This window comes from Pongo abelii, chromosome 9 (assembly GCF_028885655.2).
Source record: "Pongo abelii isolate AG06213 chromosome 9, NHGRI_mPonAbe1-v2.0_pri, whole genome shotgun sequence".
Classification (NCBI taxonomy): Eukaryota; Metazoa; Chordata; class Mammalia; order Primates; family Hominidae; genus Pongo; species Pongo abelii.
Window position 1 is genome coordinate 32,352,601 of NC_071994.2, and position 72,089 is coordinate 32,424,689.

General features: G+C 41.0%; 1 long non-coding RNA gene across 1 annotated transcript; it reads left to right on the plus strand.

The window, feature by feature from the left end:
* Nucleotides 1-12,328: 12,328 nt before the first annotated feature.
* LOC129048967 (uncharacterized) lies at nucleotides 12,329-16,203 on the plus strand. Its single transcript, XR_008511683.1, has 2 exons — nucleotides 12,329-12,548; nucleotides 14,756-16,203. It is a non-coding gene; the product is annotated as an uncharacterized LOC129048967 (long non-coding RNA).
* The last annotated feature ends 55,886 nt before the right edge of the window (nucleotides 16,204-72,089 follow it).

The window sequence follows — 72,089 nt, forward strand, 5'->3', positions numbered from 1 at the left end:
ACAGATGGTCTATGCAAATATAAAAATATATCTACACATATCTGCATTGGACACAAGGATTCACCACCCAGATCCCTTTTCATGGGAGGACTTATTGCTTCAACTCTTAGGAGTGCTGTCAGCCCCATTCAGATATCTCAGTTGCAGATTTGCTTACCCAAGGCCATGCCCTTCCCAGGGAAGCCCATATCCAGTGACTGAGGGAGCAGGAGTACGAGGACTCAGCCATTTCAGCCTGATGCTGGACATGTCTGATGTGCCAAATTTAGTTCCAGAGCTCTCCCTGGGGCAGCTGAGGCTCTCAGGCCTGTATCGCAGCTTGACTGCTCCTCAATTTGATTCTGCTTCTGCTTCCTCCCTTTCACAGGCAGGACCACCAACAGCCCTGGTTTTCATAGGACTGAGGGGGTTTCCGGGATGCTGGATTTTCAGCGCTAAAACTAAGGCTGTTTCAGGAAAACTGGGACAAATGAGTCATCCTATCCACATGCGTTGATACCAAGGACATCACCTAATAATGACATCCTGCATACTAAACTTTCTCTCAGAGACTGCTTCCTGGGGAACCTCAGCCTGTGACAGTCAGTAGCAAGAGTGGTCTAAGAAAGTAGGTGATAAGATAGCTTTGGAGCTGAATATCTTACCACCAAGTTGACATTGAGGATCCCATCTAGAGGTGGGTGGGGTAGATAGCCCCTGGCATAAGGTGATGGTCCAATTATTGAAACTTTCACCAGTGGTGAAGTGGGATAGCACACTAAGGAAGGGAAAACACCAGTACACACCATATATCAGGCATTTGAAAATTATGCAGGAAATAGTCACAACAATAACAGTGGGAGTGGATGATTACTGTGATTGTTGCTTTGTTAAAGATAACGAAAGGCTGAGAGTGATTAATGGGCAATTAAAAGTGAAGAGTGGAAGCCAGAGGGCTTCCTTGATAGCCAAAAGACTCTTCTGCAATAGGAAAGCAGAGAAAGCTGAAGAACAGGCTCAGGTTTTAATCATCAGAATACCTGAGATTCAGAATGTTATACTCCCAACTAAGGCAGGTCTACCATGACAAGGCCAAGGCCCTTGTTGGGAAAAAATAGGTATCTGACACAAGGGATGGGGAAACCAGCATTGATGGCTCTGAAAATCTTTAATGCTCAGATTCTTGCACTTCCCAAACCTGCAAAAGTGAATTCCCTCCCTGTTAAGAGCTAGCACTCCTTCCTTGCCTCTCCAGCTCAGGGCAACATGTAATGTCCCCAGCATCTGTTTTCACTTCCCCTTCTGGCCACGAGGTGCATAACGAGGGTTAAGTCACAGAATAACCCAGCCAGGGTTGCGCTAGGTCTGACAAGAAAGGAAAGAGTCCCCAAAGAAGCTGCAATGCCTAACTAGCAGGTACCAGCAGGCGCCACGGGAGGTCCATGGAAATGAACCCCAAGAGTGCTCAATCAAGAAAGCTGGGACATAAGGCTGGTTATGAAAGAGTTTATTTTCCTAAAATACAAGATTTAACACTTTGGCTAGGATCCCAGCAGATGGGCCCAACCTGCCACGTAGATGGCTCCTAGAAGTGTGGCAAAAGCAAGGACCCATGCTGAGTGAAACTAAGATATAAGAATTTCCATAGCACATGGTGGAAGAATAGATTAAAAGATGTAGGGAAGTGGGCAGGCTGGAGTGGATGTACAGTGTAAGGCCAGATAGCACACTAGATTATTAGAGTTCATGGGAAGGCCTGGACATGCTATTTATCAAGGCTACAGAAAGCACTGGTGAAAGGGATCCCAGCATTACCAACTATCCCAGGTGAAAGTGGGAGACATCATTACAGCATTCAGCTTACAGGTACCAATGGTGATAAGACCCCAAAACAATAGAAATCAATAGACACCCGTCAGCAGCTTTTCACCGTCAAAAACCAGGTGACACAATTATTTCATAATGAGTGGTAAGATCAAAATCACAGCCAAGGGGGCCTCATCTGCAGAATTATATAGATGATTAAAACAACACAGCTTCAGGTTGGGCGCGGTGGCTCACGCCTGTAACCCCAGCACTTTGGGAGGCTGAAGCGGGTGGATCACTTGAGGTCAGGAGTTCGAGACCAGCCTGGCAAACATTGTAAAACCCCTGTCTCTACTAAAAATACGAAAATTAGCCAAGCATGGTGGTGCATGCATGTAGTTCCAGCTACTCAGGAGGCTGAGGCAGAAGAATTGCTTGAACCTAGGAGGCAGTGGTTGCAGTGAGCAAAGATAGTGCCACTACACTCCAGCCTGGGTGACAGAGTGAAATTCTGTCTCAAAAAAAAAAAAAAAAAAAAGAAAAGAAAAAAAACAAAACAACAAAAAACCCCAGCATCCACAGGAGCAAAACAGAGAGACAGTCAACAAAGGCACCCCAAAATAAACCCTACAAATATTCAGAGGCCTGACACTCAACTTGTACCTTGAGAAGAAATCAAGACTAGATGATCAGGAGGCTGAGTGCAGTCACCCCAGTAAAAACACAATCTCTTATCCAGTTTCATGACCTCAATTGTTATAGAGACCCAGAACCCACTGATGAAAAGAGAGGATAGTCTCCAGATAAAATGACTTTGCAACACCATGGCAACGCAAGAGATATTGATTCAGTCCTCTCCCCAAGGGGCCTATGGATAACCCTACACTGGGGGCAGAGGGAATACCCAAGCATGTGATTACTGTTGGACATAGAATATGAGGTGATATTGATAGCTGGAGACCTGAAATGTCATCTTGATCCTCCCTATTACAAGATAATCATATGGGACCAGTTTACAAGTGGACTATTGACTGAGGTCTAGCTCACAGTGGGCCTACCTACTGATCATTTCCAAATATATCATTGGAATAGACATAGTTGATAGATGGTGCAGCTCCCACATTGAATCCTTGGCCTGTCGGGTAAAAGCAGCCTATCATAGCAGAGAAGGCCAAGTAGCAGCCTTTGAAATTTCCATCTACTCCCACCTTGCCCTCAGCCAAGATACTAAATACAAAACAAATTCATATCCTGGGAGGGATGACAGAAATTAATGCTACCCTTAAGCATCTAAAGGAGGCCAGAGTAGAGATCCTCATTTTATCTCCACTTAATTCACCAGTCTGGACCCCTCCAGAAATCAGATGGATCTCCTGGAGCATGAGAGTAGACTACACAAACACAGCTGTAGCTCCTGTGCCAGATGTGGCACCTGTGCTAGAGCAGGTGAACATGGCTTTGGGTACACAGCATGGAGCCAGCCATTTCTATCAGAAAAAAAGATCAGAAGCCAGGTGTAGTGTCTCACACTTACAGTCCCCACTGCTCAGGAAGCTGAGGCAGGAGTATTACATGAGCCCAAGAGTTAGAAGCCACAGTGAGCTATGATTGTACCATTGAACTCCAGCCTGGGCTATAGAGCTAGATCCTGTCTCTTAAAAAAGAAAAGACCAGAAACAGTTTAGTTTCATGTGAAATAGGCAACAGAGCTACAGTTTTCTCCAGGGCTGTGTTAGTTCTCACTCTTGTAATGCAGTCTGAAGAAATTTGGGCTTTCTGAGTATCTCACCAAACCTCATATTGATCCACTACATTGATGACATTGTGCTAAATGGCTGAATGATCAAGAAATAGCTAGCATCTGCTCAAGTGGTGGGAGGTAAGTCCTAGGAAGATTCAGAAGCTCAACATCAGCACCAATGATGATGGGCATGCTAGCATATCCCACCCAAAGTGAAAGACAGATATTACACCTTGTACTCCCCATTAGGAAGAAAGAAGCACAATTCCTTGTAGACCTCTTGAGGTTCTGAAGTCAGCACATTTCACACTTGGGAATGCGGCTCCAGTCCATGTGCTGGGTGTCTTGAAAGTTACCATCATTGAGGGAACCCAGAGCAGAAAAGGGCTCTACAGTAACTCCTGAACATTTGAGCCAGTGACCTAGAAGACCGTATGATGTTTGAGTACCTATGGTGGGAAAAGATGTCATGTTAGTTTATGGTGAGTCCCAGTGGGACAATCGTTATGCAGATCCCAGATTTCTGGAGCAAAGCCATGCCATCTGCAAGGAAGAATTATTTGCCTTTTGAAAAACTCTAGTGTGCTACTGGGCCCTAATAAATATGGAACTTGCCTCTGAGATACCAAGGGTGATGGTTAATTTTATATGCTAACTTGGCCAGGCGACAATGTCCAGATATTTGGGGAAACATCAGTCTAGATGTTGCTTTGAAGCTATTTTTTATTATGATGGACACTTAAATCAGTAGACTTTGAGTAAAGCAGATTACCCCCCATAATATGGGTGGGCCTCATCCAATCAGTTGAAGACCTTAAGGGAAAAGTTGGAGGTCCCCTGAGGAGAAAGAAATTCTGCATTCACACTGCCTTTGGATTTAAGATTGCACAAGATTGCAACATCAGCTTTTCCGTGTGTTTCCGAGAGCCTGCCAGCCTGCTCTGTAAATTCTGGTGGTGCCTGCTCACACAGTCACATGAGCCAATTCCTTGCAATAAATCTCTCTATTTCCCCACTCTGTGTGTGTGTGTGTGTGTGTGTGTGTGTGTGTGTGTGTGTGTGTGTCCGTCTATGTCCATCTATTTCTCTGGAGAACCCTAACTAATGCCCCAAGTGACCCTGCATCCAGAACACTCATCATCATGAACTGGGTTTTGTCAAACCCAGTGGTCCCCAATCTTTTTGGCACAATGGGCCAGTTTCATGGAAGCCAATTTCCCCACAGACGGGGTGAGGGGGATGGTTTCAGGATGACGCAAGTGTATTACATTTATTGGGCACTTTATTTCTATTATTATTCCATTGCAATATATAATAAAATAATAATACGACTCACCATAATGTAGAATTGGCGGGAGCCCTGAGCTACTAGATGCAACTAGATGGTCCCATCTGGGGGTGATGAGAGACAGTGACAGATCACCAGGCATTAGATTCTCATAAGGAATGTGCAACCTAGATCCCTCACGTGCACAGTTCACAATAGGGTTCACCCTCCTATGAGAACCTAATGCCGCTGCTGATCTGACAGGAGGTGGAGCTCAGGAGGTAATGCAAGTGATAGGGAGCAGCTATAAATACAGATAAAGCTTTGCTTGCTTGCTCCTCCTGCTGTGCTGTACAGTTCCTAACAGGCCATGGACTAGTACCAGCCCATGGCCTAGTGGTGGGAGGCCCCTGGTCTACCCCAACAAGTCATAGTTTAGACAGGCCCAGCCACAATTAATCATGAGTAGAAGTGGTACACCTGGGGTCAAGCCTTAGCTGGGCCAGAGGTCATGAGCAAGTTGCAACAGCAAGTTATCCAGGCTTTCACGTCAATCATTGTTATTGCACCAGTGCCCCACCCTTCGCTCCCTATGGTCACTTGGGGGATTCCTTACAACCAGCTGACACAGGAGTAAAAAGCCTGGGCTTGATTTCTAGATGGGCCCACTCAGTATGTACTACAAGCGAAAAATGGTCAGCAGCTGCTCTACACATCCCCTCAGGGGTGGCCTTGAAAGATAGTGGTGAGGGAAAAATTCTTCCAATGGAAAGAGTATCAAGAGATGAATCTGGTCACCCACTTTGTATGGACGAAAGAAATGGCCCAAAGTTATAGATTCACTGGCAGTGGCAAATGGCCTGGCTGGCTGATCAGGGGCCTAGAAGAGGAAAGATTGGGAAATTGGAATCAAATTGTCTTAGGGTAGAAAGTGTGAGAATAGATATGATGGCAAGCGTGAAGTACAAAGATCTTTGGTCACATGTTAATGACCATCAGGGAGCACATAGTACAGAAATAGTATGAAGCAATTAGGTGGGCAGGGTAACTCAGCAGGTAGAGGTCATCCAGCCTCTAAGGCTCTCTCTGATCATCCTTCCCACAATAAGTCGTTTGATTATTTCAGACTAAGCAAATGCTCAGTGAACCACACCCCTAGTAATTAAGGACAGCCACCAACTTTGGCATTCACAGCCAAGTTTCATGGAAATATCTGAGGACTCAAAGCAGGAGGAGGCAGCCAGGAGGCAGATCTGGAGGCCCTGCTAGGATTGTGACTCTTCACAACTATGTGCTCATTCTTCTTCCATGCCTACACTTCACCTGGAATTAACTCTTCCCTGGGCACCTAACACTAGCATGCATTGACCCAAATGAATGTGGTGGTATTGTCAACCCCAAATGAGCTACTAGTTGCTTCAGATCCAGCCATGTTTTATCCATGTCTACTTAGCAGGGACTCCAACCAGAGGCTGCACTGGGACCCTCTCAAAGAAGCTCAAACCCATATCATTGGAAGGAGTCAGGCTGCCATTTTCCTCTGTAGAAGGTCTATATCCCAGCTTGGTAATAAAGCCACCTCCATTGGGAAAACATGAGAGAGTCCAGCTGGTGTGGTAGCCCCAGCAAATTGTTGAAACCCTCAATGGCTTCACCAAATTTTTACTACCATTTCACAGCAATAGCAAGATACTAAGGAGGAAAGATTTAGTAGTTACCAAGGAATATGTATCAGGACTTCAGGAGAGTATCTGAGAATTATCAGCAGATCTGTAGTTCATGCATCCATTCATTTGACCATTTATTAAACATCTACTATGTATCAGGTACTCTGCAAGATGCTAGGAATTTGCCAGTGAATAAGATAGATCAGGTCTCCACTGTCCTGAAATTCAGAGTCTGGTGGGATGTGGAAGTGTAAATTGAAGCCCTGTGTACAGGTCATCTTTCCAAAGGTGTGAAGAAACACTAAGCTTTAGGGCACATTCTGGAGTGCAAGAGAGAGAAGAGGAACTAACAAAGGAAATGGAGAAAGAGGAAGTATGTGGAAAACCAGAGGAGCATAACATTTAGTTTAACTTGTGAGAGTTTCAAAGAGAAGAGAGAATGTACAATATCATCTGCTGCTAAAAACCAAGAATAAGACTGACGGGGAAAAAGTGCAGTATAGTAGTGTTAAGTACATGGACTCTAGTTTCAGGAAAACCTAACTTTGAGTCCTACCTCCACCATTTATTGGTGATGTGACCTTGGTCAAATCTCCTTTAGTGGGGACAAAAATGCCTCCTTTAAGGGTTGTTTAAATAAAATAATATATGCAAAGCATCAAGTATACTGCTTAATAAACAGTAGTTTGTTTTTTAAATTTTGTTTTCTGTTTCACTCTTGAATTTGGCAAAAAGGAGAATTGGTGTACTCTAGGAAATTTGCCTTAAGTTCTTAAACTTTAAAATCCAGCACATGCTTTCTCATATAACCTTCCAGTGTCTGTGTATCAACCTTTCAGTGTTTATTAATCTCAGACTAACAATCTTCCACTATGTGTCCCTCTGATAAGATGTAGAAAGGGCACAATCAAAAGGGACTTTAGTTATAACAAATTAGGACTACAATTTGGTGTTCAGATGCCTCTACCTATTAATTTAGAGAATGTGGTCCATCACACAGTTGGAAATTTAAACAAAGTATATATCCTGGTTCTCACAGTTCAGAATGTGGGATTGAGCTGGACTCTGCCTCTCCCACAGTGTAGCAGTCAGATAAATCAAGCATCAGATTCAACCCAAGTCAGAAGTCTAAGTTGGAATCTGTCTCTCCCACAGTCAGTGTAACATCCAAATAAATCAAGCATCAGATTCAACCCAGCTCAGAAGTCAAATTTGGAATCTGTCTCTCCCATAGTCAATGTAACATTCAAATAAATCAACCATCAGATTCAACCCAAGTCAGAAGTCTGCAAAATATTTCCTCTTGCCTTTAGTTGGACTTTGAAGACAAGGACAGTAGCAACCTCTGAAAGTTCCAACCAACCTAGATCCAACAGCAAAGATTGCCCAGCCTGGGCAGGACAACTGAAAAATGGAAGCCAGATGTTAGAGGGTTAAGGAGAAGACCTTGAGAAGCCACATAGACCACTCCTTGAAGAAGTTTGGAAGTGAAAAGACAGACATGGGAAATTCTGTCTATGCCACCATCAGTTTCAACTGAAGCCTAGATCAATTATCTCAAGTAAGTCCTGTTTGATGAGCTGGTTTCTCAAGCAAGCATTCTGTCTCAGCTGTACCCCAAGGCCTGGCTTTCTCATGTTCCATAAGCAGAGAGGATCATAAATACTGCTGAGATGTCAGTAGGGAAGACTCCACTTTCTAGCATGCCCAGCCTGCAGATAATGATCTTGACTGGAAAAGTGTAAGGTGGTTAAGAGCAGTTAAGGCACCAAGTCACGCTGTACTTATTCTGGCTGGGAAAAGATCTCTCTCTGTGCCTCGGCTTAGGCAAACAAAGAAATCACTAGAAGTCTCATTCTCTCCAAGAACATCAGGTATGATATCAGATCCCACTCTAGAATGCAGGTAGGGCAGCATCTAGGTTAGTCTGTGTGGATTTGGCCTTCCTAGATCATTGACAGTCTATGGATTAGTCTTACGGTCAGGTAATTTTCTTCAAAAGGGACCAGTCAGTGACAAGGGGCGAAGGCTCTGGTTTGGCTCAAAAATCTAAGGACCTCCCCACTGCCCAGATCTGTTATAGAGCACCTTCTACTATACCCCATTTGGTTCTAACTCTGACCCAATATATACAAACTTCTCTGACCCTCATGAACTGGGGGAGACCAGACTTTCCATTTCTGCCCTTCTCACTTCCAACTCCTGCCTCTGTTTGCTGAAGTGGCTCTACCAGCTGATGTCCATAGCTGGACTTTTCTTTGGCCTGTTGTGTGTTCATTTGCACCAGCCAGGGGGGTTATGGGGACTTCCAGAATGCTCTTCCCAATAGTTGGAAAGCATGATGACCAAATGTTTATGAGGATATCTTGCTGATGGATTTTAAAGTCCCTGAAAGCTCAAGATCCAAATTTTAAGTTACCCTACATATTAGTCTTATTGACATACAAAGAAATTTCAAGGGGAGCCCTGCCTCCTGAGTTCATTGGCACCTGGTGTAGGTCACTGGCTGGCCTGTGACAGGTGAGCCTCTCCAAGTGACATTATTGGGTTTTCTCACAGATTTCCATTATTGGATTTAAATTTAAACAAAATATTCTGGGCCAGGCATGATGGTGTGTGTCTGTAGTCCTAGCTACTTTGAAGGCTAAGGCAGGAGGATCACTGGAACCCAGGAGTTCAAAGTCACAGTGAGCTATGATTGTACCATTGCACTCCAACTTGGGTAACAGAGCAAGACTCTGTCTATAAACAAACAAACAAATAAATAAATAAACAAAAATGTTCTGACATAAGGTTCACCAAGTGGGATGGATAGAAATAAATCAGACCATTTGACTTTTGTTTATTCGTTCAGCACATACTTGCTGAGTATGCTGGACACTGTGCTAAGTGCTCCAAGTGCAGCATAAGCAAACCAGTCAGGTTCCTGCCCGCATGGATCTGGAAGAAGTTAGTAAAATAACCTTAGAAGTAAGTGAAAAAGTAGAAGTGCTACAAGAGAGAACTATTAGGTGCTATGAGAATGTGCTATCAAGAAGTTGGACCTGGTCTTGGTGGTATAAATACTGGACTTAAGGAAGGGATATCTTAAAGTTTAATGGCCAAGAACACAGAAGACTTTGGCAATACCTTATATTTGGCAGCCTTGCGAAAGTCTTAGCTATGGTGAGCCTCCTCTATTCCTCTTACATTGCTTTATGTTTCCCTCTGCATGGAAAGGGAAAAGTAGAAAGTATCCATATAGGTTTAGGGGGCAGGGTTTGGTTAAATAAGCAATCCAATAAGAGAACATGATTTGCTAATTTACTAAATTCAAGGACAACTATGTTAACTGCCACTTCCTTTTATTTATTATTATTATTATTATTATTATTATTATTTTTGAGACGGAGTCTCATTCTGTCGCCCAGGCTGGAGTGCAGTGGCGCCATCTCGGCTCACTGCAAGCTCCGCCTCCCGGGTTCATGCCATTCTCCTGCCTCAGCCTCCCGAGTAGCTGGGACTACAGGCGCCCACCACCATGCGCCCAACTAATTTTTTGTATTTTTAGTAGAGACGGGGTTTCACCGTGTTAGCCAGGATGGTCTCGATGTCCTGAGCTCGTGATCCACCCGCCTCAGCCTCCCAAAGTGCTGGGATTACAGGCGTGAACCACCGCGCCCGGCATTAACTGCCACTTTCTAAATGAAAAATTCTCAGGTAGAACTATCTGAAATTTACTATATTTAACTTTTTGACTCATAAAAGCAGCATTTTCATCTGGTTCAGGCTAACCATAAGGAGACTTCTGATAAAAAAAAATCCTTAAAGTGCTGATGCTGAAGAACAAGACTGACCTTAAACCATAGAACAAGGGACCATGCTTTTTTTCCTTTATCTTTTTTTTTCTTTAATACAGGGGTCAGTAAAACTCTGTGGAAACAAAAAGATGTAGCAGAAAGACCACTAGATGGGTGTCAGGAAACTTTGACTCTAACCCCAGCAAGGCCACTCGCATTTTCTCTGTGATTTTGTGTAAGTTGCTTTCTGTCTCTGAGGCAATAGTTCCTCATCTGTGAAACTATGGGGCTTGACCTATGATATTTAAGGCTCCGTTCTTTCAAGACTCTTCTTGCTCCTTGCTACTGTAAGACAGTAAGACTTAGAGTAACACAGCTCTATAATCCCCAGCTTAGAATACAACCATTTCTCATTTCCGATCCCTCGCCATATGGACAGGTGCAGCCAAATGACAATACGGCCCTTATCTGCCTGTCAATCACATGTGCTAGTCTCCATGTGGACCAAGATAGAGATAGGATTCACCTTGTTGATGAGATGACTTGTGAGCTAGTGCTTTATCCAGAGTATGTATTACATGTTGAAATTGTAAACATTCAGTAGGAAATCATTTTGAGGACATTAGCCAAAGCATCAGAAGAAGAATTGATCTAACTACCAGCTAAAGCAAATCCAAATAATTACTACTCATTTTGGTTTTTGCCCTTCTTGAACATAGAGATGGTATTGCTCAGCACTTAGAAACTGAATCCAAACAGCTGGGAAGGGAATGCTTTCTGAAGTCCAGTTGGGCTGCCAGCACAGATCATCTCCATTCTGCTGACCAGGGGGACCACGTGCCAGCAGCCAAACCTTTAAGTCTCTCAGCATAAGGGCAAGTGGTAACGCCAGGGGTTTTAAGCCTGCGAAGAGTGATTACCTGAAAGTGAGGTCATGATTCAGGGGTTTGACTGTCAAACACTGCTGACAAAGACACACTCTTTTCCCTGACAGTACAGAATCATATTACTGCACACACAAGTGTCTCACACCTGGGAAGGATGAAATTACACTGAGCTTAATCCTCCGAAACCAGCCCAACAAGAAGTCACTTAAACATTTAGGATAGGAGTTGTCTCCTGGCAAAGAAAATACTGCAAGGCAACTGGGCAGTTTTTACTAATGAGAAGGGCCTAGACTTGTCAGTTGAAATAATCTTTGACCCTTGATTCCCTTTATTAATTATTCCTTGAGAGGTCTAAACATAGTCTCTCTTAAGTGGGCACTCTGGTCTTTTGCACTCATCCTTATTAACTGAGGAAATCAGTCCTTCAACGAGGTTACATAAGCATATTAAACCAAAGCAGATGGATACCAGATACTTCACTAAAAATAGGTACGTAATTCATTCCTTTCAGCAAAAGCTTTGCTCCAATTAGGGTCAGCGAAGATTACTTACATGTTGGAATGTGTCAGGGGACACATACTCAGGGTTGTAAGCAAACTGAGGCCAGGCAGGAGTTTCACAACATTTATCTCTGGGTTTAATTAAACAAAAAGGCAGCATTGGGAAAGGCGAGTAAACACAAGTCTTCCAAGGAGCTCCACTGCACATCTTTCCCTAGAACCATGTTCTTTTCCACCTGCCTGTCTTGCAGGGAGGCTGGTGCCTTGGCTCCACACCAGCAGGTGGGAAGAAGCAGTAACCTCCTGTGCCATCTTTGACCTGCAGCTCCAGCATATCATGGTCAAGTTCTTCACTCTCCTCCCTCTTCTCAGAATCCTAGTTTGGAGTGTTATGGAAAGTTAAATCTATGAAACATGTATCAACTGACCCTCCTGCCAAATGCAGAACAATGCAAAGGGGTGGGGTCACCAACATTTTAAAACTTATAAATAAGAAGTAGAAGTGCACCATCCCTCTCTTCTTAACTGCAATGTTTCCTTTCCTAGAGGCGACCAGTGTACCAATTTCCTACACTTCTTCCAGAAGTCTTTAATGCACTTTCAAGCCTATATGTGTATATTTCCTTAAACGCACACTCACATACAAATGGTAACAAACCTAACCCATCATTCTGTACTCTACTTTTTAAAACCAGGTGTTGAAGATTCTGCCACATTGATACATATCAGACAGACTTGCTCTTTAAAGACACCAAAGTGACTGGGCACGATGGCTTACATAGGTAATCCCAGCACTTTGGGAGGCTGAGGCAGGAGGATTGCTTGAAGCCAGGGGTTCGAGACCAGCTGGAGTGATGAAGTGAGACCCCGCCTCTTTCTCTTTAAAAAAAGACAGCAAAGAATTTTATGATATGGATGCACTGTAAGAGACCTAATCAATTATTTAATTTTATTAGTTTAGGTTTGTTCCTCAATGTTTTCCTATTACAAATGATGTTATAACATACATATCCTTGTAAGTATATCATATCCATGTGTGAATCTACCTGCAGAATAAATTCCTAGGAGTATAACTGTCAGGTTGAAAAATATGTACGTGTGTAATTTTGGTAGATACTGCCCAATTACCCTCATAGAGGTTGTGTCAGGTCACCATCCTACCAGCAATATGAGTGGCTGTTTCCCCAAACTCTGGCCAGGCCAGGGTGTTACCAAATTTTCAGTCCTTGCTGAACCAACAGTGACAATGATATCTTATTCTTGTTTTCATTTGCATTTCTCTTATTGTGAGTAGGCAAAGCACCTTTACTAATGTTTAAATGCCTTTTTTTTAAAAAAAATTCTGTTTCGGTGCTTGTCTCTTGATTTGTTGGTCTTTTTTTTAATCTTGTAATGATTTGTATTCACACTTAGTACATTAAGAAAAATGGACTGTGCTGTGCAGTACAAATATTTTATTCTAGTTTGTTGGTTGACTTGTGACTTTGTGGCATTTTCTTCCATTCATATTAAAATCATTTTTCTGCATAGTTAAAGTGATCAATATTTTCTTTCACTGAAGGGGTAGAAGTGGAGGGGAGGCAATCAACATTTAACAGACCCAAATCAAAACTGACCAAAAGCCAAACTCCTTACAATGATCAACAAGATTAGATTTTCCTTGGTTTCCTTTCATGTCCCATCTCTATCAATCCCCTCTAAGCAAAATAAGTACCAGCCATATACACTATCTGCATTTCTCAAAACAAATATTGGCACATATTTGTTTTATCTATATAGACTATAGCATAGGCTTTTCTTTCTACTTGGAATGCCTTTCCTTAATCCTGTACTCCAAATGTACCTGTTGGACAAATTTCTATTCATACAAACAATTGAAATATCACTTCCTTAGTGGAGACTTCCCTGCCTATTTCATCTGAACTGTGCCTAATTAGTTATGAAACATTTTCTGAACCCCACTAGTACTGATCATATGGTTTAGTTCATAACCTACAAACCAGCAGTATGGGCTCTGGGGCCAGGCTGGCTGGGTTCAAATTTTGCCTCTGCTACTTATTTGTTGTGTAAAGGACCCTGAGCAAATTACTTAACTTCTCTGTGTCTCAATTGTCCTCATCTGCAAAATGGGATAATGGTAATGCCTCATACGACTGCTTTGAGAAATAAATTCATGAGAGTATTAAACAGCATCTGTGTTGAGAATAGTGCTGACACACAGAAACTGCTTATTAAATAAATAAAAACTTGTTGAGCCCAGAAGCAGTCTGAGCAACAGATAGTCAACAGCCAGGAGGCAATTGTGCAGCAATTTATCTGCTTTCCTGCCTACCTTATTTTCGAGGTTGTCAATGTCTTGAAAGAAGAGGCCAAGTATTTTGCTTTACTCAACTTTATATTCTAAGCACCCGGCACACGGTAGTGTCATTGAATGAATGAATAAATAAATAAATAAATGATTTTCCATCCAAGTATCTCACTTTAGTTGAAATATAGAATAAATACATATAATAGATTCAAGAAAGGCCTCAAAATAAAAATATAAGAATGTAAGTTGTCCATAACACAAGCAAATGTGAAGTCTCTCTACATTTGGTTGCTAAAGAAATAGTCAAGGAGCCCAGTGGATTAGAATAAAGAAAAGGGAATTTCCTTTAAAAGTTGAAAGCAGAGAAAGAACATGAACTGTATAGACAATTACAGAGAGTATCCCAGGGAAGGGAAATGACCCTTACCCAGATCACTTGGGGGTCCCTAAGTCCTAGGCAGCTCCTCCCATATCTTATGAAACATATTCAAATGTACACACATCCAATATAATTTGGGGGCAAAAAAATGTAGTTTTTTTCTAATTTGGTTTTCAAATTATTTTTGTATTAGTAATTCCTTTGATTCACAATTGGTTATGATTTCTTAGCAATCATTGGGTACCTGTAAGACGTTTCAAGTGAGAAAAACTGATCCACAAATGCTTGCAACTATAATGAGATGTTTGTGAATACTTAATTTAATAATTGATGAAATTGGCCTATGTCATAATTTGCAGCTATGTCACTACACATTTAAAAATTTTGGTATCACATTGTTCAATGGAATCAAAATATTTCTTTCTTTATTTTTCTCCTCCAGGTCTCAAGTATTTTAACCATCTCTTGAAATGTTCTTGGGCCTCAGCCTAGGCACTATGCCTATAGAATCTAATGGATAAAGCAACCCTGCTTGTTTAAAGGCCTAGAGGCAAGTGCAATCAAGTTTAATGCCGAATATGGCAAACTTATTTTCCCTGTTGAAGCCAAGTATCTGTGTGGAGGATTAGTTGGATGCATGCTTCCAAAAGAAACCAGCTGTTCTTGTAAGTAAAGGCCTGCTGAAAGAAGAAACCAACCTATTTAGGTTGGAGAATATGGGGGGCACAGATTGCCTTTTCCCATCACCTGCCGGGAACAGCATGTGCTTATTTCATCTCAATGCAAGAAACAAGATCTGGGATCCAAAACACTATTTTCTATCACAAAGCCAGTTCTCACACCTTTTTCAGATCAAATGTTCCAGCCTCTTTAGAAAAGCTTAGAAAATAGTCTTTCTTTCACTCCCCACCAGTCTTCATTGTGACATATGTTGCATATCATAACCCTTGGTACTGGATGAAAGCTCCCAATCTGAATGAAGAACAGGTAAAGGTAAACAAAAAACTGAGGCTAAAAGAATCGCTTAACCTGAACCAGATGGTAGGAAAAGCATGCTAGAATGGAATATCCAACCGGCTATGGACATTGTTTTTGGCAGACTAATGAATGGCCCCATTATAAAGGCATCAGGGTTGGTGTATTGTCCAACTCTAGGAGGCAACGTTGAATTGTATTCTATGGTTATGGTGCTCCCTGGAGTTCTGTAAACACATAGGTCTGAGAGTGATCATCACATGCCTATCATATCCAGGGAAATAAGGAGCAAAATGGCCCTGAAGAAGAGAAATAACATTCTACCAAGTCACACGTAACCTACCAACAGTCCACAACTGCAATTGATTTCATGCCCAACTCTTGCTACACCTAAGATTTGCATAACTTAGTACTGGGGAGGTTTTGGGGGAAACCAGAATTCCACCTCTGAAGCCAAGCCAAATCTTCAGTGACTGGAGACTGGGAAAGCTGCCTTTTTTCAAATTTAGTTTCTCTTTCCCAATAGCACTTAAAGGACAAACGTGTTCTGTTCTGCATCTTTGGAACTCACTATTCATGGTTAAGTCATTGCCTTTGAGACTTTATAAGGGTTATTGGCAGTTTAGCTTTACAGTAAATGTAGTGTAATTTACACAATAAAATGCAGTCACTTGTTTAATTACTTACCTCACCTATTGGGACTTTTTCTCATCTCTCAGGTCACAGTTTTTACTTAGGGCCATGACAATGGAGTTGACATTGGTATGAAACACTTTTGAACCCCCAAGAATGAAGACTTCTTAACTGCACCTGAAGAGTGACTCGCCAAAAACAATGAAAGGTGTTTCACAATCTGAGTGGGTGAACTTCATCTAACTGATATGTAAATAAAGGAGTGGCGGGTTAACAGCTCAATATGCAGAAGCGGCCTCTCAAGAAAGCTTGGTTACTAGAAATGAAGGGCAACTTCACTCAAATCCTGTGACACTGTGTGGAATTTAGGCACAGCAAGATGCTTGGGCCTGGACCAATGGAAGGACAAAAGGCTCCTTTCTCTCTCTGCAGTTCACCCATGTCCAAAGAGAGAGAACACCAGGAGGTGGGACTTCTGAGTTGATTCTGAATCTTCCCGTGTAATTCAAGGCATGTGTGTGTATCTGCGTGTGTGTGTTTTCTGTTTAAAACCACCAGAGAAATACAGATAGTCCCTGAGAAGAAAAGATTAATATTGCACCTTGGCCTTGCCCTTCTGGCTCACATGAGGGGGAAAGCCCAGTAGACCAGCTTGGCCCAAGGGAGCAGAACCACCCCAGATCCAACCACACAAAGAAGACAGAGACCTTGAAAGAGGAAAAATAATATTTGTGGCTATTAATGAAATCACAATCACAATAATAATTCTAATGTCAGTAGCTAGCACTTGCCCACACTTAAACATGGAAACTCAGATTCTGGCAAATTCTGCCCACTTTCCAAGGCTTTCTGGGAGTCCCAGGTGATGTTTTATAGGCATTTGCACACAGCCCTATTGTTTTCCACTCCAGCCTCTGTGTTGAAGTCTGATACCTGAGAGTCCCTCTATGTCCTTCATAATAATTCTGGTATCAGCCAGAGCTGTGTCTCTTGGTAGTCTCAGAGCCAGTAACACAAAAGGAGCCAAATTGACATTTATCTTCCTACCTGGGCATCAAAGCATCCCAGATCTCATGGGGTCTGCTGTGAAAACAGCTGCTTCTGCTGCTTCTGCATCTCTTTCTCTCTGGGAGGGTTTAGACAGGAGTCAAGGAGCCAGACTCATCCATTTGGGAATTGATATCTGTGACAGATGATTCTTTTCTTTTCACCTCATCCCTTTCCTTACCATTTACTCTCCCTCCACCCATTCTGTTTCACTATATCAGGTAAACCCCAATAATCTACACTTTAATGAGCCCCCTTCCTGAGGGGAGCACGGATACCACCTCTGAGAAGCAAAAATATATTCATTTAAAGGCTATATGGCCTCGTGGCTGAAGCTGTGAAGTCAGACCTGGATCTGAATACAGGCTCTACTCCTTCATACTATCTCCTTGAGCAAGTGACATAATCTCTTTGTGGCCTGGTCTCCTTGATTACCAAATGAAGACAGTAACAGACTTAGCTCATAGGATTGTGGTTAGAATTCTACAAGATCATTCATTGATTACTTCCTTGTATAAATACCTTATTGAGGATCTGTAATGTTCCGAGTACTATTCTAGGTGTTAGGGATACAATACAGAACAAAACATACAAAATATCTGTCTTCATGGAGCTTAAGTTTCAGTTGGGGAGATAGACAATAAGTAGGAATATAATAGAATAAAATTTTGGGCAGTGATACAGTCTATAAAGCATAAATCTGATTAGGGATGGAGAGGGATGGCAGGGAAAGTATTTGAGAAAAGATAGTAAGATAGTTAGGAAAGCCCTCTTTGACAAAGTGGCATATGAGCAAAGATCTGAATGAAAAATAATTCAGCACTTTGGGAGGCCAAGGTGGGTGGATCATGAGGTCAGGAGTTCAAGACCAGCCTGATCAACATGGTGAAACCTCGTCTCTACTGAAAATACAAAAATTAGCCAGGGGTGGTAGTGTGTGCCTGTAATCCCAGCTACTCAGGAGGCTAAGCCAGGAGAATCGCTTGAACCCAGGAGCCAGAGGTTGCAGTGAGCCGAGATCATGCCATTGCACGCCAGCCTGGGTGACAAAGCGAGACTCCATCTCAAAAAAAAAAAGGAAAAAGAAAAATGCTTAGCGTATTTCAGGCATAGAATGTTTAATAAACGGGACAATATTACTTTCCAGGTTCTTATCTTCAAGATGCTCACAGACTATGTACCTGGAAATGTGGCAGTTGCTTGACTTTATTTTAAAAAATACATCCCTAGGTCAGGTATGGTGGCTCATGCTTGTAATTCCAACAATTTGGGAGGCTGAAGTGGGAGGAACACTTGAGGCCAGGAGTTTGAGCTCAGCCTGTCTCAAAAAAAAAAAAAAAAATCTCTGAACAATATTTTAAAAACATCATCACATTTCACAAACACAAATATTTTTATTTTAAATATTGCACTTCATTAATATAATTCTTAGTCTCCCATCCCTGGTCACCTTGCTACTTAGTGCCAGACCAAGGTCCAGAACTAGATGTTTGGGGTTTTTTGTTTTGTTTAACTTTTATTTTAAGTTCAGGGGTACATGTGCAGATTTATGACATAGGTAAATTTGTGTCATGGGGATTTGTTGTACAGATTATTTTATCACCTAGGTATTAAGCCTAGTACCCATTAGTTGTTTTTCCTGATGCTCTCCCTCCTCCCACTCTCCACCCTCCAAGAGACCCAGTGTGTGTTGTTCCCCACTATGTGTGCATGTGTTCTCATCATTTAGTTCCCACTTATAAGTAAGAACATGTGGTATTTAGTTTTCTGTTCCTGTGTTAGTTTGCTAAGGATAATGGCCCCAGTTCCATCTATGTCCCTGCAAAGGACATGATTTCATTGTTTTTAATGACTGCATAGTGTTACATGGTATATACATACCACATTTTCTTTACCCAGTCTGCCATTGTTGGGCATTTAGGTTGACTCCATGTCTTTGCTATTGTGAATAATGCTGCAATAAACACACATGTGCATGTGTCTTTATAATAGAATGATTTATTTTCCTTTGGGTATATACCCAGTAATGGGATTGCTGGGTTGAATGGAATTTCTGTCTTTAGGTTTTTGAGGAATTGCCACACTGTCTTCCACAATGGTTGAACTAATTGACACTCCCACCAACAGTGTTCAAGTGTTCCTTTTTCTCCACACCTTCACCAGCATCTGTTATTAATATTTTTTGACTTTTTTAATGACAGCCATTCTGACAGGTGTGAGATGGTATCTCCTTGTGGTTTTGATTTGCATTTCTCTAATGATCAGTTGGACTTTTTTTCATTTGATTGTTAGCTACATGTGTGTCTTCTTTTGGAAAGTGTCTGTTCATGTCTTTTGCCCACTTTTTAATGAAGTTGTTTGGTTTTTTCTTGGAAATTTAAGTTCCTTACAGATGCTGGATATTAGACCTTTGCCACATGCATAATTCGCAAATTTTTTTCCCCATTCTGTAGCTTGTCTGTATACTCTGTTGATAGTTTTTTTTATTTTTGTTTTTTGCTGTGCAGAAGCTCTTTAGTTTAAATCCCATTTGTCAATTTTTGCTTTTGTTGCAATTGTCTTTAGTGTATTCATTATGAAATCTTTGCCTGTGTCTATGTCCTTTATTGCCTAGGTTGTCTTCCAGGGTTTTATAGTTTTGGGTTTTACATTTAAGTCTTTAATCTGTCTTGAGTTAATTTTGTATATTGTTTAGGGAAGGGGTCCAGTTTCTGTTTGTGGCTAGCCAGGTATCCCAGCACCATTTATTGAACAGGGAATCCTTTCCCCATTCCTCGTTTTTGTCAGGTTTGTCAAAAATCAGATAGTTGTAGGTGTGTGGTCTTATTCTGGGGCAGAACTGTATCTTTTGACCTCTGGTTCACTTTCTCACAAAAAGCCTGTCAGTACCTGAGAAGGGTAGCAATATACTTTCTAGGGTGGAGCTACTGTTTGCTTTTGGGGAATCTGGACAGTGGATGGAAAGGGAGTAAGACATATTGAGTAGGCAACACTGTATATCACTCAGGAGCATACTTCTCTTGGTGGTTGGAAAGCCAGCATGGATGGTATCACTGCAGAATTATCTCAAACTACTTGGGAACCATTGAAAGCTAATATTGCTGTAAAGCTCTTTTATTTTTCTTAAGTATGTTCCTTGAGCATTTATTCTATGGGGTTTCATGTTCAAAATCTTGGAGAAACATCACAGACTAAATTTATCTCCTGGAGATTCCCAAAGCATCTTAACAAATTAGATTAAAGGACTTAAGTTCTGCAGCAAAGACATCTGATTAACCCTTAATTGATCCAAACTTCTTTGACTACAGAATCCTTTTCTCTTTTGACACTCATTAATGTGAACTTCTTGAAATGCCTCTATGAAGACACTAAATTTGAATCAAGTAAGCACATTTTAGAATTCTGGAATCTTACAAATAGTGCAAAAGTAGGCAATCAGTAAACAGGAGGTAATTAACTGAAAGAAGCTCTTATCAGATACATATTCAGCTTATCAAACTTCTATATAAAAAGAAGTGTTTTTGTTTAAGGTATCACAGGGGCACTGGCATGCAAAGATTTCAGAACTCAATTTGTGGGGACTGATTTTCAGAATCTCAACTTTGGAGACAGAAAGTAATCTTAATGAGTATTTTTAACCACTTGTTCTGAACCATGTTGTCAAGAAACACCCATAGTGAGGTTTGTTAAAATGATTTTTAAGAACACATTGAAGTATGATAGATTGCGAATGATGTTTTAAAAAGCAAACTAGAACATATTCAAGGTTGTCCATACCCTGTGATTTCACTTTTATCACTCTGCACTCCAATATCGCTTCCTGAGTGGGAAAGAGGGGTGGAGTTATAGCCAGCCTGCTGGGAACTGCACATAACCTGCAGCCGCTCTTATGGGTGCAGAGGGACACACCCTTGGGAGTGTGTCATGTATATAAATCTTATCTGTCATGTCTGTTATCTGATGGAAGAAAGTTAAGAAATGCTGAAGCAACACAAGCCCTACATTCTACAAATAAGAACATGGAAGCCTGGAGAGGAAAATAACATGCCTTGGTCATTCAGACGGAAAAAACACAATAGAACTAAGACCCAGGTGTCCTGTCTCCTGGCTCTAAACAACGTGGTCTCTTCTGAAGCACCTGTCTCAGGTAAGGTTCCCTAGAAGCAGAGCCTGAGATGGAAATTCTAGTTTAAGAGATTTACTGGAGAAGTGTTCCAGACCCCACTCAATCTAGGATTCTTCTGTGTCACTGCATACAAAGATCAGTATTCCAGTATGGAGTATGCTACCTCCTAATCCCAGAGATGCCTGTCAAGCATTGCACTTTTTTCTTATTTGTGTAAGGTGTAAAGCACAAAAACTTTTTAGATAGGATAACCCAGCATGCGCAGAATAACCCATAACCCAGCGTGTTCAGATCACTAAACCCCTAAAAACTTTACCAATGTAGTGAACCCCTGAATCTTTTTAGTGTTTTTCTGTACAAATGCTATCTCTTGAAGCATATGTATCCTGCCAAGGCATTCAGATAATTTGCCACTTCTCATCTGGCTTGGTTAACATGATGACATCAAATATAGTGGGCCAATGTAAAGTTCTGCATAATCATCCGTTGGTCTAGGTCTCTTTGGACAATTTTGTGATAGAGAAGGCAGGAAACACACATAGCCCTGAAGCAAAACATTGCATATGCACATCAATTGCTTCTGATCCTTATTTCTGATGGGCATTTAAAATATTTGCCAGGTAATAGCTTAATATTATGGATATGAGGACATGTTAATCTGCTCTAGTGAAAAACAGCTGCAACTGGGGGAATTACTTGGTTATGTTTATAGCAGTACATTGTTTTCCCCTATGATCCAGTTTTTTTTAGGGGCCAGACTGATATATTAAATGAGGATATTGCGGGACCCACCACTCCTACATCCTTTATGTCTTCAAGAGTAGCACCAATATGCCATCCCCTCTAGGATGCCAAGCAGTATAGTATCCTATCTTGACCAAAGGGTGAAGTTTTGGGGATTTTCACACGGCTTTTTGTACAATTGCTTTTACTTTACAGGTCAAAGAACCAAAGTAAGTGTTCTACCAACTGCTAAGAATGTTCATTTCACTTACACATTCGGGATCTGGGGTCATGATCACTGGGCAGATCCACGGCCTCAGTGTATCAACTGTGAGACAAACCTGGGTCAGAATTCCACTTGTTACCTGACTTGCATAAGCCCCTACCCTAAAAGCGGTCATGAAAGCACTTTGGGTTCTCATGTATCAGGATCATCTCTGACCTGATCTAATAGCATCTGAAAGAACTGGGTATTCCTTTTCCTTAGTGTCTAGACATGGGTCCCTCTGGGGAAGGACTTGCTGAATCACTATGGTATATACTTGTTACGATGCTGCAGTGTCTTTTCATGTGGGAACTGTATTAGTCCATTCTCACACTGCTAATAAGGACATGCTTGAGACTGGGTAATTTATAAAGAAAAAAGGGTTTAATGGACTCACATTTCCACATGGCTGGGGAGACCTCACGACCAACGGCAGAAGGCAAAACAGGAGCAAAGGCACATCTTATATGGTGGCAGGCAAGAGAGAAGTGACAGGCAAGTGAAAGGAGTTTCCGCTTATAAAACCATCAGATCTCATGAGACTTATTCGCTACCACGAGAACAGAATGGAAGAAACCACACCCATGATTCAATTATCTCCCACCGGGTTCCTCCCACAACACGTGGGAATTAGGGAGCTACAATTCAGGATGAGATTTGGCTGGGGACATGGCCAAACCATATCATGGGGATCCAACCTTTCTGCAGTCAGTGGGTTTTGGATCTGAGAACTGACTTAGGTCTAGAAACTGGGCAAGAGATCCTGTTTTCTGTTGGGATGGCTGACCTCAGCCTTCTGTTCATCTATTCTTAATCTCATTTGATTTTACACTTTAAGTGAATATTATTAGCTACAATCTATCTTGCCCCTAGGAACAATATGACCCATTAGCCACTTTCATTGATACGTATAGGTCAGGCTTCCTTGGGTGTCATTTCAACATTGCTGCCTGTTACAGTAATTATATCTACCTTGCTTCTGATGATTAAGAGTTACCACCTGGCCTCTGCTACTCAAGGCCCAATTATTCTCATTGACTCCAGGGAGGCTGGTTCTGGAATAGCATCTTCTACTGTCAGCCCCAGCCTAAAGATAAAGCCTCTATAGCACTTCTCAGTAGTCCTGGTATCCACCCTCAGCCACTCCCAGTGCATTCCTTTTCACCTTGGTAAATAGTGGAACATAGCTGGTGAGTTTTCCAGTATTATATAGTTGACCCATTCTAGCATGCTCAGTTCTCTGAAACTTTCAATCCCTTCCTTCTCAGTCTTCCAGGCAATCTAGCATCTCTATCTCATTTATTGCAACAAATCACTTTTTCTAAGCTACTAACAACCACCCCATCAGTATATTAGGCATCTTTCCTGAGGTCCTTAACCCTACCTTGACAAACGTTCCCTTGTCTTCCCACCTTTATCCAGCATCCTCATGATCCACTTCTAGGCCTACTCATCCAGCTCCTGCTGGCATATATTAACCCATTCCTGCACCTCCTTTGGGATATAATTTCTCTCCTCTCCTTGCAGGCCTGGTACCTCTCTAGTACTTGGTGAGACTTGACCTTAAGTCTTGTGTCCAGAAGAGAATGTGATGGCTGATCCTAAGAAGATGAGACATTATAAAGCACCTGCCTTATTTGAGGTCTTAGTCTTATCTAGAAAATGGACGGGGGCTCTATCTTCCAACAGGGGGAGTGGGCCATTTATGCATGCCAAGAAGATTCGGAGAAATCTGAAATCTGGGGGTTCTAAGGTTCTCAAGTGCACCACCCCCAATATCTGTATCCTAAGTCTTAGGGCCCCATTCTTTTCCTATCAGGTTCTTGACATTCGCATAAGATATTTGCCTAAGCTGAGAATTCAACCTGTTTTGAAGCTCTGCTTTCCTTACTATTAGAAAAGCAATCTGCTTGCCCTTCAGCTCTGTCCACTGTCTGGCTGCAGGAGATGAGTGTCTGTAAGTGTCATCAAAGGGGCTCTCTGTTTAAAATTGCTGATTAATACATTTGAGCTTTGCATTTTCTCTTTTCAATGAATCAATGGCACTTAACACCAGTCCCCTAGTTCCACAGTCCTAAATTTTCTATTTGCTCCATACCTCTCAAATGCCAGAGACATTGTACTAAGCAGTGCATTCCCTTCTACCTGCATTCTTCCTCAGATTACCACAGTGAAGTTCTTAGCTAATGTACAGCATGCCAGAGAGTATCAATACTCTGTCTACTGCCAGGAGGTATCCTCACTGTCATCCAGCAAGTGAGCGATCCACCCCCAGGATCCCATACCTTAGAGTCCATTTCCTATGACCACTATTGGCACCAACTGTCTTAGGTAGGTTTCCCCAAAAGCAGAACTTGAGGTGGAGATTCTTGTAAAATTTGTTGGAAAAGTGTTCTCAGCAGATTGGAAGTAAGAGAAGCAGAATAGAGCAAGGGAAAAAAAGCTGAGTAAGGATGTGGTCTCAGCTGAAGACCCGCATCAGTCTGGTCCAATAGAAAGCTCTGGAGCACAAATTGCAGCACATAATTAGGCACGCTTGAGGCAAAGATGTCAGCCTTTTGTATCCCTGTGTCAGTCATTGGCTACTGGCTGCTCTCGGGGGCTAAGAACCTAGTGGGCAGGCACCCTTGTTCAGCAGAGAAGTCTATGAAGAAGGACAGCTGCAGGTCATTAGTAGACGTTACTCGTAGCCCCTGGGGGATGAGTGAACAAGTCAGGGCAGCCACAGTGTCCACTACAGATAACTTCTGTAATGATAACTCCTAGTCCCTTAAGAGTAGACTCCATATTAGCAGACAGCCAAAAAGTTATTTGGATTCAACCTGGCAAATAAGATTAATGAACAATACAATATGGTTGTGTTTTTCTTAAATACAAATAACATTTTTTAAAGGTAATAACAATGCTTTATACAAAGACTTTCCTCTTTTCTTATGTGGTTTATAAACTACTTTGCATGTAAGTCCCATAAAGAAGTTCCACATACTTTTATCGAATGGTATTCTCATTAGATTAAGTGTCTAAGTGATCACTCTGCTCTGGGCAAAACTCACTTTTATGCATAAGCTCATGAATGTGTGCATACACATCAGATCAATCTCATTAAATAAAAATCTTAAAAAGGAGCAAACAATTTGCACTAAGAGAAATATGTGTTTAAAAATATTTTTAAAATGGTATTTGACTTCTCTAGAGATTTTCAAAATGCCTAGGAGACACTTTTCTATTTTCTTCATGTTTGCAAAAATACCTCTGAGGATTAATTGACACAAGCATCAAGCATTTGGGGTGGAAGTACGCATGGGAATATACATTTTGGAAGATAATTTGGAGATGTATATCACAATTCAGAAAAGAATTGATATGTCCTCAACCCAATAATTCCATTCCTAAGAATTGATTACAAAGAAATAATCCATGATCCCAACAAAGCTGTATATTCAAGGACATTCAGATAGTGTTATTTTATATTGGTGAAAAATTGAAAACTTAAATGCCCAAAAATTATAGAATGAGTACATAAATTCAGGAACATGTGGTCCAGATGTTGAAATACTATGCCTTGAAATTGCCTTGGCATAAATTACAACTCTGTCTTTCCCTAGTTGTGTAACCCTGAACAAGGCAATTAACATTAATTAATTTTTTAAAATGGAGATTACAATAATTTCTATCTCAAGGGGTTGCTAAGAGAAGGTACTTAGAGCAGTGTCTGGCTCATAGAAATGTTATCACAGTTGTTTATACAAATACAAAGTATACCTATAATATGATCTCAAATTTTTACGATTAAACATAGTCATATGCCAAAGACTGGAAAAAAAATTTACTGTACACTAAATATTTTAGTCTGTTTTGTGTTGCTATAAAGGAATGCCTGAGGCTGGGTAATTCATAAAGAAAAAGCATTTATTTGGCCCATGATTCTTATGGCCGAAAAATTCAAGATTGGGTATCTGTAGCTGGTGAAGGCCTCAGGATGCTTCCATTCATAATGGAAGGTGAAGAGGAGCCAGCCTGTTCAGAGATCACCTGGTGAGAGAAGAAGCAAGAGAGACAGAAGCGGGAGGTGCCAGGCTCTTTATAACAACCAGCTCTCCTGGGAACTAATAGAGTGAGAACTCACTTATCCCCAAGGGAGGACATTAATCTTTTCATGAGGGGTCAGCCCCTATGACCTAAACATCTCCCACTAGACTCCACTACCAATACTGCCACAAGAGATTTGGTGGAAACAAACTGTAACCAAACCATAGCATTAAACCAAGGGTTCTCAGACATCTTGCTCTTAGGATCCCTTTATGCTCTTTAAAATTACTGAGGATCTCAAAGAATTTTTGTTGGTATGAGTTGTATCTACCAATATTTACTGTATTCAAAATTAAAATAAAGAAATTTAAAACAGAAATGCAGAAGCACACATGCTGTTAGAGCAATGATGTCATCACATATCATGTAGCTTCTAGAAGACTTCACTGTATACTCACGACAGAATAAGAGTGAACAAAGCAGATAGTGGCTTCCTGTTACAAAAATAATTCTGACCATGTGGGCCCCTTGAAAGAGTTCCAGGGACCTCCAGAGAATGTTTTGGTCACACTTAGGGTCTGTAAAGCATCTGACACACAGTAGCCAGTCAATATTTGTCAAATGGGCTCAGCTCTTGAGGGTGTCTCTCAGGTACTCCACCATGCATAGCCACCACCCCAACCTAGGCTCTGGCCCGGGCCAGTCAGTCTGGAGCTTCCCCGTTGCCTGAATTTGAAGGCTACTAGCAGGACTTTGTGGTGCTCACTGCAGAGATCACCAGCAAGATTGAGAGGGTCCCCTGACTCCTGCCTGGGATATTTGCTTGAAGCCACTATCTCTGAACTTACGCCCCACTTATCTCCTAAAATCCCAGTTACTTCTAGACGAGGTACATGATGTCTTAAAGAGGTTTATGAGTCCAAGTAAGGGAATAAGAGGAGAGAACGAAGGGAACATATATATATATATATATATATATATATATATATACATATATATGTGTGTGTGTGTGTGTGTGTGTATGTATGCATATATATATATATATATATATATATATGCATACATACACACACCACTGAGCTCTCCTGCCTCAGAGATGTTTGTGGAGCCATTGGCTTATGATGGCTCAGCACTTCATGGTACATCAACTCTGCTTCACTCCATTGCCCAAGATGGTCTTGATTTTTATTGTTATTGCTGGAGATTACTTCCTTTGAATTGTGTCAGAGCCTCAGAACGTCAGGACTTGTGCTGGATTTTTGCTCATTTTTAGTTGTAACCATTTTAGCAGTAGAAACATTGGTTTGTTTGGGCTAATAGCTTTTGCATTGGGAAGTTGTTTTATAAAGTAACAAAGTCACCCCTTTGCAAAATTGTAAAAACTGTTTCCAAGAAAACAGATTTTGTTACAATTGAGGGTGTTCTTTTTTTCTTTATGTTTTAATGTAACAATTCCTACCACATAGAAGAAAACATTGAACTAGGTGCCTTAATAATAAAGCCATGCTTCTCCTTAGCCGAAGTTTAATGAGAGGGAGAACACAACAGCTACATTACAATAGAGAGGAGGCTGCATTGCTGGCACTGGAAAAATGCTACTGACTCGAATAATAGTAATTCTTAAAAATGCAGTGGTTTCCCTCTTAATAACTTGTGCTTGCCGCCTTTGTAATCTATTTTTAATTGATAAATAGAAAAAGATGGAAAAAAATCCATGTAATTATGAATTTCAGATGTGTGTCTGGGGGACTACCAGAAATTAGTATGTACAACCATGGCAAAAACAATGTGATTTAAAGTAATTACAATAGCTCTGTCTGGAAATCATTAGTGGTTGTAGCACTCGACTAAAATTGACCCAGAGGAGAGGAACTATAATTTGTTTGAGGAAAGGAGGTTACAAATTGGATGAAACTTTCCAGCCAGAGCAATTCATCCCACAACATATTGCCTTAAATTGAAGTAGAGTGGGCAGATCTATTGAAATAAAGCTTACTCTCTGCTGTGCATGTACAATGTATTAAGGTGTTACTTCCAAAGAGAATAGAAAAGGTTGAACATTTTAAAATTTTATTTTAAGGGGGAAATTTGATTACTCCATGATATGCTTTAAATTATAAAAAGGCTTTGCTCTTAACAAAATTGTGTCAAATGAATCAATGTGGCCGGGCGTGGTGGCTCACGCCTGTAATCCCAGCACTTTAGGAGGCCGAAGTTGGCAGATCACAAGGTCAGGAGACCGAGACCATCCTGGCTAACACGGCAAAACCCCATCTCTACTAAAAAATACAAAAAAGTAGCCGGGTGCGGTGGCCGGCGCCTGTAGTCCCAGCTACTCGGGAAGCTGAGGCAGGAGAATGGCATGAACCCAGGAGGTGGAGCTTGCAGTGAGCTGAGATCGCACCACTGCAATCCAGCCTCAGCAACAGAGTGAGACTCCGTCTCAAAAAATAAAAAACAAAAAAATCAATGTATGAGCAAGCGGTGCCTACAAACGAGCAAGGAGTGTTATAATAATAGCATCCACGCCAAGTGCTTTACATCATGGTACTATTATCCCTGCTTTATAGACAAGAATACAGAGGCTCAGAGAGTTTCAGCTCCTTGGCTGAAGTCACCGAGCCAGGAAGTAGCAGAGCCCATATTTGAACTCAGGTTTGTGTGAGCATAGAGTTATTTACCCAAGTCTACATAGCTCCACTGTCTTAAAAGGCTTGTATGATTTCAGGGGTGCTAGAGGAGGTTCCCACCCCAAGAAATGCTGGGAGAATCAACTAGAACACTGATATTAAAATCCCACCCTTAGAAATTCCTGCCCCTGACTGAAACCTGTAAAACTTAATTTTCAAAGCATAGGTTACACTGTTTCTGGGGATGGGGGAGGCAGGCCTGGAGTAAGAGGAGAATGGGAAATCAAGAGGCTGGGACCCAGCACGGAGGCGTGGATAAAGGCCACGGCAACATGAGGCTGGAGGGAATTGAGGACCAACACCCTTCTTCTCCTTCAGGTGTCCCGGCAACTAAAATCTGGGAGCCAATGGGAGGCAAAGCTCCTCAATGGGCTAGACTGACACCAGTGCTGCTTGGGAACCAGGTTTGGGAAGGATAGAAGCAGCAGATGGGCTCAGTCTTACTTAAACCTGAAGTCTCTATGAAGACCTCACTCACCCAAGACACTGGCTTTCGGCCCCCCAACATCTCAGCAGAACTCCAGAAGTACAACATTCATTTGGCTTCCAATGAATGCAAGCAAAATGGAATTTCAGGACCATGGCAAAAAAAAAGTCTGCTGGTGAAAAAGAGAACACTCTACATAGAGAACCTGAGAACAGGGGAGGAGGCAGAAGTGGGAGCCAGGCTGAGGCAGGAGAAAAGACAAGAAGAATGTGACTGACAAATTAACGGAGTGACCAGAAAGGTTTTTGGGGTGTGTGTGTGCGTGTGCATGTGTGTGTGTGTGTGCGTGTGTGTGTGTGTGTGTGTGTGTGTGTGTGTGTGTGTGTTTCTACCCATTGCAGGAGGAGAATGCATTTATTTGGTGAAAAATGTTTGCTGGGTGTATACTGAAATGCTACACTGGAGCCTATACATACAAAGTATATGGCTGGTATGTTATACCGGCCCTGCCTCCTGACCTTTGCATGTTTTGTGTCCTCTGCCTGAAATGCCTTTTACATTATTTACCTGTCTACTCAAATTCACCCTTTAAGACTCAGCTCAAAGATGGCCCTTTCCAGGAAGCTTCCTGTGATTCCTCCTGCTCCCTCTCTTAGATTCCTATCCAAGTGTGGATTATGATGCTGAGTATTCATAAGATCTTTGCCCTTAGTACACTGGCCTGAAGTAATCCATGTCCATGACTGTATTCCTGGCTAAATTGACATTTCTTGAGGACCATGTCTTATCCATCTTTGTATCCCTGGTACCTGGCACTTAGTAGAAGCTTAGTAAATATTCATTGCATTCATTGTGTTGATTCTCCATACCCCCCTCTCTGTACCACTGACTAATTATAGGCATTTAATGAGAGACAACTCACATAGGATAAAGAACATAGTCTGGGCATCAGACCTGAGTTGCAGTCCTGGTCCTACCACTTTCTAGATCTATAGCCTTGGGTAAGTTACTCAACCTCTCTGGTCTTTGGTTTCCTCATTTGTAAAATGGAGCTAAACTCCCCCATCTTGCAGGGCTGTTGTTAGGATTTGATGAACTAATTTAATCCCTGACACAGTTCCTGGCACATAGTGGATGCCCAGTAATTAGTTGGCATTCCCTTTAGTGATAAGTTGTAAAAGGTCAGGCAAGTGTTGGCAGGGCTAGGCAATTGCCTGGCCTTGATGAGGAATAAAGTCTACTGCCCTCTAGGGGCTGCATGAGTAACCTGGGCCTCACTAGCATGGTGTGCTCTACTCCCAGGAGTCCTTACTGGTCCATGAAGGGGAAGTGGGGAATCTGTCCTAGGACACAACCCACCACTACACCACTGCCTCCTTCTGGGGCTGGCATTACACTCAGCCAGGCTAGAGAGGCAGCTTTTGGTAAAGAGAACCTCAAAGTGGCAAAGACACTGAGATGACCTTGCATAACAGGAGTGGCTGTAGGAGGTGACCCCATGCAGTGAACACTTCTGTCTGTTCCCTCCTCTCCTGAAACACAGCCATCCTATGGCCTCTACATCTTGAGACAGGAAAAATGACCACAACACTGAAAACTGGATGAAAAGGAATGGCTGAAGCCAGCTTAAAGGCCAAGGAAGGGAAATGGTCAGGTGAGGGAGAACAAGTAGAATAATTTAGAGGACTCAGGGGCCTATAGGGGTTGTGTGAATAGAAAGCCCCTGCAGAGGAAAGAGTTTCCTTGAGGGACCAAGTGAGGAGAAGGCCTTCAGCTGGTGGTTTAGTTAGAATCTGTTCCAGGTGCCATGCCAAAGGTGAGCTCCAAGGGATCACTGTGTTCAGCTCCAGACCAAAGGAAAGAACAGTCCTAGATGTTATGGATTCAATGGTAGTTATCAGTGAAGCATCGTCAGTAATGGGCTATGCCTCCCTGCCCTTCTCATGTTAAGAGCAAAGTCAAGACATTTGGCAGAGACTGCTGACTATTCTCTGATACCTCCTCTGTCCTTTCTGAGCTATAGGCTGCTCTCATATTTTAGCTAAACGTGTGGCCACCCAGAACAAAGACTGTTTTCCAGATTCAGTTACAGCTAAGCTTGGCTGTAAGATTAAGTTCTGGTCCAAAAGATGAATGCAGAAACAGGTTTGCAACTTCCAGGAAATGTTCTTAAAGGTAGGATGCATGCCCTCCTCCTTCCAGCTGGCTTGGAATGCAGATGTGATGTCAGGGGCTGGAGCAGCTATATAGGACCATGAGGTAGGATCATTAAGAGTTAGAAGGATTCACGGTATTTCAAGACTGTGGGTTTGTCATCTCAGCTGGTAAAACCTACCGTCAAAGGGAAATAAATTTCTACCTCTTGCTTTGAATTTTCTGTCACTCATAGGCAAGCCTATTCTTAACTGATACAAGGAGCTCCATAATAGTTTCAAAGGCCCCAGAGCTCCATTTTTCTGGAAAAAAAGCCATGTAGACTAATGATGTTGAGTAACAACTATCGAGTGCTTACTATATCCCAGTCATTGTCCTAAGCACTTTAATGTATTAGTTCATTTAATCTTCATTATAATCCCATGAAATAGGTGCTTTATTATCCTTGTTTTATAGATGAAGAAACGGGCATGAGACATGTTAACTAGCTTGCTCAAGTTCACATAGTAAGTAGTAGAACTGGTATCTAAACCCAGATCACCAGGCTTTAAACCCAGACTCCTAACCACTGTGTTAACAAAAATACAATCATATCAGAATTCCAAATCAAATTAGTTTTCGTTGTTCTCTGTCTTGTTTTCTATCACCCACAGTTGTTTTGTCTTTTGTTATTTTCAAAATGAGGGAATAAATGCATTGTTTATTATAGCAGCTTGGGAGAAATGTTTTTGAAATGATGCCCATAATGATAATGGGAGAGTGGGGGTAGACCGATAAAAACAAGTCCTTTTATCATTTGGGTACACCTACTCTAAATTGGTGGTCACCACATTATCTATATGGCATGCCCCTACCAGAATAACATTTTGGGGCACACACACACAACTTCTGAAGTCTGTGTGTGTGTACATGCATGCACGTGTGTGCACACACATGTGTGGAATTCACATGTATTGCTGTAGAAATAGACTCTTGTGGTGGACACTGTGGTGCTCTGCCTAGACCCTCTCTTTAGAGTTAATGCCACCACCTCCCAGCAACTGGAAATGTTTGTTGCCAAAGCCTCACAGCTACATCCCTGATTGGAAACTGCCCTTGGCTATAACAAACAGCTCACCCAAGGCCTTGTACTCCCAGAGGGTGGCTTGTAGCCAGTGACTGACTGATGGGGATATAAAGACCCCACTCCATTGCCTCAATGCAAGACCACTCTCAAGGGCTATCACAGCCCCGGAGCTCCCTGTAGGGTTTGTTGAGACCTCTGTTGCATGTGCATTTTAGGTCAGCTTTCTCCTATGCCCAGTCCTGCCCTCCTCACTTCCATATAGTGGCAAGTTGATACAGTCCCAAGTGTACCAACTGGGACTACTCCCCAACAAACCTGCCTGCAACTCTATGTTTCAGAGTCTGCTTCTATGAACCCAATTTGGAGATTATAAAACATACTCCCAGATAAAAATTCAAACAAGGATGACATTAAAATAAATATAACAAGATCTAATATTTTCTATTTATATCCCAGTAGTTGTCTTGTACACCCTTGGGTTGTGCCTACCTGCTTTGGAGATGATTCCCAAAGATAACTTTGAACACAAGTCACATTAATCCCAGCCCTGAGATAGGAGGTAGAGGTCAAAGAGGAGGACCACACAAAAGAGGAAGAAGAAAAAAGAGCCCTTTTATCCTTTCCACTTAGACAAGTTTAGATTTTCCCAGCATGGGCGTCCACAACCCCATTTCCTTTCCCTTTGAAACATTCATCACTCATTTGATGACTGTCTTTCCAAAAGATCGAAGATCGATGAGGTCAAGACTTACACCCATCTTGTGCATGACTGTGCAATTAATATCCAACAGTTCCTGGCATAAAATAAGTGCCTCAATAAATATTTGCTGACAGAGGGGTGAGGAAGTTTATCTAGATGTGTTCACCCCTCACTCTCAGCTCCCAGTGGTACACACAGGCTGATCCTTTCCCCACAATTTCAGTCCAGCAGGTCTTAGAGGCTGCCCTGAATCTGGTGGGCCCTCCAAAGAGGCATAGAAGGAGGATTCATTGATTGTTTCAATTGTTTGTTGAGAACCTACTGTGCATCAAGCAACCTGCTGTGCCCTGGGGATCCAGTGCTGATCACAGACACAGACGCTTGATCATAGACACAGATACAGGATCAGCAAGAAGTCCCCGATCTTGTGCAGCTTTGAGTGTGGGGGTAGATAATCATCACGCAGAGCACAGAAATACAATGGGGGACAAACTAAGATAAGTACCCTAAAGGAAAGAAGGGATATGCCCTGAAAATGGCATAGTCTGGTGTGCATTTGGGTGGTGATGGTGGTGGTGTTGGGGTGAGGATGGCAGGAGAGTGCCCTCTGAGCCAGCTTCCTCAGGAGAGAAAGTGATCCTTGAGTTTCAGCTGATGGATCTGCTTAGCTGGAGTGGGGTTTCTCAATCTCAGCCCTAATTAATACTTTGGGCTGGATCATTCTTTGAAGGCAGGGGAGGCTGTCATTTGCATTGTAGAATCTTGAGCAGCAGCCTTGACCTCCACCCACTAGATGCCAGTAGCACCACCTCCAAGCCCCAGCTGTGACAGTTAAAATGCCTGTAGACATTGCCAGATGTCCCCTGCAGGGCAACATCACCCCCAGTGGACACTCACTGAACTGGGAGAAGAGGCTGGAGAATGGAGAAGGTTGGGAAGGGGAGAGGTATACAAGGAGAAAGGAGAAGCATTGCAAAGATCACAAGGTCAGCTGTGCTACTGGAGGCTGGAGAAGGCCAGAGTAGGGGCTGCCAGTGCACTCTGAGAGGCAGACAGGGCCAGACCCTGCAGGCTGAGAAAGAAGGAAATGAGTTGTCTGCTCCTTGGTAAAGAAAACAGAAACATTCAGAGAGAGGATGGGAGCCTACAGGACTATGACAGGGTCTCATAACTGTAATCATTGGAATCCAAAAATTAAGAAATAAGCCTCCATAAATCCAGAGCCCTGAGACAATATTAATGAAACTTGGTTAGCACATGTAGCCCATCCAGCCCACTTCCAGGGCTGACAGGGGATGACAGATGAAACTGAGTGGGGTGCGAGGACATGCCAAAGGTGCTGTTGAATAAATCAGCTGACACTCCCCTGAATTTGCATTGTTAATGGCAGCACCTAAACCCCGGTGTTGCTGCAGAGACTTGTCCCGCTGCTGCCTTCCATCTGAAACGTCCCGAGTGAGTTGGCTAAGGGCAGCAGGGTGTTGAGTGATTAGGTTTGAAACACATTTTATTTTTTGAGACAGGGTCTCATTCTGTCACCCAGGCTGAAGTGCAGTGGTGTGACCACAGCTCACTGCAGCCTTGACCTTTCAGGCTCAAGCATTCCTCCCATCTCAGCCTTCATAGTAGCTGGGACTATAAGTGTGCACCACCTGCCTGGCTAATTTTTAAATTTTCTTTAGAGATGGGGTCTTGTTATGTTGCTAGGGCTGGTCTCAAACTCCTGGGCTCAAGCGATCCTCCTATTTCAACCTCCCAAAGTGCTGGGATTGCAAGTGTGAGCCACTGTGCCTGGCCTGAAATACATTTTAGAATCAGCCTGGAGCTGGAAGTTGGGTAAAAATGTGCAAAAGATCTGGCAGGTGTTGTGCAGGCTTGGTGTCCTAATAAGCACCTCACAGCCCGAGTCACAGGGCCGCTAAGGCAGAATTGTCCTGGAATAGGACAATAGGGTCTCCCTGCTGGCCATTGAGCTCCCAGGCATTCCACCATGAATTCTTTGCTAAACAGTGGTGACTTCCAGCAACTAAGTTACCCTCTTTGGATCTCGGTTTGCTCCAAAACACGTCAAAGTAAGTCTTTTCTTTGGCAGGGGGTAGGGAATACTGAATAACAGAATCATCTAGGGAGGTTTTTTATTGTACACCCCAAGTCCCATACACTGCTAAATTTCCCATATGCTCTTGAAGCACGTGGGAAGGGCTGTGTTCTTCAGGATCAATGTTGCTGATTCTTCCTCTTGTCTCAAGCCCAATATAGTTTGAAAGGACACTGTCCCTACACTTGTCATTATTTAAAATTTTGGTAGTTTTGTCCTCCTGATTTGTTTTGCATTTGTTTTGTTGCTGTTGTTCTTGTTTGACATGGGGTCTCACTCTGTTTCCTAGGCTTCAGCACAGTGGTGCAATCATAGCTTACCGCAGCTTTAAACTCCTGGGCTCAAGTGGTCCTCCTGCCTCAGCCTCCCCAGCAGCTGGGACTACAGGTGAATGCCACTGCACTCAGCTAATGTGTTTCTATTTTTTGTAGGGACAGGGTCTCACTTTATTGCCCAGGCTGGTGCATTAGTTTTGATCTCATAAAATATTGCATTAAAATATTACTTATCTTGATGACTGAGTTTTTCAGTGCACCTTAAATTATTTTATTTTAAATTGTTGTAAAATATTTCTAATATAAAATTTGCCATCTTAATCACTTTTAAATGTACAGCTCTTGGGCTAGGCGCGGTGGCTTACGCCTGTAATCCCAGCACTTTGGGAGGCCAAGGCTTGTGGATCAAGAGGTCAGGAGTTCGAGAACAGCCTGGCCAACATGGTGAAACCCCTTCTGTACTAGGAATACAAAAAATTAGCCTGGCCTGGTGGCAGATGCCTGTAATCCCAGCTACTTGGGAGGCTGAGGCAGGAGAATCGCTTGAACCCAAGAGGCGGAGGTTGAGGTGAGCAGAGATCACGCCATTGCATGCAGCCTGGGCAACAGAGCAAGACTCTATCTCAAAAAAAAAAAAAAAAGAAAAAAACACAAAAGTTCAGATTTGGCAGTAAGTACGTCCACACTGTTGTGCACACATCACCACCATCCGTCTCTAGAACTCCTTATCTTCCCAAACTGAAACTCTGTGCCCCTTAAACAATAACTCTCCGTCTCCCCCTCCCCTAAGTCCCTGGAAACCACCATTCTACTTTCTGTCTTTATGAATTTGATAACTTTAGGTGCCTCATTTAAGTGGAATCATACAGTATTTGTCTTTTTATGATGGGCTTGTTTCACTTAGCATAATATCTTCAAGCTTCATCCATGTTGTACCATTTGTCAGAATTTCCTCTTAAAGGCTGAATAACTTGATAAATAAAATGTATATCCATATATGGAATGTATGTATATACAAGTATGGTAGGTATGTATGTATGTACATATAACTATATGGAATAATATTCCATATATTTATTTACATTTTATTTATCCATTTATGTGCTAAGGAACACTTGAGTTGCTTACATCTTCTGATTCCTATGAATGATGCTACCATGAACATTGGTGTAAAAATATCTGAGATCCTACTTTCAATTCTTTTTGGTATACATACAGATATGGAATTGCTAAATTATATGGTTATTCTATTTTTAATTTTCTGAGGAACAGCCATACTGTGTTTCAGTGTCTGAACCATTGTACATTCCTATCAACAGTTGTGAAAGAGTTCCAGTTTCTATGCATCTCAAATGCTGTTATTTTCTATTTTGTTTTTTAAAAAATAGTAGCCATCACGGAACGTGAGGTCAGGAGATCGAGATCATCTTGGCTAACACGGTGAAACCCTGTCTCTACTAAAAATACAAAAAAATTAGCCGGCCGTGGTGGCAGGTGCCTGTAGTCCCAGCTACTTGGGAGGCTGAGGCAGGAGAATGGCGTGAACCCAGGAGGTGGAGCTTGCAGTGAGCAGAGATTGCGCCACTGCACTCCAGCCTGGGCGACAGAGTGAGACTCCGTCTCAAAAAATAAAAAATAGTAGCCATCAGCCAAAATGCCCATCAATGATAGACTGGATAAAGAAAATGTGGTACATATACACCATGAAATACTATGCAGCCATGAAAAGGAATGAGATCATGTCCTTTGCAGGGACATGGATGGAGCTGGAAGCCATTATCCTCAAGAAACTAACACAGGAACAGAAAACAAAACACCACATGTTCTCACTTATAAATGGGAGCTGAATAATGAGAACACATGGATACAGGGAGGGGAACAATACACACTGGGGCCTGTCAGGGTTGCAGAGGGGAAGGAGAGCATCAGGATAAACAGCTAATGCATGCGGGGCTTAATACCCAGGTGATGGGTTGATAGCTGCAGCAAACCACCATGGCACACCTTTCCCTATGTAACAAACCTGCACGTCCTGCATATATATACTGCTAAACAGTGGTGACCTCCAGTAAGTAAAAGTTAACCTCTTTGGATCTCAGCTTGCCTCAAAACATGTTAAAGCAAGTCTTTTCTTTGGCAGGGGTGGGGAATAAAAAAAAAAAAGAAAACCTTAAAATAAAATTAAATTTAAAAAATACTAGCCATCTTAACAGGTGTGAGAGGTAGTGCCCCCTTACATTTTATAGCCAAGGAGGGGGCGGTCTCACTTGACTCACTGCAGTTCCAGCCCTGCCCCTTAAGTATAAGTCATCACCCAGTTGAGCCTCTGATCCTGACAGACATGTTTTTACATCCCTCACTTGGGCTGATGTAGGAAAAAATACTGTGCCTTTGGATTACAAGCTTGGCTCTGCCACTTACTAGCTGTGTAAGTCTGGGCCAAATATTTAACCTGCTTGTGTTTAAGTTTCCTTACACACAAATGGAGAATAACTTTATTTACCTGATAAAACTGTTGCAAGGAGTAAATGGATTAATATATATAAAGCTCTTAAAAATAGTAAGCACCACATCTGTTTAAGTGGTAGCTGCTATTATCATATATCTCACCTGCTATGTAGTTGTTTTTATTTTTTTAAATAAATATATTATTTTGGAATAATTTCGATTTATTAAAATCGAAATATAGTACAATAAGTTCCCATATACCCGTAACTCAACTTCATCTAATATTAGTATCTTATACAAGTGTGGCACATTTGTCAAAACTAAGAAATTAACATTGGAACAGTTACTATTATCTAAACTACAGGCTTTATTCACATTTCATTGGTTGTTTCACTATTGTTATTTTTCTGTTCCAGGATCCAAACCACATTGCACATACGGTGTAGCTTTTTTGCTTGTTTTTCTTTCTGTTTGTGTTTGCTATTTTCCTGAAGAGTGGTTTTAGAAGCTGGACTTTGAAGGCCCTCAGATGTGGCATGGTTCTCTATTCTGCCACAATCTTTTGCCATCCCCTATTGCTATGAGCCTGTTTCACATGCCTGCAGTTACCTGCCTGCCCCTGGAGACCTGTGAATCTGTAATACCTGGATTAGCTAATGGCTCAATGCTTTCCCTCTGAGAGACTGTAATTTGATGATTCTGAGTCTTCAAAAATCCTTTATTAAAATTCAGACACTCTCAGGTAGCTAGTCCATGTAAACAAATCCACAGCTACATATCTTAGTAGCAAATTGTTGATGGTGAAGAAGGTCCCACAGGAATAGCTGGTGAAGAAGTGCCTGGAGGTGAGAAGTTAACAGGGGGATAGAGAGGTGCCTGCTAAGGAAGGCTGCCAGGCATTGATGCTAGACTTATCTATCTCACGTTTTGGAGTGGGCCCTGCTTGAGATAGGCCTTGATTCATGCCGCTGAGCTCTGTGACCCCATACCCAAAAGTGCTCCCTGTTTCCATGGGTCTGTGAGCCCAGTGGAGCCCACCATGCTGTTGGTCATGGACCATTCCCAGCCACTGCCTGCCAACTTCCTGGAACATGGGAAACTCGAATTTCTGGTGGTGGATGGGAAAAAAAGGCTAGAAAAAAACCCAGCCCTAAACAATTTATTAAGGACTTTCTCTCTGCCCAGGACAATGCAAAGTGCTAATCAGGGATTTGGAGGTGAAGACTTGACATCTAAATGACAGCATCAGGGGTCTTTTCAATCTTGTGTTTGACTTAGATCAATAGGCTATGAGCCATCGAAGTTTATTTTCTTCTCCATATCTTTACATATCTAGGTTTGTACATCTAGAACTACATGTCAGAGTGGCTTCTCTTATATCTGAATATGTGAAGAAGTCCACTATTGACCAATAGTATGAAAGGTGAGAAAAAGGTGAGAGTAAGTGTGAATGTTCCCCTAACTTAGATTCTTGCTATTGCTTGTGGGTGAAATTTACAAGCTGCCTCCAGTGTGAGCCACATAATTTCTCCCTGCCCTCACCCTAGTTCCTTTCTTGGTGTGATAGCAGTTAGGTAACAGAATGGGTCACAGAGACCTCATTTTGAGTACCAAGTCCACCGCTAACGGGCAGTGTCACCTGGAGCAAATTACCCAGCCTCTTGGTGCCTCACCTTCACCTGCAAAATGCAGATAATTGTCGCACCTGCCTCCTGGCGTGCTTGTGAGGTTAAATAAAAGGCAGATGAGGCAAAGCATACCAAGAGCTAAGTGCAATACCTGACGTGTAATGAGTTCCCTACAAGTTTAGCTCTTGTTATTTAAAATATCCAGGGAAAGGCAGCACAATCATTTCCTAAATAGCAGCCAACATAAAAGCAAGGGAAAGAGAACAAGTGAGAATGAAGAGGAGTGTTCTTGTGGAGCGGGGAACATCTATGTGGGCTCGGCAGCTTTCACACAGAACACCTTGCTACTTCTGACAAGAACCGTGTGACTGTCTCCATCTGCCCAATGAGGAAAGTTAAACTCAGAGAGCCTAAATGACGCGCCAGCAACCACACGGCGAAGATGCGAGCTGGCCTTGAAATACCGGAGTGGCATAGTTAGGGAGCACTAACGCTGGTGTCAAGAAGCCTGGAATCCATCCCTGCATGCCTGCCGCCTTGGACCAGCTACGTGACGTCAGAGATATCTGTTAAGTTCTGTGTCTCGGTTGCCTCATGTGTGACTGTACCCAGTTTGTGGTACTTTGTTATGGCAGCCCTAGGGAATGAATATCACACATGGGGATAATAACAGTACCCCACATGGTTATTGTGAAGATGAAAGGAGTGTGTGTGAGTGTGTGTGTTGTGTGTGATGCACGGTAGTTACCAGTAGTCTTTATAAGCGTGTGAGAAAAAAAAAACTTGGAAATTCAGACCCTCTGAGTCTAATCTACTCTTTGAATATAGAACTAAAAGAAACACCCATCTTTTACCCCTTTTACGAAGGAGAAAACTAAGCCTGAGAATATAGAAGGTTTTTTGTTTCAGTTTAGGAACTAAATTAGGGGGAGGAGTTGTGTGTGTGTGTGTGTGTGTTTTAAGCACCTGAAATAAAAACACAAAGAGACAGAACAGCAAGGCCAGATGGAATAGAAGCTAGATGGAGAATCCACAAACATGCAGAGGCTGAGAAGGTTAACAAAACAGTGATGTCATTTCTGACAGATAACCGGAAAGAATGGAGGTGGTGCTGTCAAGCGTCGCGGAGGCCTCCCGGCAGCGTGCCCAGTGCCAACAGCAGCCTGACCTAGCACGCAGCCATGTGTCTCCACGGGCCTTCAAACCCAGCTCAGACACTTCTGGGGACATTCCGATCCAGCCCCTTGAGGGAGATAAGCTGTGTGCCCCTTTCCTTCCAACTGACTCCCCATTCAGTTCCCAGTCTCAGCCACCCCACCCCTTTGCAGACTGGCCAAGAAGGGGCTGTCTACAATGAGAATGTCTTTCCTGAAAGTGGAGGGCCAGCTTTAGATATGCTGTCACAAACCTTGGTCTTTCTTTCTGCTTCCATTGCTGGCCAGGTGGTTCTGTTTGGCCTGAGCTGGTACATAGTAAGTAACCCTGGGGAATGGCTCCATGTCAGATGGTGGCAGGAAAAGACAGAGGGAAATGCACAGGCAGGAGAAGCTTCCAGGGATGGGGAGACGGGGGGCCCCAAGGGTTGTTATCTTTGGCCCCTTCCAATGCTTTTCCTGCCTTGTGAAGATGTCTATGTCTAACCCACATGTAGTACACCCCCCAGCTTCTGCCTTACATTCCCCTCCTGTGAAGATACGAGGTCACCTGCTGGGCTCTTTCCTGTATATCTGAGTATAGCTGGCAGGTCATTTGATATCTTGTCTCCCTCTCCTGCAGGTGACCTCTGAATTGCCTCAGGTTGGGGGCTGAGACTACAGAGGCTTGTGGGCAGAGTGTGCAGCTTCTACCTGCAGTGGGTGGAGAGCAGCTCCAGCTCACCTTTGCAGGTCCCGAACCAGATTTTCCCAGCTGGTCCTCACTTTGTGTTACTTCATGCCTCTCAAGAAAGACAATTCATGAAATCTTTATGCTTTGGTGGAATGTTGCTTGTGGAGACATTCATAGAGCAGCAAAACAGCCTTTTTTGGATGAAACTGTGACCTACTTCAGGGTTCTGGAAAACAATCTCTTACCTTCATGAATGCTGAGAACATACAGTATGGACAGGGAAGTGCAGTAGATCAGAATGAATAATAATCTTTTGAGGAAAAATTTGGGAGACCTGCTTTATTTTTTATTTTAAAAAATCAACTTATGTTACAAGTGGCAAAACTCACCCTAAATTCACACTAAAAAGTGTAGTTTTATGACTTTTCACAAATGCACGCATACATGGGACCATCATCACAATTAAGATAGAGTAGTATGGTTCCGGCTCCAAAATGTTCTCTTGTGCTCCTCTCATGGGGAGAATTATGTCCCCCAAAATTCTTATGTTGAAGTCCTAACCCTCACTACCTCAGAATGTCTCCTTTTTTGGAAATAGGGTCTTTATAGAGGTAATAATCAAGTTAAAATGAAGTCATTAAGGTAAGCCCTAACCCAAAATGACTGATGCTCTTATAAAAAGGGACATTTGGACACAGACACATACAAGGGGAACACGATGTGAACATGGAGGCAGCCATCTTCATGGCTAGAGAGAAGAAGAGACACCAATGAAAGGAGCCTGGACAGATCCTCCCCTTGCAGCCCTCAGAAGGAGCCAACTCTGCCAACATCTTGACTTTAGACTTCCAGACTTCAGGACTCTGAGACAATACATTTCTGTTGTTGAAGTCACACAGTTTGCGGTATTTTGTGATGGTGGTCCTAGGAAATGAATACAATACCTTTATAGTCAATCACCTCCCCTGGACCCTGCCCCTGGTAGCCACTGATCAGATTTTTGCCCCTATAGTTTTGCTTTTCCCAGAATGTTATATAAATGGAATCACACACATACTGCATGCGGCCTTTTGAATCTAGCTTCCTTCATTCAGCACAAAGCTTTTGAGATTGATCCATTTTTTTTCTTTTTCATTCCTTTTTAAAATTGCTAAATAGTATTCCATTGTATGGATGCACAGTTTATCTACCCACCAGTTGAAGGACACTTGCATTATTCCAGGGTTTGGTTGCTGTGACTAAAGCATCTATAGATGTTCACATATCAACTTTTTTGTGTATGAACGTAGGTTTTCATTTCTCTTGCATAAATGTTTAGGGGATTTCCTGGGTCATATGATAAGCAGGTTTAAATTTGTAAGAAACTACCAAATCATTTCCAAGTGGTTGTTCCATTTTTGCATTCCCATCAACAGTGTATGAAAATTTAAGTGCTTCACACCCTCATTGTACTTCATATTATCTGCTTTTTGGTTTTGCCAACCTGCTAGGTATACACAGGTATTTCATTTTGTTTTTAATTTGCATTTTCTTAATAACTAAAGATGTCGAACATCTTTTCATGTGGTTATTTGGCATCCATGTAACTTCTCTTGTGAGGCATCAATTTAAACCTTTTCCTTATTTCTAATTGGGTTGTTTGTTTTCTTATTATTCAGTTTAGACAGGATAAACATCCTTTATCAAATGTGTATTTGGTAAATACTTTCTACCAATCGGTGTCTTATCTTTTTATTTTCCCAACAGTATTTTTTGAAAAGCAGATGTTTTAAATGCTTATGTAGTCATTTCTTTTCTTTGATGGATAATGCTTTTGTTGCCATATTTTAAAAAATCTTTGCCTAACCCAAGGTGACAAAGATTTTCAGAACACTTGCTTTTCATCCTGACTCAGTGGCTGATTCTGCTGCTAGACAAGTCATTTATCCTTTCTCAGCCTTAGTTTACCCCTCTGTGAAATGTGAAGATTGAAGTATATCAGTGTTTTTCAAACTTTTTGAAGGCAAGGGAACCTACTTTTAACTGAGCTCATACATAGTACCCCAGGATATAAAACAAACATAAGTGTACCTGGGGCCCTGACCTCCTGCAGTGTCTTGAACCGCGGTTCCCTACCTTTCATATTATATAAATACCTGAAGACCTTGTGAAGGTTTGATTCATAGGTCTGGGATAAGGCTGAGGTTCTGCAGTTTTAACAAATTATCAAGTTCTAGGTGATGCCTACCGCTGGTCCAGGGACCTCACTTTGAGTGGCAAAGCCCCAGAGTACTTTCAAAGCCACAGGGGGACGTCTGCTTTTGTCGACATAAGACTTGGGAGTTTTACAACGTGTTTCTTCCAAGAAGAGCAAAGTTCTTCCATATCAGTAATTCTCTTTTCCTCCCTACTGTCTATCCCACTATTATCCAAGTCACTGAGAGGTACACTGAGCCCAGGTTTGAGCCAAGTTCACTGGAACCTGGCAGAATCAGGTGGAGAAGAATACTACCAGCAGCTGGGGACTAGCACCACTGTAAACTGTATGGTAACATCATTGTAACATTAAGAACTTCTGTTGCATCAGAAACAAGGGAAAGGGCAAAGGAAGTTTTTGGCTGTAACTAGAAAGTCTGAGTTCATGTTAATGTCAGGTATAGTCAGCTCTAGGTGTTCGGATGATATCATTAGGAAAATGGCTCTCTGAAAGTTTTAGTTCATGCTTCTCTGAGGTGGTTTCACTTCCAGGCAGGCTCTTGACATGCCAGGGTAGAGTCACTGGTCTAAGCCTGCATTCCATCAGCTTAGCACCATCAACAGAAAGCTCTTTTTTTTTCCCCCAGTAGTTTCTACAAAATCCCTACATTTGAGTTTCATTGACTTAGCTCAGGCCACATGGCTATTCATGTAACAATGACTTCAGCCAGTGGGACTGTGGGATGCAGTGATTTGATGGTCTAGGCCTAGATGATGCCTGGACCCTGGGGGTGAAGTCAGCTTCACCTGAACTGCATGCACTTAAAGTATGGAAGAAAAATTTCCCAAAAGAAAGGGGAATGCTCTTTGCTTAGTGGGCAAACAACAGTGTCCACTACAGCCATTATGATTTTATGTGTATGAAAGGCTATGTCTTTGTTGTTATTCTTATTTATTTATTTATTTGTTAAGAGGAAAGGGGAAACAAGATGTAACTCAGGTGACTAGGAAACACTCTGCTTGTGCCTTTGATGCCACAATTCTTTCTTAGCACTCAACTTATTTTCCTTCTTCCATTTTCAGTGCAGCTCTCCCACCTCCAACACTCAAGATTTTCATGCCACCTTTCCCAATCAGATAAATGTATTTGCATTTCAATGCTAGAGACGTATATTACCACCCATCCCAGGATTTTTTGGGCTTTAAGTGAGAACTGCAACAGAGAACAATGCTTGACACAAAGCAATTGTGAAACTAAAGATGGAATTTCCAGTATTAGGGTTTTCTGTTTTGTTTTGTTTGGAGAAGAGGGTCTCTGTGGTTCTGCCAAATCATGCAGCTGGTTTCACTGACCCAGGAACATGACCAAGGTCATAGGCTTCTGGCCCTAGAGCAATCCCCTCTGGCTGAAGGTGGCAATAAAAGCAGGTGGAGTCACAGCTGGGCTAATTAAAGGCAATGTCAAGACTGTCTCAGGAGGTACCTCTAAATAGAAGTGCAGGTGGCAAACCTTGCTTAATTATCAACGTGAAAAGCCTGTAAATTGAGACCTCAGGAGGGGAACATTCTTGTTTTGTTTCTGGCAGACAGAAAAGGCTGGCTGGGGCCTGATAGCCATCAACTTCAGTCATTCAGGTGGTTAGGAACACCCCCCAACTGTAGGCCTGTAGGCAGGCCTACACAATGCCCCAGCAGGAGTAGGATGTCTCTGGCTACAAAAGAACCAGTTCTGGCCTGAGATAAGCAAGTTTCTTGTGGGATCTAGTTAATGCTCTGTAATGTCAGGTTAGGCTGATAGGGTATTTTATTGAATGACACAAATTCCGGCTTCAGTAACAGTACCTCAGTGTCAATGTGAATGTAAATAGATTGTCTTATAAAGTGAGAAAATATGTGCACAGTGTCGCCCCTCCGGTGAACCTCTGCCCTCCTGAGCATATGAGCTATGAGACCACACTTGGCGCCTGTAGGCACCTCTCACTCCTTTACCCAGCACACACAATGACCTCCTTTATATGCCGCCTGCCAGCCTGCATGGGAAGGGCCCTTGGTGTGTGCAGTTTGACTACAGTAATATTGTACGTGGTAATCATTAACCTGAAATGGCATTTGCGATGATGAGATGGTGCTGTGTGCTGCTCTCCTTCATCCCTCCAGCAAACACAACGTACTGACTCTAAAACAGGTACGACCAGTTGCTGCCAGGCCCTCAAAGACACAGTGTTCTACTATGGAATTAGCCGTACATAATGGGCCCATTGAATCAGGCAGCAGGCACTTTCCTCTCTGGGCTGCACAGATAGAGGAGTTGGGCCTAGACCCCAGGGACTGGTGGGTAGATTTGGGTTTCTAAATGGGCTTTGTTCACTCACTGGAGGAGAAAACTCCAAAGCTGAGCACAAAACCCAGGGAAATGAGCTTAAAGCTTCCAACGGATTCCCTCAATGGGAGTCAGGGGCTGAGTAATACCTTTGGTGACTTCATAACTAAAACAAGGTTTCTCACCTGAGGGCCTTTCGCATAATGGCTTTGTTAGATAGGGACAAGTCAGGCTTTAAGAGTAGCTGGGGTTGAGGTGAGGGAAAAGGCACAGGGGAATTAGGTAGTTTACTCAAAAGCACACAGCTAGCGTACCCTGGGACTGGAAGCAAGACAGTTCTCCTGATTCTTGTATTTTGGCCTCTTTGGAGGCCCAAGGAGGAATTACCTTTGCTTGGAAAGTTCAGTTCCAAGCAAGGTTCCTTCCTTACACTAGGAGTCTAGGCATTGTTGTTCCTTCCTTGTGCCCCTAATAGTTACTTGGATGGAGGAGGAGAAGCAGTGGCTATGGCAAACTTGGAATAGGAGAAGGTGGGTCCTAGTCTGGGCCCAGCGACCTCTAACTGTGTGATGGTAGGTAGAATATTTCAAGTCTTTGAACCTTGGTTTCTTTATCTCCCTGAAGAGAAAGCCAGAACAGGTGATCTCCAGGGTCAGCCACAGCACTCACATTCCATAGATAGCATTCCACCAAGAGCAGGAGATCTCTGACCAGAAGCTGCCGAGAAAGCTTCACGGGAAGGGTGGGGTGGGGGTGAAGATGCCAAAAAGGAAAAGGAAGCACTTGAAAAGCACCCCAGTAATTTGGGGCTTTTACCTTCTTCCCAGTAACTTATGAGAGCCCTCCTGAAAAATGGTTAAGTGCTAATCAGGATCTTGGAGTTTGTTTTATTTAACTCTTTTGTTTTTCAGACCCTGGATTTTCAGACCCGAGTGACTTGCCCATGGCCACAGAAGAACTGGTGGCAGATCTGCTTCCTATCTGTAGCTCTTTCCACTGCTCACATGGCTGCTTGTGTTCAGCAGCTGGTGACTAGACCAGCTCTCAATTGGCAGCAGCATAGCAGATACAGATTCCTGTGGACATCTAGTAATGCTGTGATATGGATGATTGAGCCTACTCTGTGCTATGCATATTACCTACATCAGCTCAGTAATTTTTAAATTCAAAGCCTATGACAGGTGTGTTTTCCTAGGTTCAATATAAATATGTGGGAAGTAGAGCTGAGAGGGTGATTTGCCTGAAGTCACAGGTTTAAAATTTGACAAGACATCTAGGACTAGCATCAAAGACCCTTAAGTTCAAGTCATTCATCAAGGAGGACTGCCTTTGGTTTCTGCTCTTGGCTCAAACTAAGTGAGATATTAGTTGTTCTACAGCCTCCCCATCTACCTGCCTCCAGATATAGCCGAACCCAAGGTGCAGAATCTATTCACCTAACCATTGCACCATACTGCCCTACTAGGGAAGAGTATGTTGGGCCACGGACTCTGACTCAGAATTATGGAAATATTCCATAAAGATAGTTTTTTAAATAATCTCAGCATTCCTGATTAGAAAACCAGTTGGCCAACAGGGCATCCTTCTAGGGAGCTGTGGCTGTCCTTGGTACACTGGGAAAGGGTCCTGGAGACAAAGCCCAGTTCTCCTCTATGCCCTCCAGCTTCTGAGAAAGGGTTTCTTCTCTTTCTGCAGTGTTTATAGGCAGGCTATACACTGGATCTGGCCAGTGGGTGACCTCCTTCACCATGAGAGTTTGTCTAGAAGCCTCCAAAGAGGAAAAAAAAAGAAACCATTGTAATCACTCTCGGGCTCCAGCTGCTAAAGCAGACAAGAAAGCAGCCCCAAGATCCTGGAAACTCTTGCCCAAAGGAGATCCTGTTTCAGTGTCTTTGTGTGAAAGTTGGTGTTGAGGGGACGGGGGAAGATGGAAATGCTGGAGTGATTAGTGCTTGGCAATTCTTATGTAGGGGCAATTGTCACCTACAAAATGGCCAGAGCAACTTCAAGCACTGTTTGCTATCTTGTATGGAAGAGACTAATTCCTGAGATCACCCTCAGAATTGATAACTGGGGAGTGTGCCTATTTTCCAAATGGATAGGTCAAATGTGGCCCTAGGAGACTTAGTAACTGGCATTCTGTCCCAGAACCCTGGGGTGGAGGCAGAGAAAGAAGCCAAGTTGCCTGATGTGTTGCCAAGTGCTTCCCTCACTCTGGGTATGATGACATCAGGTCATCTAATGTGCCTCCTGTGACATTCGATTCTAGGAAAAATGCCTGGCTTTGTCAAAGAGAACTAGCTGACCTCAGGAGAGAATGTACCCAGAATCACGTGGCCCCTTGGGCCAGGCCTGAGGTAGAGTCCCTTCAGTTTCACAAGCAACCGACTCTAACTTAAAGTCACTGGTGCTTGTGGATCCAAAGCTCATGAAACATGGTCTATGAGGTTTTTGATTTGTCTTATACAGATTGTGCCCTCACCAAGTGCCACTGCTAAAATGCCTCTTTTTCAGGGAAGCCTTCCCATAACCCCCCATCAAGATGAGGTCCCCTGTGATTTTATTCCTGGGGTTCTCCCTGGCAGTCCTAATCCCAATAATAATTTAAATAATTATTTGCCCAATTATTTGTTTAATATCAGTCACCTCTCCCAAGCTGTCAGCTGTAAAGAGGAGGTCTAGTGTCTGGCTGATTCATCAGGGCCTAGTATAGTCCTTAGTAGCCATTTAAGAAACATTTGTGGAATAAAGAAGGAGGGGATGCAGAGACTATTATATTTACCAAAGGATGAGAAAATGTTGGAACTAGAATTTCCAGGAGTGATAAACTAACTTGTCCAAGGTTACATGGCTGGGCAAGAAGATATCTAGGACTAGCATGCAAGAGCCTCAGGGTCAAGTCATTCATCAAGGGAATTACTTTTAATTTCTGCTCTTGGCTCAAACTATATGAGATATTAGTTCTTCTGCAGAATCTCCCCATCCCTCTGCCTCTAGATATAGTTGGAATTGGTTCATTTTTCTGCATTCCCATTTCCATAAACCACTATCATCTCTTGGCTGGAATTCAAGAGTTTCCTAAGTTTTTCAAATGCTCCCCTACCCCTCCTTTACCGTCTTCTAGACAAAAAGATTGGAGGGAGCTTTTAAAAACATGCAGCATATTGTACCATTCCCCATCTTATAGCCCATCAGTGGAGTCCCTAATGTAATCACAGTCACTCCTTACAAAGGCCACAAGCTTTATGTCATCTGAACCTTGTCTCCTCCAAATTTCTCTACACTCTTGCATTCACTAGCTACACTCCACCCATGCTGACCTTTTTTTCTTCTGTTGCTCAAACATTTTAAGTTTGCAGTTTCTTTTGCCTGGAACACTTTCTGGCAAATCTGCACATCCTTTTCACACAATATCACCTCCTCTGACCATCCTGTATAAAGTAGCTCTCCTGTGCCGCCACACTACTCTCTGTTACATTTTTCCATTTTGGTGACTCCAAAGCATATATCACTCTCTGAAATCATCTTCTTTACTTGATTTCTTGTATATTATCTGTCAAATCATGCCCTAATGTGACTGCCAAGAATTTGGGGGCTTTGTCTTGTACACTGTTGTGTGTCCAGCACCTAAACCAGCACTGCATATGTATTTATGGAATTGGTTGAACAAATTAGTGTGTAATCATGTCTATATAATTGGAGATACTACAACTGATTTTTTTCCTGAAGGTGATGACAAAAAGCGAATGCATATAAAACCTTAGAATATATGCTTGGACAGGGAGGGCACTTGGGTAGGTCAGCTGTTCCCCAAATTGGTCAGCATCAGAATCACCAGGAGAGTTGTTAAAAAAAAAATAGAGCTTCCTGGGAACCCCTCAGCACCTACTGAATCAGAACATCCAGGGCTGGGTCATGAAGTTGCTGCCTATCGACAGAGAGTGGGCCAGTTTGGAAAGTCACTAAGTGATAGGATCTGATGCCAAGTACATGTTCCTGCCTTTGAATCTGAATCTGCACTTCTGGGAAATAATCTTAACCACAGAAAAGACTTTATGTACAAAGATATTTATCTCACTTTGTTTACAGAAGTAAAAATTAAAAAATAAATGCCCCCAAAGAGAAGTGATTAAGAAAACCATGCATGATATCATGGTTTGATGGACATTAAAATGAATGCCTATGAATATGTTTCTGCATGGAAAAGTAGAGTTTCTGACTTTATGCTAGAATGTAGAATGGTTTGTGGGTTATGATAATGGTTAAATGCACAACAAGTACCGGGAGCTGACTACAAGGATTGAAATTCTAGCTCTGACTAAGTATGTGACCTTAGGCAAGCCACTAAACCTCCCCGCACTTCTGTTTTCTCACCATGAAAATGGGGATAATTATAGCATCTGGCTGAAAGTGGTATTGTAAGGATTAAGTGAGTTAATGTATGTGACATATGAGGCCCTCTAGAAACATCAGGTGTTATTATTATATATGCGGGAGAGGAGGCTAGAAAGAGTTATATTAAAAGGCTTAGCAATAATAGTAATCTTGTTGGATAGGAGTAATTTTTCTTTTCTTTTCTCCAGTCTCCAAGAGGTGGTTCTATTATCTTCATAATATGTTAAGTACAATGACAATCAAGTCTCCAGCATTGACATGGGGAGTGGGGACAGAAGAAGACAAATGCACAAAGACTCTTTGCACATATAAAATTTCATATTAAAATATAAAATATGAAGTTAATAAAGATTATAGCGACTACTTTTACAGCACCTATTTGCCTAAGTTGATCCAGCCACTAAGTAGCCAAGCTGCACTTACAACCTAGAACAGTCTGATTCTAGACCATATGCTCCTTGCTCTGAACCATGTTGTTTATCCAAAAAAGTGAATTTACATCTCCTCTTCTCTTTCCTTACAGGTCAATACAATTGGGGGGGTTTTAGCTATTCATGTATTCATTTACTCATTGAATGCCTACTTGCAGGGTAACAGCTGTGCCCTGGCACCCTGCAATTTCATACATATCCACATATGCCACACAGGCAGACGCTTAAACTTCAGCTTATCTGAGTCTTGGGAAAGCGTCTGTGATCCTCTTGGAACCCCAGAGTATGTGAGGCTTATGAGGAGCTGCTCTGAGGTCATCTGCCTTTTACCTTTCTATCTTCCCAGGGAGGCTATCTCAAAACCTATCTCATCACTTCCTGGGTACTGATGAGGTATGGGGCTTTCTGCCACATTCTTCTCAAAATAGAGCTGTGGAATATAAAACTACTCAGCTACAGTCTAAAACCACGTAGCTCCTTGATAGAGTTTGGCTCTGTGTCCCCACCCAAATCACATCTTTTAGCTCCCATAATTCCCACATGTTGTGGGAGGAACCCAGTGGAAGATAACTGTATTATGGGAGTGTGTCTTCCCCATGCTGTTCTAATGATAGTGAATAAGTCTTATGAGATCTGATGGTTTTAAAAATGGGAGTTTCCCTGCACAAGCTCAGTGCTCTCTCTCTTTGCTTGCTGCCATCCATGTAAGACGTGACTTGCTCCTTTTTGCCTTCCAACATGATTGTGAGGCTTTTCCAGCCATGTGGAACTGAAATCCACTAAACCTCTTTCTTTTGTAAATTGCCCAGTCTGGGGTATGTCTTTATCAGAAGTGTGAAAACAGACTAATACAGTAAATTGGTACCAGGAATGTGGTACTGCTGAAAAGATACCCAAAAATGTGGAAGTGACTTTGGAACTGAGTAACAGGCAGAGGTTGGAACAGTTTGGAGGGCTCAGAAGAAGACAGGAAAATGTGGGAAAGTTTGGAACATCCTAGAGATTTGCTAAATGGCTTAGCCCAAAATGCTGATAGTGATATGGACAATAAATTCCAGGCTGAGGTGGTCTTAGATGGAAATGAGGAACTTCTTGGGAACTGGAGCAAAGGTGACCCTTGTTATGTTTTATCAAAGAGACTGGAGGCATTTTGCCCCTGCCCTAGAGATGTATGGAACATTGAACTTGAGAGAGATGATTTAGGGTATCCGGCAGAAGAAATTTCTAAGCAGCAAAGCATTCAAGAGGTGACTTGGGTGCAATTAAAGGCATTCAGCTTCATAAGGGAAGCAGAGCATAAAAGTTCAGAAAATTTGCAGCCTGACAAAGCTATAGAAAAGAAAATCATTTTCTGAGGAGAAACTCAAGCTGGCTGCAGAAATTTGCATAAGTAACAAGGAGCTGAATGTTAAGCCCCAAGATAATGAGGAAAATGTCTCCAAGGTACATCAGAGGTCTTCATGGCAGCCCCTCCCATCACAAGCCTGGAGTCCTAGGAGGAAAAAATGGTTTTGTGGGCCAGGCCCAGAGTCCACATGCTGTGTGCCGCCTAGGGACTTCATGCCCTGTGTCCCAGCTGCTTCAGCTATGGCTACAAGGGGCCAACATAGAGCTCAGACCATGGCTTCAGAGGGTAGAAGCCCCAAGCCTTGGCAACTTCCACATGGTGTTAAGCCTGTGAGTACATAGAAGTCAAAATTGGGGTTTGGGAACCTCTGCCTGGATTTTAGAGGATGTATTGAAATGTCTGGATACCCAGGAAGAAGTTTGCTGCAGGGGTGTGGCCTTCATGGAAAACCTCTGCTAGGGCAGGGCAGAAGGGAAATGTGGGGTCAGAGCTCGCATACAGAGTCCCTACTGGGGCACCACCTAGTGGAGCTGTAAGAAGAGGGCCACTGTCCTCCAGACCCCAGACTGGTAGATCCAGAAACAGCTTGCACTGTGTGCCTGGAAAAGCCTAAACACTCAAGGCCAGCCCATGAAAGTAGCTGGGAGGGAGGCTGTATCTTGCAAAGCCATAGGGACGGAGCTGCCCAAGACCAGGGGAACCCACCTCTTGCATCAGTGTGACCTGGATGTGAGACATGGAGTCAAAGGAGATCATTTTGGAGCTTTAAAATTTGACTGCCTTTCTGGATTTCAGACTTGTATGGGGGCCTGTAGCCCCTTTGTTTTGGTCAATTTTTTGGAACAGCTGTATTTACCCAGTGCCTGTGCCCCCATTGTATCTAGGAAGAACTAACTTGCTTTTGATTTTCCAGGCTCATAGACAGAAGGGAATTGCCTTGTCTCAGATGAGACTTTGGACTGTGGACTTTTGAGTTAATGCTGAAATGAGTTAAGACTTTGGGGGACCACTGGGAAGGCATGATTGGTTTTGAAATGTGAAGACATCAGATTTGGGAGGGGCAGAGGTGGAATGATATGGCTGTGTCCTCACCTAAATCTCATTTTGTAGCTTCCATAATTCCCATGTGTTGTGGGAGGGACCCACTAGGAGATAATTGAATTATGGGGGTGGGTCTTTCCCATGCTGTTCTTGTGATAGTGAATAAGTCTCACAAGATCTGATAGTTTTAAAAATGGGAGTTTCCCTGCACAAGCTCTCTCTCTTTGCCTGCTGCCATTTATGTAAGACATGACTTGCTCCTCCCGGCCTTCCGCCATGATTGTGAGGCTTCCCCATCCATGTGGAACTGTAAGTTCATTAAACCTCTTTCTCTTGTTAATTGCCTAGTCTCAGGTATGTCTTTATCAGCAGCATGAAAACAGACTAATATACTCCTCAACTACCAAGTATCCCACAACTCATGTAGTCATCAGGCGCCTTTGGTTCTAATGTTATCCTCTTTGGCATGTGGGACAAGGATCACAGGGGCTGGTGCCTTTGGTTCATCCTTCTCTTCACTGTCTATGTAGGTAATAAACTGTCTAAATCCAAAAGTGGCTCATTGTACCTTTACCTGTCAAATCACTCAGGCCTTACCCTTGGCTTTATCTTTTCCTGTGGGATGCATCAGTGAACAAAACATACAGTCTCTGTTCTCATGAAGCTCACATTCTAGTGGGGTCACAAACCACCAAAAAAAGGTACAATAAATAAGTGAACTCTATATGATAGGAGGTTATATGGGAAACAGAAGTAGAGATGGCTAAGGGGTCTGCAACTTAAGGTAGGAGGCAGATGGCTGTATTAAATAGTCAACAACATCCATCTCATTGAGGACACGAAACCTAAGAGAAGATTTGGAAGAGTTGAGGGGTTTAGCCAGGGAGATGTTTGGGCAGAGAAAAGAACTAGAGCAGATGTGCTGGAATGTGCAAGAAAAAGCAGGCAGTCAACTATGGCTGAAACAGAGTGAGGAAAGGCAGGCATAGTAGGAGCAAGTAAGCAAGGAAAGGAACCAATCCAAGAGGTAACAATGGACCAGATCCCTCAAGGCCTTGTGAACAGTTTTAAGGACTTTGGCTTCCAATTGAGGAGATGTGGGAAGCCATTGCGAAGATTACTTTTAACGTTTTTATTGAAAAATAAAAGATACAAATACAGAAAAACACACAAAACAAATGGATAGCTTAGTCAGTTATGATGGGGCTGTGCTCTTCAAACCACTTCCCAGATCAAGAATTAAATTTGCCATTCTCCCCAGAGGCCCTTCCATGGGCTGTGTCCCAAACAGAGTTCACTGCCTCTGCCCAAATGTGACCACTAGTCTAACTTTTATACTAACCATTTCCCTGGTTTCTCTATGTTTCATCACCCAAGTTTGCAGCTCATCTCTAGTCACTGTAGTTTAATCTTGATATGTATTTTAAGTCTCTTTTAACCCATGGGTATTTCTCTATCCCTTCTTTTCCCTACCATTTATCTGTTGAATTACTCAGTCAATTTGACCTATAGTTTTTCTCATGCTTGATTTTGTTAATCATTATATGGTTTGAAGCAGAGGAGTGATATGATCTGATGTAGAGTTGGAAAGAGTCATGGTGCCTATTGTGTTGAGATTGAAGGGCAAGAAGGGTGCAAAGAGATTACTTAATGGGCACTGCCGAAATTCAGAGAGAGATGATGATGTGGCTTAGACCAGAGTGGGAGAGGTGGAAGACACAAGAAGTAGTTAGATTTAGGAGATATGTATCTATATCTATATCTATATATCTATACCTATATCTATGTATCTATATATATATCTATATCTATATATCTATACCTATATCTATGTATCTATATATATATCTATATATAGATATCTATTATATATCTATATATAGATATCTATTATATATCTATATATAGATATCTATTATATATCTATATATAGATATCTATTATATATCTATATATAGATATCTATTATATATCTATATATAGATATCTATTATATATCTATATATAGATATCTATTATATATCTATATATAGATATCTATTATATATCTATATATAGATATCTATTATATATCTATATATGGATATCTATTATATATCTATATATAGATATCTATTATATATCTATATATAGATATCTATTATATATCTATATATGTGTATATATACATATATACACATATATACATCTATATATACATATATACATATATACACATCTATATATACATATATACATATATACACATCTATATATAAATATAGAACCATATAAATATAGAAATATATATATATAAATATATATTTAACCAGCCTGCACATACACCCTTGAAACTAGAAGTATATATTAGATTGGTGCAAATGTAATTGTAGTTTTTGCATTGTTGAAATTTGCCATTTGATATTGGAATATATATCTTGAGGTATGTTCCTCCTATACTCAGTTTGTTGAGGGTTTGTATCATAAACGGTGTTGAGTTTTATCAAATGCTTTTTCAGCATTTATTGAAATAATCATATGGTTTTTATACTTAGATCTGTTAATGTGATATATCATGTTTGTTGATTTGCATATGTTGAACCATTCTTGTATCCCTGGGATGAATCCCACTTGATCATGGTGAATAATCTTTTTAATGTTTTGTTGGATTTGGTCTGCTAGTATTTTGTTGAAGGTTTTTGCATCTGTCTTCATCAATGCTATTGGCCTGTAGTTGTCTTTTTTTGTTGTGTCCTCTGGTTTTGGTATCAGAGTAATGCTGGCCTTGTAGAATGAGTTTGGAAGTATTCCCTCCTCTTTAATTTTTTTTTTTTGAAGAGTTTGAGTAGAATTGGTATTAGTTCTTCTTTAAATGTTTGTTAGAATTCAGCAGTGTAGACATCAGGTCCTGGGACTTTTTATTACTTCTTTGATCTCATTACTCACTATTAGTTTGCTAAAGTTTTCTATTTCTTCGTGGTTCAATCTTGGCAGGTTGTATGTGTCCAAGAATTCATCCACTTGTAGGTTTTCTAATTGTTGGCATATAGTTGTTCAGAATAGTCTAGTGAGTCTATTTCTCTGGTTTCAGTTGTTATGTCTCCATTTTCATTTCTGATTTTATTTGAGTCTTCTCTTTTTCTTAATCTTACAAAAGGTTTGTCATTTTTATCATTTTCAAAAAACCAGCTTTTCATTTCATTGATATTCTGTAATTTTTTTAGTCTCTGTGCTATTTATTTCTTTCCTTCTACTAATTTTGGGTTCATCTTATTTTTGTTATTCTATTTTGAGGGGCATTATTAGATTGTTTATTGGAAGAATTTCTACTTTTTTGATATGAGCATTTATTGCTATAAACTTCCCTCTCAAAACTGCTTTTGCTGTATCTCATAGAGTTTTAGTATGTTTTATTTACATTTTCATTTGTTTCAAGAAATTTTAAAATTTCCTTCTTAATTTTTCATTGATCTGTTGATCATTCAATAACATGTTCTTTAATTTCCATGTGTTTGTGTATTTTCTGAGGTTCCACTTGTTATTGATTTTTAGTTTTATTACATTGTGGTTAGAAAAGATACTTGGTATGATTTCTACTTTTTTGAATTTGCTGAGACTTGTTTTGTGTCCTAACATATGCCCTATTTTGGAGAATGTTCTATTTGGGGATGAAAAGAATGTGGTTTTTCTGCAACAGTTATGTCAAATGTTTTGTAAATGTCAGCTAAACCTGTTGGTGTAATATGTAGTTAACTTTGATGCTTCTTTGTTTTCTGCCTGGATGATCTACCCATTACTGAGAGGGGGGTGTTGAGGTCCCCTACTATTATTGTATTGCAGCCTATCTCTCCCTTTATATCTGTTAATCTTTGCTTTACATACTTGGGGGCTTCAGTTTTGGGTGCACAGATATTTATAATTGTTATATCCTTTTGCTGAATTGACCCCTTTATTATTGTGTAGTGACCTTCTTTGTCCTTTTGTATAGTCTTTGATTTGTAGTCTGTTTTACATGATATCAGTGTAGCTACTCCAGCTTTTGTTTGTTTGTTTCCAGTAGCACAAAATATCTTTTCTCACACCTTCACGTTCAGTCTATGTGTGTCTTTATAAGTGAAGAGCATTTCTCGAAGGCAGCATATAATTGGACCTTGGTCCTCTGTCCTTTTAGCCACTCTATGCCTTTTAGCTGAAGAATTGAGTCAAATTTACATTCAGTGTTATTGATAAGTAGGACTTATTATTACCATTTTGTTGCTTGTTTTATGATTGTTTTGTAACTTCTCTCATCCTTTCTTCCCTTGCTGACTTCCTTTGTGATTAAGTGATTTTTTTCCTGCTGGTATATTTTGATTCACTGCTTTTTACTTTTAGCTAATATACAATAGGTTTTTACATTGTGGCTATCATGAGGCTTACAAAAATATCTTATAGATATAACAAGTGATTTATTAAGAAGACAACTTTTATTAGATAACAAAGAAAATAATAGAAATAACCCAAGAAAAAAAGAGAAAAAAACACTATAGTTTAACTTCATCCCCCCCACATTTTGATTTTTTATCATCCCAGTTTACATATTTTTAGATACCCTATCTCTTAACAGGTTGCTTTGGCTATTACTGGTTTTGATAGATTTGTCTTTTGGGCTGTATACTAGACTTACAAATGGATTGCCCACCATGATTACAGTATTAGCATTCTGGGTTTGTCCACGTACTTAATTTTGCCGTTGGGTTTTATAACTTCAAATGTTTTCTTTTTGCATGTTAGTGGGTTATTTTTTTATTTTAGACTAAAGAACTGTCTTTAGCATTTCTTATAAGGCAGGGCTGGTGGTGGTGAATTCTCTCAGCTTTTGTTTGTCTGGGAAAGACCCTGTCTCTCCTTCATATTTGAAAGAGATCTTTGCTGGATACAGTGTTCTTGGATGACAGTTTTTAAAATCACTTTGAAAGTGTCATTCTCCTCACTTCTGGCCTGTGTGGTTTTCATTGAGAAGTTTTTTGCCAGATTAATTCAAAGTTCCTTATATGGTCTTTGTTTCTTTTCTCTTGCTGCTTTTAGGATTCTCTCTTTGTGTTTGACCTTTAGGAGTTTGATTATTATGTGCCTTGGGGTAGTTCTGTTTGGGTCAAATCTGTTTGGGGTTCTTTGTTCTTTCTCTACCTGAACATTTATCTCTTTCTCCAGTTTTGGAAAATTTTCAATTATTTCTTTGAATAAGCTTTCTACCCCTTGCTCTTGCTCAACTCCCTCTTGAGTAATGATAATTCTTAAATTGGGTCTTTTAACGTAATTTTCTAAATCTTGTAGGTCATCTTTGTTCCTTGTTATTTTTATCCTCTGTGTATTTTCATATAGCCTGTCTTACAGCTCACTGATTCTTTCCTCTGCTTGATCAGTTCTGCTGCTGAGATCCTCTAATAAATTTTTCTGTTCAGTAAATGTATTTCTCAGTTCCAAGATTTCTGTTTGATTTCTTTTTATTGTTTTAATCTCTTTGTTAAATTTATATGATAAATTTCTGAATTGCCTTTCTGTGTTGTCTTGGAGATCACTGAGTTTCCATAAAACTGCATTTTGAATTCTTAGAGAGTTCATATATCAGCATCTAGTTAGGGTCAGCCACTGATTCTTTGCTTTTTTTCATTTGGGAGATCATGATTCCCTGTTTTTTGCTGTTCCTTGTTGATGTATGTCTACGTCTTGCATTGAAAGATTATTCTAGTCTTATTTGTCTTGCTTGTTTTGGTTTTTGTTGGATTCACTTGTTAAGAAATTCTTTGTAATTTACCCGTTAATTTATTTCCCCCAACTAGGTTGCTGTCTCCTTTTAGATACTAGATGGTTTCTTAAGCCCCACTTGTCTTGGTTCTAGTAAACAACCAGAGTGCTGCCCATCTTGAATGAAGGAGGTCCCAAAGGTTATATTCCAGTAGTATGGAAAGGTAGGCTAGGAGCTCATGCCCAGTGGTCCTGTGGAACAAATCTCCTACAGTATGGTGCTGCTGAAAAACCATTCTGATTTGGTGTTTCCTTTGCCTGAGTTACAGAGCAGTGTTTCTAAGCCTGGGAATCATAGTCCCTCTCCTTTTCCTTTGGCTATTCCAAGGCTAATTTTTCCTTCAGGTACTTGCAATGCCTCCTATGGGTTGAGGCAGGGGCAGGTCCACCGCCAAGAAACCCAAGATAGTGGAGAAGCTGGCTATTCACTTCAATCTCAATTTTTTCTAGTGTAGAAACCATAAATCTAGGAAAAATTTCCTGCATGCTTTGTGCTGAGCAGATTGAGAAACGGGGCATCATGGACATGGAAGTCTGATTTTCTTACCATCTGCTTGGATTTTTTTTTCAATCTTCTGTGGCTGCAGGAACTGCCTCATTCTTACATTTAAGTTCTGGTATATTGCTGGTGATAATCTTTGCACTCTATATTTGTTTTAGGTTTTCTTTGGGGAGTTGGGGAGGAGTGAAGCCGGCTTGCTTCTATGCCATCATTTTGGAACCAGAGTCCAAGCAACTTTTTGAGGTGATATGTATGTTATATATTTTGATTATAGCAGTGGCTACATGACCAATATATTTTTCAAAACTTATGAAAATATATTATTTAAAAGGGTGAACTTTATTGCATGATAATTATACTGCAATATACCTGAGCAAATGAAAAATAAAATAGTAGGAAAGGAATTGTAGTCATCAAAAAGAGACAACTCTCTCAAGAAGTTTCCTGAAAATGAGTGCCATGAAATGAGACATTTGCTGGTGGGGGAAGTCAAGTCAGAGTTCACTTACTTCAGTAAAGGTTTTAAAATTTGTTTTGTAATTATTGTAATTATTATTATTTTTTTGATGATGGAAGCATGAGCAGTGAATTCATTGGTTGATGGAAATTATACAAAAAGGAGAGAAGAGAATTGCTGGAAAGATGTCCCCGAATTGGTAAGAAAGAATGGGATCTAGAGTGAAGATACTGGCTTCATTATCAAGCATGAACAATTTTCCAATTGTAACAGGAGGGAGGGCATAACATGAGGTTCTAGGTGCTAGTGGTTGACAGATGTTGTGGGAATCCAGAAGTTCTCTTCTTATTGCTTTCATTTTCCCTATGAAGTAGAAAGCAAGGTCAACAGCTAAGAGAGGCTTTCTTCTTTTAAATGACTAGTAGCTAACTTGAACCTGACACTTCTCTCTGCCTCTCTAGACTATAAGCAAGAATGGAACATTTCTTGCATGATTGTATCACCAATGAATGCTTCAAGTGCAACCAATAGACTAGGTAATTGGGCCACACAATGTTAAGCAATTCCATTTCTTGTTGTCAATTTTTTTTTCTTCTTCTTCTTCTTCTTTTCTTTTTTGATGGAGTCTCGCTGTTGCCCAGGCTGGAGTGCAGTGGCACAATCTTGGCTCACTGCAACTTCCACCTCTCGGGTTCAAGTAATTCTCCTGCCTCAGCCTCTCGAGTAGCTGGGACTACAGGTGCACACCACCATGCTTGGCTAATTTATTTATTTATATTTTAGTAGAGACGGGGTTTCACCATGTTGCCCAGGCTGGTCTCGAACTCCTGAGTTCAGGCAATCCATCTGCCTTGGCCTCTCAAAGTGCTGGGATTACAGGCGTGAGCCATTGTTGTCAATTTTTGAAAAGCTAAACTGACCAGCAACTTTGGGGCCAGGTATTCCTAGCTAAAATTCTGCAGCTTTTTTTTTTTTCCTGCAGCTTGTGTCTTCCTTGCTTGTCCTTTATTTGAATGTCTATTTTCTCAACTAAAAATGTGTGAACTGTCAATGTGGGCTAAGCCCAAGAGGTCTCTGATTTTTGAATCTGTCCTGCCTCTTATCTCCAGATGGCTATTATTATATTAATGGCCTTCTCAATCCCTAAGATAAACTGGATTTTTCACCCCCATAACTTACTTTTCTTTGTGTTTTGTATCCCCATCTCAGTAAATGCTATAATCCCGTACTCAGTTGCTCAAGCCCATAAGTTGGAGTTATTTAATTTCCTTCCTTTATCACCATTCCCCATTTCCTCCATAGTAAGGCTATCAGGAGATGCTCTTTGTTCTTTCTTCAAGATGTCTCAAGGAATGAGTGAACTGTTCTCTTCATCTCTACTTCCCATAACTTAAGCCAGACCACTACCATCATCTTTCCACCTGCGCTGTTAAAAGCATCTGTAAAAGGCTTTCTGCCTAAGCTCCCTGCTCTCATAGAATCTATTCTCCACTTTGACACACAGAGTTCTGTCTGACCTGAATCTTAATTACTTCTCAAACCTCCTATCTTGCTGTTTCTCCGTGCTTATCTGCACTGATCTGTCATTTATTTAAACCCACCATATTTTTTCTAGCTCAAAGTATTTTCTCTGTCCCTTGACCTGAAATGTTCTTCCCTATGCTTCTAAAATGACTGGCCTCTTCTCATTTTCAAGGTCTCTGCATAGTTGTCACCTCCTCAGAAAGGCCTTCTCTGACTACTTTATCCAAAGTAGGTTTTCCCAGCCCAACTTCATTGTCCCTATAACACTCTAACGTAGTTGTTTTGCTCCTGTCCCCAACAACCTTTTTTAGTCTTTTTCTTCACTGCACTGAGAAGCTGAATATGCAAACAGACAATGACCAGACCATATATAAAAGTAGAATTCTGACTCAGAACCTGCAGCAACCTGCCCAGGAAACCAGCCTCCTTTTCTGCAATAAACAGTTCAGGAAGCCAGCCTGCTGTAAGTCAGACTTGCAGGAAGCCAGACTGGTATCTTTAATGACAATTCAGGAAGCTAAAAAAATAACTCATGTAAAAATTGGCCCAAAATGGCCAAGACTTGATTAAAAACTGAAAGCTTCCCTAAGTTTTATTCCTACTTCCAACTTACCACCAACCAGAGAAAACCAAATATGCTCCCCTAACCAATAACACAGGAAACCCGGTTCTAGTTATCCTGCCTACAGCTTCCCATGCCAATAGCCTCCAATCAGGGCACACCTGAAGCCTTCCATTTTTTCCACTACAAGGCTTTCCCACTCCCACTCCTCTACTTGCCTTTGCATTTCTGCAAAAATACAAGTGACAGTGGCTGATCCTCTTGTTCAGAATAAATTATTTCTCAAGCTCAGAATAGCCTTTGCTTTTCTCATTTGGTTGGTATTAGTTTATTTCCACAAGAATAGACCATGCCTTGCTTATGATTGCATCATCAAGGCAACAATGCATGGGACCATAATATTCACTCAATAAATGCTTGTTGAATGAATGAGTGAATGGAAGTCAAAAATCATTACTAGTTGGATAGTCAATCCCTTCCCAGCGTAGCTTCAAATGTATTCCTCACTACATCCACTCTTACGTTCTCCAAGCACACTTTTCTTGACCAAATGCTCATGGTTTATTGCCTGTTCTCATGGTGTATTCTTTTCTATAACACAACTGAAGCCCTTTCTTCTCTATGAAACCTTATTGATCACCCTAACCTTCACTGACTTTTCCTTCTGAATTTATAGAGCACATACCACTTCATTTGGTATTTAATTTCTTTCATTTCATAGGGTGTCTATTCTCCTGGGATTGATGGTTATACTTTTGTGCCATTTGTTGTGGTAAGAATAATGATCGTTACAGTAGTTTACTCTTGTAACAACCCTGTGGGATATACACTATTACTATTCTCGTTTTATAGATGAGGAAATTATAAAACTGAGGCACAGAGAAACCAATTCTCTTGCTTAAAGTAATGAATTAGTAAGAAGTAGAACTGAGGTTTGAATTCAGTTCTGCCCGACTTCTATACTATATATACTCAAAACTGTATGTTGTATAAACTACCTTCTATATGCTGTGCCCATATTAGGTCCTCAATAAATGTTTCTGAAATTAATGAAATAACCCAGTTCAAAAGTTGCATAAACAAAAGAGAGAGGGAAGTAGAACTCCTTAGGTTAGTTTCAAAGGGTTAAAAGGCGCAAGGGACATGGGGACTACAGGACTTAAATTACTGACCCCCACATTCTAAGTTCTAACCTTTGTCTCTTATTGCAACCCTAGGACAATTCATTTTGTCTCCAAGGCTTCATCCACCTCATGTCATATTGTTACTTTGACCTGTCTTGAGTCTGGTTCTCAAGATGGGTCCAAAAAATGGCTGAAGGATGTTTAGTGACAAAACTCAGCAGTTCTTTTCCTGGTGATATACATCACCAATATACATCGATTCAGCCATGCTTTTTGAGCTGTGGTGCTCAGTGCTAATGAGGATGCCAGCACCAACCAAAGAACATGTCCTCTAGCAGTTTGTAATAAAGAACCATGAAATTCAGTGAAGACATAGACTTTCCCTCCCTCTTCTGTATCAGTTAGGGTTAATTGCTAATTCATGTGGTATAGATTCCCACATAATTTTGAGTACACATTAGGTCAAAGGGTTGGAAAAATCCTTTTGACCAGCTAAACATGAGATGTTCTAATGCCATTGTAACTACAAAATTGTCATGAACCTACCTCAGAAAATACTTGAAAGCACTTGGAAAAGGGGTTGTTGGATTAAGCAAATATGAATGTAGTCTGTGTTTGGGAACATCTTTGAAGAGATCTAGGTAACATCAAGTCTGTTCTGGAAGCATGGAAGATTATGATGTGTGGTGATTATAATCCTATTAGCTGCTGCAGTGAAATCCATGAGATTACCAGCAGCACATCCAGTTCATTAAGTTTTGTCTCTACCAATTGAGGAACAACCCACTTGAAGTTTAAATTTACAAATTGTTAACTTCATCATCACAAACAGGTTGACACGAGTTTAGAGTTTGGGGGAATAGAGTTGCTGTTTTATTTGGCATGAGATTAAGAGAGTTGAGGAGAGATTTATTGCTGTCTTTGGCAGAAATTAAGAGACAGTGTCTTTTTCCATAGTTTGATGACAACATATTGAATTATCTCCCATGCTTTAGGGTCTCATCTGAGGAAATTTTTAAGGGTTCTCAGTGTTTTTAGTTTGACTCTTGCTGAGATTAATACTCATATAACTACCAATTGGTCAAACTGGGAAAAGAGGTGAAGGCAGCAGTGTATGTTTGTGGGGTTGGGGGTGGTGGGGTGGGTTGGATGTGGATGGTGACTTCAGGTTTATTGACTTCTCCTTTCAGGCATGTCCCTTCTCTTTGGCAGCACTGTGGTCACATGCCAAGCCAAGTTTGGCAATTTTTATTTCATTCTTTTGATGGGCTGGGAATAGAAAAAGTCATTTCCTATTGGTTTGGCTCTGAAAACCTGAACAGTCCTGGTAAAATCTTGGTACACTTCTTGGAATCCTGGGTGTCAATACTTACTGAATGCCTTTGCCCTTCCCCTGTGGTTACTGATTAGATTTGGTAGAGTGGAAGGAAGTGAGGAAGTGGAATCTGATGGTAATAGCCTTTGCTGCCTGGCTAGTCTCACACCTCTCAATCACATGAAAGTGCACATCTTCTTTGAGACCAAGTGGTGTGTTGGGTTGCTTATGTTTAAAAAAAAAAAATGTCTTCACCTTTCTACTTGTCTGGACTCAAAGATAATCCTAGAACACATTAAGATGAGGAAAATAAATATAGCCTTTATTGTAACCCAGTGTAGGACAAAAAAATCTGCTTGCTTACCAGACAATAAGTGTATGTGTAGTTTTCTTAGCTTGCGTATTCTCCATATTTCTCTGTTAATATTTAATATCTGCAAGAGTAAAGCACTCTAGTCCATCAGTAACACACAAAGTCAAACCCCATGGGTGGGAGTTTCCGGAAGACTAGGATATTTTTAGAAATCAAATACAAGAGTCACAGAATATTAGTCTTGAAAGAAAAACCTGATGGCTAATAGACTCTAATGGAAAAAGGCCAAACTGAAGCTAGTGCTGATGAATAGCGCTGTCAAGGTCACATGACTTTTCAAGGCAAACTGAGAATTCAGTGAGACTCCCAGAGCTTCTGGTTTGATGTTTGAATGACCACATGTAGATTTGGAGAAAATACACATATCTTTTATGTAAAATCTGATGTTTTTCAACATTTCCAGGTTGACCGGAATCTTGCCCTGTATGTGAATGTATGTATAAGAATCAGGGCACTCAGGTGAACCACTTTAATCTGGAAATGTTAAAAAAATCTTTCATAGAAGTAGAGAAAAATTAAATGATCCAAGCCTCCACTGCAAGTTTCAACATGTCATGATTTTCTGTGTTTTCACTTGTTGAAAATGTCCTATCTCCAAAGAGCCTTCTCTTGGTTGGAGACCTAGTCAGGGCCACTTGGATCAATTAGCTGTAAAGGAAGAGCTCACGTGGTCAGTGTCTTGAGGCTGAGATATGATACCAGGAAAACCTCTCTCAGGATGCAGCTGAAGAGATTATACATATGGACAAATGCTATATGGGAAATTGCTGTTATCTTTTAGCCTACTAATATACTATTACAACTCTAGGACAGGGAGCAGACCTTCAATCACAGAGTCCCCAGCAGCTAGCAGAGTAGGTCCTCAGTAAACACTAGCTGTGGGAATGAATAAACCACCAACTTTACTACATTCTTTACATATAGTAGCCAAGCAAAGGGCAACAGAGTTAAGGGGAAAGAACAAATTTAAAGAAAGATCATCTCTTTTGACCCAGAATAGTGATAAGCTGAAAAGTGTTCTTTAAGAATATCACTAGTTCTGGCCCTTTGTTTAGAGATTCAAGTGGGCTTCCCTTCAAACTAGTTCTTCAGACTTAATTGATGATCCCCTCTGAGCCTTGTTGTCTTCATTTGAAAATGTAATTGATACAATATTTCCCTCATGAGTTTGCTATAAGGATTAAGTGAGGGAATGTAGGTGAAGCACCAGAAATATCTCAGGTTTGTGGTAAACCCTAACTAAACATTATGATATAAACTTTCTGTCCTGACACACTTTCCTGTAAAATGTAAGTAAAGCACTTAGCATTGTGTCTGGAATATATTACATGCTGATTTATTATAATCAATTATAATCAATGCATATTACCCAATACATGATGATGGATATGGCTTTTTATTTGTGTTTACATGGTTGAATAGATTCTTTGTTTATTTATATTTTTAATTGTGACTGTAATGGCATACAGCAAAAGCAGTGCTTATAGGCAAGTTTATAGTGTTAAATGCCTACATCAAAAAGATAAAAAGATCTCAAATTAACAACTTAATGTCATGCCTCAAGGAATCAGAAGAACAACAACAAACCAAACCCAAAACTAGCAGAAGAAAAGAAATGACAAAGATCAGAGCAGAATTCAATGAGTTGAGACAAAAAAAGACACAAAGGATCAATGAAATGAAAAGTTGGTTATTTGAAAGAATAAAAAAAATTGATAGACCACTAGCAAGATTAACCAAGGAAAAAAGAAAGAAGCTATTAGCAAGCACAACCAGAAATGATTAAGGTAACATTACAACTAATACTACAGAAATTCAAAAGATCATCAGCGATTACTCTGAGCATTTCTATGCACACAAACTAGAAAAACCTACAGGAAGTGATAAATTCCTAGAAACATACAATGACCCAAGATTGAGCCAGGAATAAATAGAAATGTTGAACAGATCAATAATGAGTAATCAAATTGAATCAGTAATTTAAAATCTCCTGACAACAACAACGACAAGCCCAGGACCAGACAGATTCATAGTCAAATTTTACCAGACATATAAAAAGAGCTGGCAGCAATCTCACTAAAATTGTTCCCAAAAATCAAGGATAAAGATTCCTCTCTAACTCATTCTATGAAACCACAATCACCCCCTATATCAAAATTAGGCAAGAGCACAACAACAAAAGGAAAACTACAGACCAATATCCCTGATGAACATAGTTGCAAAAATTCTTAACAAAATACTAGCAAATTGAATCCAGCAGCACAGTAAAAAACTAATCCTCTATGATCAAATAGGTTTTGTCTCTGAGACACAAGGTTGGTTCAACATAGGTAAATCAATAAATGTGATTCATCATATAAACAGAACTAAAAACAAAAACCACATAATCATTTCAATTGATGCAGAAAAGGCATTCAATAAAGTTCAATATCCCTTCATGTTCAAAACCCTCAATAAACTAGGCATTGAAGGAACTTACTTCAAAATAATAAGAGCTGTCTATGACTAATGCACAGCCAATGCCACACTGAATGGAGAAAAGTTGAGAGCATTCCACCTAAGAGCTACAATAAAACAAAGATGCTTACTTTCATCACTTCTATTCAACATATTACTGGAAGTCTTAGCCAGAGCTATGAGGCAAGAGAAAGAAATAAAAGTCATTCAAATTGGAAAAGAGTAAGTAAAATTATTCCTGTTCATTAATGACATGCTCTTTATTCTAGAAAACCCTAAAGATGCTGCCAAAAGAATCCTAGACTTGATAAATGACTTCGGTAAAGTTGTAGGCTATGAAATGAATGTGCAAAAATCAGTGTCATTTCTATGAATCAATAATGTTCAAGTTGAGAATAAAATCAATAACTCAATCCCATTTCGATAGCCATAAAAAATACCTAGGAATATGTTTAACCAAAGAGGTAAAAGATATCTACAAGGAGAACTATATAACACTGATGAAAGAAATCACACATGATACAAACAAGTGGAAAAAACATCTCATAAGCATGGACTGGAAGAATTAATGTTAAAATGACCATACTTCCCAAGGAAATCTACAGATTCAATGCAATACCTATCAAATTACCAATGCAATTTTCACATTTTTAGGAAAAACAATACTAAAATTCATATAGAACCAAAAAAGAGCCCAGATAGCCAAAGCAATCCTAAGCAGAAAGAACAAAACTGGAGGCATCATATTACCTGACTTTAAATTGTAGTACAAGGCTAGAGTAACTGAAATAGCATGATACTCATACAAAAGTAGACACATAGATCTATGGAACAGAATAGACAGCCCAGAAATAAAGCAATATACCTACAATTAACTGATATTTGACAAAGTCAACAAAAATAAACAATGGAGAAAGGACACTCTATTCAATAAATGGTTCTGGGATAACTGACTAGCCATATGCAGAAGAATAAAACCAGACTCCTATCTCACACCATTACAAAAGTTAACTCAAGATGGGTTAAAGACTTAAATGTAAGACTTGAAGCTATAAAAATCCTAGAAGAAAGCTTAGGAAAAATTTTTTAGGACATTGGCCTAAGCAAATAAATTATGAGTAAGAGCAAATGCAACCAAAACAAAAATAGACAAATGGGATTTAATTGAAAAGCTTCTGCACAGCAAAGGCAGTAATCAGTAAACAACCTACAGAATGAGATAAAATATTTGCAAACTATGCATCTGACAAAGGACTAATATTCAGAATCTATAAGAAACTCAACTGAACAAGAAAAAATAAATAACCCCATTAAAAAGTGGGCAACATGAACAGACATTTCTCAAAAGAAGACATACAAGTGGCCAACAAACATATGAAAAAGTGCTCAACATTACTAATCATTAAAGAAATGCAAATTAAAACCACAGTGAGATACCAGCTCACACCAGTCAGAATGGCCATTATTTAAAAGCCAAAAAAACCTCCACATTTGTTTTTTTGCTTAGTCTTGCTTTGGCTATGCAGGCTCTTTTTTGGTTCCATATGAATTTTAGGATTGTTTTTTCTAGTTCTGTGAAGAATGATGGTGGTATTTTGATGGGAATTGCATTAAATTTATAGATTGATTTTGACAGTATGGTCATTTTCACAATACTGATTCTACCCATCCATGAGCACGGGACATGTTTCCATTTGTTCGTGGCATCCATGATTTTTTTTCAGCAGTGTTTTGCAGTTTTCCTTGTAGATGTCTTTCACCTCCTTGGTTAAGTATATTTCTAAGTATTTAATTTTTTGCAGCTACTGTAAAAGGGGTGCAGTTCTTGATTTGATTCTTAGATTGGTCACTGTTAGTGTATAGCAGGGCTACTGATTTATGTACATTAATTTTTTATCTTGAAACTTTGCTAAATTCATTTACCAGTTCTAGGAGCTTTTTGGAAAGAACAAATCTGGAGGCATTACATTACCAAGCTTCAAGCTGTACTATAAGGCCACAGTCATCAAAACAGCATGGTACTGGTATAAAATAGGCACATAGACCAATGGAACACACTAGAGAACTCACAAATGAAGCCAAATACTTAAAGTCAACTGATCTTTGACAAAGCAAACAAAAACATGAAGTGGGAAAAGGACAACCTATTCAACAAATGGTACTGGGATAATTGGCAAGCCACATGCAGAAGAATAAAACTGGATGCTCATCTCTTACCTTATATGAAAATCAACTCAATATGAATCAAAGATTTAAATCTAAGACCTGAAACAATAACACTTCTACAAGGTAACATTGGAAAAACCTCTTCTAGACATTGGCTTAGGCAAAGACTTCATGACCAAGAACCCAAAAGCAAACACAACAAAAACAAAGATAAATAGATGGGACTTAATTAAACTAAAACACTTCTGCACAGGAAAAGAAATAGGAGAGAAAACAGACAACCCACAGAATGGGAGAAAATCTTTATAATATATACATCTGACAAAGGACTAATATCCAGAATTTACAAGGAACTCAAACAAATTAGCAATAATAAATAAATAATACCATCAAAAAGTGGGATAAGGACATGAATAGACATGGGGGGATTGGAAGGTATTTTCCAGGGAAATTTCGAATACCTGTAATTTTCACCATATACACTACCTTAGGAACCCAATCTCTGTATAAAGTATATTGAGAGTCCCTGTGATACACACATGTATAATATTAGTCATGAGTGAAAGGGAATGGGAGAGCGGGAAGAGCCCATGACAACCTTTTCCCACTATTAATAACAGCAAACAGTCAAAATATTTATTTAGTTCTGTCTTTGTGCCAGGAACCACATTAAGCACCTAGCATGGATAATCTCATTTAACATCCACAAAAGTCCTGTAAGGTAGATATAGTGGAAATCATCCTTCTTTTATAAGTGAAAATAGTAAGGCATGGAGGAGTGTGGTACTGTTCTAGATCATACCAAGTGACAGAGCTGATATTCAGACACAGTTGGTATGTACGTCCTCTGAACTGAGCTTTCATCCACTCTATAAGACTTCTGCATATTTGGGAAGCAACCTGGGGAAGGTCTCCCTAAAAGTGGTTCAGAAGAAACACATTGATTTGCCTTTTCCCCCTACAGTGTATTAAAAATCTTAAATACCATACTGAGAACAATATAAGTTAAGATAATGTGAGGTAGCATGATTGAAAGCCTATTATGTAGATGCACACATTTTCTCTCTAGTTTTCATCAGAACCCTGCAAAGTAAGTAATTATTACTCTCGTTTTACAGGTTAGGAAATGAAGGCTCTCAGGATCTTGCCTAAGATCACACAACAGGTAAGTGGCTGAGACAGGACTGGAACACAAGATCTGTGCTCCTTGCAGCACACAGCCCTTTCTTTATGGGGAAGCAGCCCTTTGCAAGAAGATGCATTCTCATCTGCTTCTAGTTATCCAGTGAGCACAGCAAGACCTTGACTCTACCAGCAATATTGATGATAATCTGGGTTCCCTTTGTTCATCTCTGTGTCTATCTCTTAGTTGGTGCCACATGGGGATTTTATGAACAGCATCATAAAATTCATAAATTGCTTTGATCTCCTTGCAAACAACATGGTCCTGGCTGACCATGGCTTTGGCCCTAGTGTTGGACATCAATTATTTGCTTGAAGTCCTAGAAGTGATAACACAATGGAAAGCTGTCTTCTTTCACTCTCATCTTCTGTGTTGACTTACTTTCTTCTCAAAAAGCCCAGAGGTAGACAGAGAAATAGGAAATCATCTATCTCAATGGAAAGACCTACTAACTGGTTGCAAAAGCCAGAAGTCAAGAGCTCTCCTTTTTCTCTGCCCTTTTTGTTCAGTCCATCAATAAGCCATTGACCTCTAAACCATCCCCATCCTTCCATTTAGTGTCATCTAAAAATTCAGGACATCATGATGTCATGCCTGGAGGATAACTAACATCCCGATATGCCTGGGACTTTCCAGGTTTTAGTACTGCAAGTTCCACCTTCAGGGAACCCCTCAATTGAAGGCAATCCAGGATGGTTGCTCGCTTCACTGGCCTCGTGTTTTATAGCAATCTCCAAATAGGTCTTTCAGTTCACAGGTTTGCTTGCCTTTAATTCTATCTCCACCCACTAGCCCACAGTGCAATCTTTTAACTGCATAGATTATCGTGTCATTCTCTGTTCTTAAAATCCTGCCTTCTATATAAATCTAACTCTTTACCATGCATTACAAGGTACTACATGATTTAGTCCTTTGGTACTTCTCCAAACTCAACTCATTCCATTTTCCACTTTACTATGCTCTCTGTGTCAGTTGCTCAACTGTGCCAGGCTCTTCTCCTTCCTAGGACCTTCGTACTTACTGTTCCCTTTTGCCAGCTCTTTGTATGTGCACATTTGTAACCATGTAGATGTGTGATTATTTGATTAATGTCTACCTCTGAGAATTAAAGATCCTTGACTCCACAGCTCATCACTTAATCCCAAGGGCCTAGCACTGGGGCTGACACCTAATAAAGTTCCATGAAATATTTATGGAATGAATTAGTGAAAGAATAGATTAATGAATATGGGTTTGTTAGTGAAACTGTGAATGGGATTTGCTACTGAGATTTGGTGGTCTGAAAGGCCACTAGGACACAATGAGCAAGGCTCCGTGAGGCTGGATGGGAGGCAGAGGCCAGTACATGAAAAGCTTCTAAGGGAGTCAAGAAGTTGGGACATTGTCCAGAAGATAATGGGGAGCCCTAGAGATTTTGAGCTAGGGAGTGACATAATCACATTTATATTTTAGAAAACTGAAGTCAGGTAGGTAGGTAGGGTCCCACTTGTGAAGATGTTTCTTTAACCCTGGGAGGAGGCAGGAAT